Raw genomic sequence first — 72089 nt, 5'->3', positions numbered from 1 at the left:
GTGGATGGGGGGAAGCAGTAGATGTGATATATCTTGACTTTAGCAAGGCTTTTGATACTGTTTCACATGACTTCATAAACAAACTAGGGAAATACAACCTAAATGGAGTTACTGTAAGGTGGGTGCATAACTGCTTGGAAAACTGTTCCCAGAGAGTAATCAGTGGTTCACAGTCAAGCTGTAAAGGCATATCAAGTACAGGGATCAGTTCTGGGTCTGGTTCTGTTCAATATCTTCATTGGTGATATAGATAATATGGCATAAAGAGTACACTCATAATGTTTGTGGACGATACCACAAACTGTTTGCCAGAAGCTGGGAATGGGCGACAGGGGATGGATCACTTAATGATTAGCTGTTCTGTTTATTCCCTCTGGGGCACCCGGCATTGGCCACTGTCAGAAGACAGGATACTGGGCTATATGGACCTTCTGTTACCAAGATGGGAGGGGGTTGCAAGTGCTTTGGAGGATAGGATTAACATACAAAATGATCTGGACCAGGGGTGGGCAAACTATGGCCCGTGGGCCACATCTGGCCCGCAGGACCGTCCTGCCCGACCCCCGAGCTCCTGGTCCGGGAGGCTAGCCCCCGGCCCCTCCCCCGCTGTCTCTCCTCCCCCGCAGCCTCAGCTCGCTCTGCCGCCGGTGCAGTGCTCAGGGCGGCGGGGCTGGGAGCTCCTGGGGCAGTGCAGCTGCAGAGCCTGGCCTGACCCAGTGCTCTGTGCTGTGTGGTGGTGGTGGCAGCAGCATGGCCCGGCTCCAGCTGGGCGGCGCGGCTCCAGCGCCACCAGCCACCAGTGCTCCAGGCAGCGCGGTAAGGGGGCAGGGAGCAGAGGGGGTTGGATAGAGGGCAGGGGAGTTCGGGGTGGTGGTCGGGGGGGAAACGGAGTTGAATGGGGGCAGGGGTCCCAGGGGGCAGTCAGGAAGGAAGGGGGGTTGGATGGGGCGGCAGGAGGCAGTCAGGGGCAGGGGTTCCGGGGGCAGTCAGGGGACAAGGACCGGGGGTGTGTGGATGGGGCAGGGGTCCCGGGGGGGGGGGCAGATAGGAGGTGGGGGCCGGGCCACGACCCCCTCCCCTAACCGGCACTCCATACAATTTATGAAACCTGACGCGGCCCTTGGCCAAAAAGTTTGCCTGTCCCTGATCTGGACAAACTGGAGAAATGGTCTGAAGTAAATAGGATGAAATTCAATACGGACAAATGCTAAGTACTCCACTTAGGAAGGAACACATACCAAATGGGAAATGACTGCCTAGGAAGGAATACTGCAGAAAGGGATCTGGGCACAGGCGCCAACTTTTAAAAGTGCTGGGGGATGCTCAACCCCTGGCTCCACCCTAGGTCCTGCCCCCACTCCACCCCTTCCCCCAAGGCCCCACCCACACCCCACCTCTTCCCACCCTGCCCCTTTGCGCCCAGTTCCACCCCCTCCCCCAAGTGCACCGCATCCTCACTCCTCCCCCGCAGCTTCCTCCAAACCATGAAACAGCTGTTCGCGGCAGGCGGGTGGGAGGCATGGGGGGGAGGAAGGGGAAGGCGCTGATCTGCAGGGCTCGCCAGCAGGCGCAAGGTGCGGGGGGATGGAGGGAGAGCTGATAGGAGGGCTGCCGGTGGGAGCTCAGCACCCACCATTTTTTCCCCGTGGGTGCTCCAGCTTCCATGGAGTCGACGCCTATGGCTCTGGGGGTCAGAAGAAGTACTGCGGAAAGGGATCTGGGGGTCATAGTGAATCACGAACTAAATATGAGTCAACAGTATAACACTGTTGCAAAAAACGCGAACATCATTCTGGGATGTATTAGCTCAGGGGTCGGCAACGTTTGGCACGCGGCTCGCCAGGGTAAGCACCCTAGCGGGCCGGGCCAGTTTATTTACCTGCTGACGCGGCAGGTTCAGCCGATCGCGGCCCCCACTGGCCGCGGTTCGCCGTCCCGGGCCTATGGGGGCGGCGGGAAGCGGCGTGGGCGAGGGATGTGCTGGCCACGGCTTCCCGCCGCCCCCATTGGCCCAGCACGGTGAACCGCGGCCAGTGGGGGCCGCGATCGGCCGAACCTGCCGCGTCAGCAGGTAAATAAACTGGCCCGGCCCGCTAGGGTGCTTACCCTGGCGAGCCGCACGTTGCCGATCCCTGTATTAGCTGGAGTGTTGTAAGCAACACACAAGAAGTAATTCTTCCGCTCTACTCCACGCTGATTAGGCCTCAACTGGAGTATTGTGTCCGGTTCTGGGTGCCACATTTCAGGAAAGATGTAGATGAATTGGAGAAAGTTCAGAGAACAGCAACAAAAATGATTAAAGGTCTAGAAAACATGACCTATGAGGGAAGATTGGATTTGTTTACTCTGGAGAAGAGAAGACTGAGAGGGGAAATGATAATAGTTTTCAAGTACATAAAAGGTTGTTACAAGGAGGAGGGAGAAAAATTGTTCTCATTTACCATTGAGGATAGGACAAGAAGCTAGGGTGACCAGATAGCAAGTGTAAAAAATTGGGACGGGGGTGGGGGGTAATAGGTGCCTATATAAGAAAAAGCCCCCAAAATTGGGACTGTCCCTATAAAATCAGGACATCTGGTCACCCTACAAGAAGCAATGGGCTTAAATTGCAGCAAGGATGGTTTAGATTGGACAGTAGGAAAAACTTCCTAGCTGTCAAGGAGTTAAGCACTGGAATAAGTTGCCTAGGGAGGTTGTGGAATCTCCATCATTGGAGATTTTTAAGAGCAGGTTACACAAACATCCATCAGAGCTGGTCTAGATAATACTTAGTCCTGCCATGAGTGCAGGGGACTAGACTAGAAGACCTCTCAAGATCCCTTCCAGTCCTATGATTCTATCCTAATGACCATCTGAGGAGCAATGGATGCAGTTCTCTCTGAACCTGCCAATGCTTCTCAGTAGAGTGGCTGCTGAAGAGCGATGTGAATGTTCTCAATAATGGACTCTTCCCTCTTTCTTTGTGGGGAACAAGAAACTCTTGCTAAGTGGTTGGGCCTAGCTCTGTTGCTGAGTTTTGGCAATCTGGTAACATGCATGTTACTAAAGTAACTGATATATCTTATCCATCTTGATGGTACTGGGCCTCTTTAATTCGTTCCTTTTTTTTTTTTTTTTAAAGCATCTTCAACACAAGATTTTGAAGCATCAACACAAGCATTTGAAAAGATTTTACAAATCTGTATTAGTTTAGCCTAGGGTTGCCCAGTCGAAAAGGGACCCTGGCGGCTCTGGTCAGCACCACTGACCGGGCCGTTAAAAGTCCGGTCAGCAGTGCTGCAGGGCTAAGGCAGGATAGTCCCTGTCTGTCCTGGCACTGTGCTGCACCCTGGAAGTGGCCAGGAGGTCCAGATTCTAGGCAGGGGGGCCACGGGGCTCCACGCGCTGCCCCTGCCCCAAGCACCGGCACCGCACCCCCATTGGCCGGGAACCACAGCCAATGGGAGCTGGGGGGCGGAGCCTGCAGGCAAGAGCAGCGTGTGGCGCCTCCTGGGCCCCCCATCCCTGCCCAGGACCTGGACCTGCTGTACGCTTCTGGGGTACAGCACAGAGCCAGGACAGGCAGGGAGCCTGCTTAGCCCCACTGCGCCGCTGACCAGGAGCTGCCCGAGGTAAGCCCATGCCCCAACCTTCTGCCCCACCCTTGAGACCCCCCCCAAACCCAGAGCCCCTTCTGCACTCCAAACCCCGCACCCCCAGCCCAGAGCCCATACTCCCTCACACCCCAACCCCCTGCCTCAACCCGCAGCCCCCTCTCACATTCTGAATCCCTCAGCCCCACCCCCCAGGCTGGAGCCCCCTCCCACACCCTGAACCCCTCATTTCTGGCCCCACCCTGAAGCCCACACCCCCAGTTAGAGCCCTCACCCCCTCCCACACCCCAACCCCCTGCCCCAGTGAAAGTGAGAGAGGGTGCAGGAGAGCGAGCCACCGAGGGAGGGGAAATGTAGTGAGCGAGGGGCAGGGCATCAGGGAAGGGGCAGGACAGGAGGCAGGGCCTCGGGGAAGGGGAGTGGCTAGGGTTTCGGTTTTGTGCGATTAGAAAGTTGGCAACCCTAGTTTAGCCTCAGCACCATCATGAGATAGGTAGGTAGTTATTCCTCCCACTTTTCATATGAGAAAACTGAGGTACAGACAAGGTAAGTGATTTGCCCAGTGTCCTGCAGAGAGGCTCCAGGAGAGCTGGGAAATACAATCCTGGTCCCCAAACTCCCAGTCCTGTGCCTTAACCACAGATCAATTTTTTCTCCTTGGTTTGCATAGAGAGATGGATTATCTTACCTTTGCACTTCTTGTAGTGAACTTTAGTCACAATTTGACTTTGGAAGGAACATTATTACCCACTATTGGAAAGTGATATACTCTCCATCTTCAAAGTGGTGTTCACAAACACTTTCAGCATCCATGTCCATGAAAAGCCTACTCTCTCTTAAATGCAGGTAAGAAGTGCTCTGCTACTTGGCCTCCCTGGTTTGATTATACACAAATGTCATCCAGATGATACTGAATTGCATAAATGGGTTGGCTTCAGTGATGTTTAACTCACCTATGATATCATCTGCATGATGACCAGAACCGTGTCAGGAGCCCATGTTGCAACACATATGAGACCTTAACAGTGTTCTTGAATCATGCTAAAGCTTTGGATCTGTCCAAGACTTTAACACAATTCAGGGATGTTTTGGAAGCACATAAGGTCACATTGATGCTACAAATAAGGAAATGTGCTTTAACTGTGTCAGCAGACAACTGTATTGGAACTAGAATACCGCTTCTCCACCCCCCACCCTCCCAGTGATGTAGTTCTACATGTAGTGTGGATGGAACCTAAGTCTGTTACATACTGGTAAGCTCTGTCTGTGTGCATCTGTGGTTTCTCCATTTCCCCTACCCCCACCAATCACAATTTGGTCTAGAGATTTACCAGAGAAGAGAATAAACAACTAGAAGCGTAGCATAATAATTAAATGTCTTATTGTTCCATTTCAGAATCCAATGGTAATCTATTTGCAGCCCATTGTTTGTGTAGTTGATAGTCTGTAGAGATGGTGAATCAAATTTGTGGAAGAATATCAATATCAACTCCAGTTGCTGAGCCAAATGTCTTCAAATAGCAATTGGAAAATGTTTTGCAGCTGGATGTTAGGCACAGCATACACACGCAAGGGTGAACGGGGAAACTTTCAAATCTCACAAGACTATTCACAGGAAAGCTAGTGTCGGAGAATAACAGAGTTCTCACTTTTTGTTTGGGTACAGCAAATCAGATACTTTATTTTCTTTCTCTCTATCAATTGCATAGAGGGAGAGAGCTAAGCAGGTCTCTCAACAGGTAAACAATTACAGCAAGCATTTATACCTTTTGTTACAGACAATAATGAGCAACAACTGCATTTTGTTTATACATAGGTCATTCTGATATCTTGTTTTGCTCACTAATGTAGACTCTTAGTCTACATTCCATATTATCTACACATTATCTACACAAGGTCGCAACAACTTCTCACACAGTTCTTTCCCACTCGCCTCACACATTCCTCGCTTCTACAAATCTCGCGTTATTAGGGTTACAGTTAGCCTAACTCTTGCTAACGAACTGTCATGCATTGCATCCCCTTCCTGTCAGTTCTTTCTCTGCTTCCACAACCCCCCCTTTTGTACTACTAGTACAACAAACATTTTCAAATCTCTATTTGCATTAAATCTCAGAATTCAGATTCTACATCAGATGCTTCAACCTTAGGGGTTTTGATTGGATGTAATGACAATGCATGATGAGCATGGACATGAAAGGTATTACTATTATTATGTCCTTTACAACAACAATAACATACTCCTACACTAGCTAACAACAACACAAGCAATAACATTCCCATAGCGATAATATGATGGGGTTGTTGTACAATCTTAGTCATATAACACAATACATCATACTTAGTACATAAGGTGGATACTCTATAAGCTGTCTGAAAGGCATACTTTTTCAACTTGATATATATTTTGAAGCATGTGAATTTGCCCTTGTACTTCAGAGATTTTCTGAACCTCTGGTAACAGTGAAAGCAAATTTTGAAATCGATCAGGTACTAAACTAGTCCAATTAAAGGGTATCTGGAACCTAAGGACTACTTGCAAAATTCTATCTGCAGGCCAGTAAATAATATGATTGCCTGCAGTGGTAATGCGATTAAAATGTATGTCTTGCGATGTGGTGGCATTAACATATACACACAGCTATCATTAGCTTGAAAAAAATAAGTGTCCTGTCAGGGTAGTTCCTTGTCCCCTACCCTCCCAGCAAACGTAGTCATGAAGAGTAACAACTTCTCCTGGCTTCAGTTTACGGATACAGTGAAGCTGTGGGGGTTGTAACGGCCAAAATGTCCATTGACTCCCTAACCCCATCCAAATGTCAGATGTAATCCCAGGAGCACTGACTAAAAATTGATTGGGCATACCAGGAGGTCTAATTTCCCAGATGTCTCGGTGAATTACCCAATCCCACATGCATCCTCCCCATGGACCCGGCAGGATTCGGTATGTGGGAGACCACCCCCCCGCCCCCAACCAGTCCATATGCTTGGAAGGAGCACTGAGAATGTCTGCACTTCCACCCAGAAAGTCTCCAACTATGTCTCCATGGCCACAGATCAGATGGTACTCCTGATGTGTCTGTAAGGGCAGTGGGCCAAGCCTAATGCTCTAGATCATTCCGAATGGCCATTAGCTGGTCATTCAGGAAATCCTGAATTTCTGAACATGCTAGATCCCACTGCAATGCCTTCCCAGCTTCAGTGATATTCAATACCATCTCCCTTTGGTGTAGTACTATACCACATCTGTTGGTTGAACACCTTTATGTACTTCCGGGAGGCATTGATATTAATTGCAATAAGGTACAGGTCACATTATTAGTCACTGGAATAATTTCTATGCAGGTAAAATTTCCAGTGGCAAAACAAACTCTGGGTATTAGTTTAATTGTTCACTAATTGGGTGACCAAATAACAATAAGGGCCTCTCTCATTTAACTCGGTGCAAATTCCAGGAACATTCGCTATAGAACCCATCAATTGTAATTACAGATTCTTGGGGTTCACTGGTAGTGATATCATATACTTTTATCTCCACTGATCCATTCAATTGTTCGCTTATATGGGATATCCTGAACCTTAAAAATATATTTTTTGAAACAATATTTAAATAAATCACTAAAGTGTGAAGACCTTAGTCATTGGTTTTATCAAATATATGGCATTGTCTGTATTTGGATGTGTTACAGGGGTAATAGTGTAATGGAGGAGATGGCAGGGGCAATGGCAACAAGGTGCCTTTGGTACTTATCATTTAAAATCCAATTAGGGAGGGCAATACATGCTGAAGGACTTATCCAAAACACAGGGCGCAGCCTGTAGAATAAACCCCAAAATCCAATCAATACCACGTTCCCAAGCATGGGTCCCACAAGTTTCTTCCTGCCAGTGTATAATTCTTTGTTTCTTCACCAGGGTCAGTTCTTAATGTCTCTTGTAGTCAGGAATCCCTGGACTTTGTGGTTTCAATGAAGCAAGTGTTCCTTCTTCTCTTTTCCTGAAACAGTGTGGTTTAGCATCATACAGGGGAGAGGTTACTAGCACATCACCCTGTAATGGTTTTGCTTCTTCTAGGAAAATCCAAAGGCACAGTAGGTCTGTCAGTGGACAAGGGAGAGGTTACTAGCACTTCACCTTGTCTTTTTTCTTTTTCTTTTTTCTTTTTCCTACTGTCCAGAAAACACAGCAGAGCTAGAAGGAGAAATAGGCTTATCATCAGTCGGAGAGTCCTCCCGAAGTGGAGGGGTCTTTTTACAGTGAGAAGCATGGGTCCAGGCAGGTAGTCCTTGGCACTTCACAGCGGTGTTGGTGGTTAACAGGACTTGGAAAGGGCCTTTCCAGCATGGAGCCAAAGCAGTCTTTCATTGATGGACTTTACATAGACTCAGTCTCCTTGTTTCAATGAATGGCAGGGCTGCTAGGGTCTTTGGGTAGCACTTCTTTTATCTGTGAGAAAAGAAACCTAACACATTTCATTAATGCCTGGCAGTGTTTTGCAGATCTCATAGTTGCTTGGGCACATTCAGGCCCCCCTTTTCTTGGCTGTCAGCCAAGTCTTAGCTGTGGGTAGTATCCTTGGATGGGGCCAGCGTCTTATCTTTGGACTGAGCTTGCTAGCTATTTTTTCCTCAGTTAACTCATTCTATTCTTTTTCCTTCTCCCCTTCTTGGCTTCTTTTAACCTACAAAGGAAACTTCCACTCTTCACTCATACACCTTTTCCCAACAATGAACACATACACATTGCCATTATACAGTACATTAGTCTTATTATTCAATGTATGCCATGTACACCCTTCCAGTAAAATAACTTTATTACAGAGCTTTGGAGCAACAAACCAGGACAAGCACACCCACTTTTGAGGAGTCCACTCGGTACAACCTCTGGTGTCCAATAGCTTTCCTCCCTCCCCAGCCCTCTGGCTAGAAATCTGAGGTAGCCAGAAGGATCCCATGGGCAATATGGGGAGTGGGTTAACCTTCCATGTCCTTGCTTCCAAAGACTGTTGGTATGCAAATTTTAACAACCATTTTTTTCAATTAAAAAAAAATCTGGCCAATGAAGTTTCTTTTTCTTACTTAAGCAACTGTATTAGACTTTAGTATATCACATTTTCCTGATTTATCCAAACACTTTGTATTCCAAGTTGAATAAAACAAGTATCTGCTTTTTGATTTAACCCTTCTATTTAATTTTGAACTAGACTGTCTTATGAAAATATTAAACCCAACAATTCTGGCCACAAGACAAACACCACAAGACAGGACAAAGAACACAAAAATAATTCCTATTGTACCAGTAAATGCATGGTACATTGAATGCTGTTCAGCTGGCATCCGTTTTCTCTGATGATCTGAAAGACAAAAGAACAGAGGTCTACCCCTTCTGGGTAGTCAGTCATTGCTTAATATATTTCCTTTATATACACATACTCTTGTTGATTTTAGACAAAACAGAGGAATTACCCCATATTTCCTTGTATTTGTTTCATAGGCAGCCCAGGTTTCAGTGGCTTCTACCTTATTAGTTAGAAAATTGCATTAATACAGATGCTTTCTGGCTTGCTTCCAGATCCAAAGCTATCCACAGCTTAAAGATTCTTACTTAAAAAGGGACACAATTAACTTTCCCAGACTTTTGATTGCCTTTTACTTCTAACTCCTGCTTTCAAACACCCAGTGATCTGAAAGAGACAACACAACCTATATTGGTAGGTTTGCATTTCTTTTACCTCTGCTACAATATACACTGCACATGTTCTGGGGAAAATGCACATCCTATCCACAATTCAATTTCCACAACACTAGCCACATCAATTTCTACACGAGGTGTAACTGTTTCTTTTGTGCTTACAAAATCTCTATGCACCCCTAGTAAAGTGACAGCTCGACCACACAGAGCCAGGGACACTGTCCTTCTCTCTCTTTTTACCAGATCTTTTATCTGCTATTTTGTTACCCAAAAACAAATTCAAATCTTGTAAAGCATTAAGTCACCTTAAGGATTAAATGCTAAATACCATATTAAACAACACTAGTTTCCTGTGTCTGGCAAAAGTATTCTCGGTTTTTGCAACTTTAAACAATACCAATTCATCTCAAACTTATAAAACACAGATCCCACAAAAACCAATAATCTATTTGTCCCGGTGCCTGGTTTTCCAGTACCAGGCGCAAGGGAGTTAAGTAAATCGGAATGTCAAAAGATCCGGATTCGGGCCAATCAGTGCCCAGGGCTGGCCAATCCTGGGTGCAAAGCTGCAACAAGCATCTCTTCCACATTCTTTCCTGAACACCGGGTAAAGGCCATTTACTTAACATATAATTCAAAGGGCTATCCTTAGAGGGTTTTACCAGAGACCCACCCATCTGCCTGTTGACACTCTAACAGAGAATTACACAGAGAACAGATGGAATTATGGCCTATTAGGATCCTATTACAGGAATTTCTACTAATACTGACCGCTACAGGGGACGGGACAGAAGGATCCCAATTCAACCTCAGAGCTTCATCGCACGCGATGGCTTCCACTCTGAGGAATTACGAATGAGAGGCTCAGTTCCGTCCACACACCTAACGCCCAAATGTATAAGACAGAAATTAATTAACCGGAGTCGCCAGTAACTGTCACCGAAATATCGGGTCCACCTAGCTGAGAGCCAATAACAGCCAGACAGGGATAAGGAAGAGTTGCTTTATTCAGCAGAAGAAAGAAGAGCCTTGCACCTTGGTACAAAGACTCTGTCTTACACACATTTTACCATTCCAATCTCTCTGTTGCCTGCCCGCTTGGGCCCGATCCTGCTTTTCTCGCTGAACCGTCCCTTCCATGGGCACCGGCTTTTTCACTACCAATTTAGATAGGAGGGTGGGCTTCTCAACTAGCCCCCACCCTTCCTGGTCTCTTCTCTTAAACATTCTTACTCACAAGGCTACCCGAGTCCTCCCTCTTGAGGCTTGCCACTTGGGCAAAACGCATGGCCCATTGGCGTTTAACTATTCAATTTTCTCTTGTGGCAAACACACTGCTGTTACAGCATATGCAAACACAAATGGTTAAATTCTGACAAGTCCCTGAAGGACCGGTACTTGCTTAGCCAGTGCTTCCTTTTCTGCCTGGAAGTCCTGTCTCAAGGCTTGCAACTTGCCCTGGGCGTAGGTTTGAGTTGCTGCCTGGTTCATGATCTATGCTCTTAATTGCTCAATTCTAGTTATCAAGTACACAACTCTTCCCTTTTCTCCAACTTCTCTATTGCCCAGTCCTGCTACGACTGGGGTAGATCCACCTGACACCCTTCCCGGTCAACCGGGGTGGAGAGAGGAATGCTAAATCCCTCTCCGGTTCTCAGACTTACTGCGGCTGAGAGTAGGCACACTTTCATACTCACACACGTACATCCAGACTGGCCACGTCTGTGTATAACGTTCAGAGAAGGTGCTGTGCAATCTCCAACTTGCTTCCTCTCTTGGGAGGGCAGTTCTTTTTACACCCTGAGGTCTCCTGGGGCGTCTTTTCAGTGATTCCAGTCCAGGCCGGCTGCCTGTGGCTTCTTCAGCGTCCCCAAACCACGCCGGCTCCAGGGTCGCAAAGGCAGACTGTTGGATCTCACTGGACAGTTAAGCTTTGCAAATGTAATCTCAGCACTGTAACTTGTATTGCCTTTGGTTTGACTATGTCTATATTTTTTTTCACAGCCAGCTGGGGCCGAAAGCAGTTTTTCTTTGTACTTAGCCTGGTCTGCATTGATTCTTGACCTTGAACGCAGATTAACTTTCTCTTTATCTCTGGACCAACCTGAATTTCAAATTAACCCGTTCCTTTCCTCAATAGACAAATTGCTCCCATTGTGTGTCAGAGGCTTTTTGGTGATTAAAAGCTCCTCTGAGATGTATGATCTTATCTAGATTGAAGGTACCTTCTAGTGGGCATTGTTTAGATGAATTTTCACGCGTGTAATGATTCCAATTCTCTAAATACCTGCAGGTTTTAGTACCATAATGTACGTACATGAAATAAGCTGGGGTACCCTTAGGGGGTGAGAGGGAATCCTTAGACTGTCCCCCACCCATTTTCCAATCACACACACAGGGAGGATGCCCTGTCCGCTCTAGCGGCACATAAACTAAGGATCTCTCCCTACAGGGTACTCACACAGGAGAGGCTAACGAGGATGGCCACGACCCTCCTACACCTCCCTTCAGCAAAGAGCGTTGGCTAGTCTCAGAGAGACGGCGCCGCTAACTCTGTTGCATCCAGTGAGATGATCAGACTGTCAGTGGCTCACACGGAGAGGAAAAGGGGAGGGAAGATGGGTTCACACACTCCTAGACCCAGGTAGCCTCCTCGCCGGACGATGCCAGGCCGAGTTAACCCACCGTGGGTCGGATCTCCTAAAAGATCCTCTAGTTACCAGGCTTGCGTTAGAGTAGTTCTGGTCACGAGCCAAAAGACTTCGCAGAGTACTCTGGGTGTCTTCCGGTAACATTCAATTCACACTGGTGTACACACACACACACACACACACCAAGGCCTTATTCCAGGTACTATTCCCAAGTACCTCCAGGTACTATTCCCAAGTACCTCGATGCATCACTCGAGGCGGTAAAAACCCCTCCTGAGGCGGTAACAACCCCTCAACACCGGTGCATACCTATGCACCTCGCATATGCATACAGGGGGCGGCAAACAATTCCCCTAAGCCGCTCAGCATCTGACCTTGCTGCACAGTCAATAAGTTCGGATGGCGTGAGCCCAACAGGGACAGACGGCCCCACGGACAGTCCTCCTCCGACACCCCAATAGAGATTTCAAAAGGTCTCCTACCTCTATTGTGGCGCCATGGGGTTCAAAGTGGAACGATCCGTAGCAGCTGCCGGTGCCTCTGCGGGTGTTGCCATCCCGGACGAGCCCCCAAATTGTCAGAGAATAACAGAGTTCTCACTTTTTGTTTGGGTACAGCAAATCAGATACTTTATTTTCTTTCTCTCTATCAATTGCATAGAGGGAGAGAGCTAAGCAAGTCTCTCAACAGGTAAACAATTACAGCAAGCATTTATACCTTTTGTTACAGACAATAATGAGCAACAACTGCATTTTGTTTATACATAGGTCATTCTGATATCTTGTTTTGCTCACTAATGTAGACTCTTAGTCTACATTCCATATTATCTACACATTATCTACACAAGGTCGCAACAACTTCTCACACAGTTCTTTCCCACTCGCCTCACACATTCCTCGCTTCTACAAATCTCGCGTTATTAGGGTTACAGTTAGCCTAACTCTTGCTAACGAACTGTCATGCATTGCATCCCCTTCCTGTCAGTTCTTTCTCTGCTTCCACACTAGGAATTGTTATACCAGATGAGATCAATGGTCCCATTTAGTCCCATATCATGTTTCTGACAGTGGCCAGGACTTCATATTTCAGAGAATGATGTAAAATCCTTATGGTCAATGGACAACTCTGGCTGTACAGGTTAGTAGTGTGGATTTAAAAAAGTTGTATTGTTGCCTTTTAATTTCACTGGGCATCCCTTTGCTCTTCTATTATAGGAAAGAGGGTAAATAGGGAAGACTGATTTATCTTCTCTATACCAGTCATTATTTTAGATACCTCTATTACATTATCCAGTGTGGGCTTGGTCCCAGGCCCGGTGACTTCAGTGGTGCTGGATTCTGCACCAAAGTAACTGGATTTAGGCTGTTACGTGACAGTCATTTTATAGTCATGCCTCAAGTGCTCTGGGTGCTGGCATGGCTGGAAACAGTTTGTTGCTGTTGGTGTTGGAAGAGGACTTTGCTATTGTCAAGCTCCACACCCAAAATATATATATCCTCTTTTCATCCTGACTGCATGTTTGGTGACTGTGATGCTTGAATCATCTTGTCTGACACTGAAAAAACTTCAGTTCTCTTATTTTCTATTCATACCATCCATCTTCTTGCCATTACTATTTATGTCCAGTCTCTTACATGGCTATCTCCTGAAAGGGTATGAGCATCCATACAGAAAACAACTTTAAAAACACAAACAAACCTCATTTCCCTACTTGCTGCTCTTGTAATGTGGCTTTTCCCTCATTCTTCCGTCTGTATTCAATCATTTTACTTTTTTTTTTTTCAGAATCCAAATATTCTTGAATGAGTAGGGTCTCCAAATATCAAATCCTCCATATTCAATTATCAACCTTCCACCTGTCCTGATTAGCTACACCTCTACCTCGATATAACGCTGTCCTCAGGAGCCAAAAAATCTTACCACATTATAGGTGAAACCGCGTTGTATTGAACTTGCTTTGATCCACCGGAGTACGCAGCCCCTCCTCCCCCCCCCCCCCCCCCCCCGGAGCACTGCTTTACCACGTTATATCCAAATTCGTGTTATATCGGGTCACGTTATATCGAGGTAGAGGTGTAGTTCCTGTTAGAACACTGATTTTTGGTAGTTGCCAAACTTCTTGAAAAGAATGTGTAGATATGAAAAACTACTGTCAAATACCATAGTTAAAAACTAGTTTTACACTTTAATTTCAATTGTTTTAACAGTCTCTTAGAAGACTGAAAATAATTAATTATAAAAAGCAGTGCAGATAAACTAATATTAAATAATATTTTGGTGCTTATTGCTTATATGGTAAGATATACTGTAATGCAAATTTTAGACTATTCAAACTTGTAGTGAAAGAAGAATTATGGCAGGCTTGCTAGTATACACAGCAAGGAGAGTGTGGAATGGCTGGAGCACATTCCCAGCTCTGCACTGACCTCCTGGGTGACCTAGGGCAAGCCATTTCTCTTTCTGCTTCAATGGCTTAATCTTGTAAAAAGATGATAAAACTTCCCTACTTAACAAAAATGTTTTAAGTTTAAGGTTTAGTATTGAATATTAAGTGATGTATCCTTGGGGGTGGGGGGAAGAATTATAAATGTACAAGGATTATTTCATCCATTTTACAGATAGGGAAATGGAGGCACTAAATTTAAGGGATTTAGTCACCTAAATCCCTTAATTTAATTCAATTAAATTTAGACAGAAAAGCATGGTGGGGCAGGGAAAGAGGAACAATACAACCATTGGTTGTGAGGGAGCTGTGCTGCTAGGGAAGAATGGGGATGGGGTTAAATCAATGTAGACGTCCCAGGAGCTACAAAGGTAGGAACATTTTTGCCTTTCTTCATCACCAATGCTCTATATCTTTAGAGCCCGCATTGCCTTTCCAAACCCTCTTTCACTGAGGGAAGTATTGGAAAGAATCTCTTCAAGGTGAACTGTGACAATTCCTGGACCTTCTGTCCCCTTCCTTGAAAACCAATGGATAGGCTATATTTGAAGAAAACAGACTGTAAATAGTTAATGATTGTTGTAAATAATTGTTTATAATGTGTGTGAGAGAGTGCAATCTACCCTTTGATTGTTGGCTGCAGCTTAGAAAGAACATAAGGATTCACCTATATTTCACCAAAACAAAGACTTTCCTTTAATTCAAGGATTTTAGAGCTAAGGACTTGAGTTCTAGTGCTGACTTTAAATTTGGAAAATGTTACATTGCATATTTCAGAAACCAACTTAACTCTGCACTCTGTATAGCTGCCCACCATCTATATAACAGATAGTAGTATACTTATAACAACCACAATTTCAAAAATGGAATTAGAAATTCAATACATTCTGCAGGTAAGTTAACTCTCTTTTCTTTGGTAACTAAGTAATGTACTAGGCTGTGTTGAGCAAAGTATTCTGGGGCCTATAGAAGGAAACATAAAGTGGATTGGGATAAACCGAATATGTGATTGGCATCTGGAAACTGGGGTCTCTGACTCACAAAGGAAGGATGAATAGCCAACATATTTGGCTAGGTTTGAGAAAGATAATTTTTATAATATTGGAATAATGGGTGAGCAGGTGGATGTGGGAAGGAAGTGTTGTTGCTGAACTCTATACTTGGACAATTTACAAGGTTTATTGATCGGAGAGACTAGTTGGGATGGGGGAGGGTGGAGTCTGGGGTCTAAATATTTAGGGTAAAGTAAAGAGCAATAGGTAGATGTCTATACCTAATAATGAATGGGTGAACTGGTGTCTGTGTGGGTCAAAGTACCAAAATACCATGGATTTCTTAATAAGGGTCAAAATGGGGATAAATTACAATTGTCTTGTGAATTATTAGTATCTCTGGAAGTGGTATTGTGAATTTCGATTTAAAAAATTTTTTTTTCAGAAAGACTATAGTCTCAAAAGGAGTAAGCAACAAGCTGTGATCTGAGACCACGAGATGGGAGCCAGGAATTTTACATTTCTCAATCCTGCCTCTCTTTCTTCTTCAGTTTTCCCATCTGTAACATGAAGATAAGATTTGTCTGCCTCACAGATCTACTGTGTGGATAAATTAATGTTCATAAAACACTAGACTAATAGTGCTAGATACTGCAACTGTTACATTTGTATTTATTAGTAAGGCTGCAAGTCTGTCACAGAGGTCACGCATTCCGTGACTTTCTGGTACCTCTGAGACTTCTGCAGCGGCCAGTGCGTCTGGCCTGGGGCCAACCACACTGGCCGCTGCTGGGGCAGTCTTGGTCCACTGTGCCCCCCCCCCCCCAGTACCAGCGGGGGTCCTGGGCCGCACACTGACACTTGCTCCCCCAAGCACCAGTGGGGGTCCCGGGCCATGGGCCCCTGCCCCCCCCCGCATCAGTGGGGGTCTCGGGCTGCGTGCTGCTGCCCCCCCAAGCACCCATGGTGCCCCCAGGCCATCCCCCCCAAGAGCATCCACAGCACCCCCGGGCCACCCGCTGCCCCAGAGCACTCAAGATTTAGTCAGGGGTATATAGTACAAGTCATGGATAGGTCACAGCCCATGAATTTTTGTTTACTGCCCGTGACCTGTCCATGACTTTTACTAAAAATACCTGTGACTAAAACGTAGCCTTTTTTATTAGTTATGGGGAAGTATAAATTGTAGCTACTGTATGGAGAAATAACTGTAGCTAATCTATGTATTATCCTATTTAAGTTAACAGCCTATAGTAAAGAAATGTTACTTCTAAAAGAGTCAGGTATTCATAAAACAGTGTACTACTGCCAAAACTGTTCAGCCTTGTACATATGCAAATCTATAATTCTCTTTGCTAATAATTTATACAAATCTAATGGAGACAGCTTAAAGGGAAATGGTGCGCTAGACTGATGTTTTCACTGGCCTGCTGGCTGCTCAGGAGTATGTGTGAAACAAGTTAGTGTACTCAGTTTGGTATCTCATTGCTGAATGTTCCAACCTGCTGCCACAATTGACAATCTTGTTAGCAGAAGACAAGGAGTAAATGTGCTATCACAACTGAAATATTGTCTCAGCCTCTACAAGGCAGGCCAACAAAAACTGGCAGGCTCTCTGTGAAGACTATTGTTCATCTAGAACATCTGGCAAATTTCTCCAGCATTGTATTTGTAACAAAATATATGAAATAGATTTCTTCATAGAACAGCAACTTTGCCCCAAGTATTGCTCTCTTCATTACTTGTCTGTGTTATAGGTATTATCCCATACTCTCCTGAAAATTGTCTTGAAGCCTCCTTTCTCACTATTGCAACATTGACTAAACTGACCACTACAAAGCAGCTGTAAATTTGTAGTGTGAGCACCCTCTGCTCTCTTTGACTTGAGGCACTAGCTGTTGTATATACAACACTCGCTGTGAACACTGCCCCCCTTGACTTGAAAATGGGTGGACTGGATTGGCCATAGAATCATAGAACTGGAAGGGACCTTGAGAGATCATCTAGTCCAGCCCCTTGCACTCAATCAAGGCAGGACTAAGTATTTTCTAAACCACCCCAACAGGTGTTTGCCCAACCTGCTCTTAAAAATCCCCAATGATCCACAATCTCCATAGGCAATTTATGCAGTGATTAACCACTCTGACAGTTAGGAAGTTTTTCCTAATGTCCAACTTAAACTAAAGTTCTGGGTGGGTCAAAGTGCCTCGCTGCATTGGCTGGGAATCAAAACCTGGGTCAACTGCTTCAAAAGCCGCTATTCTCACCACTATACCACCAATGCATCCATCTTTTGGCCATGATCCTGCAAAGACTTGTGCTTATCTTTATGTATTGTGCATATAATCCAAGGAAAGCTTTAAAAAGAAATAGTGAGGTAGGTTATGCCTTTTTTGATTTATGTAACATGAGCTGAATTATTGTGTAAAACAGATTCTCAAACTTACACTTACTGTGGCCCAGCTTTTAATGGTCTATACAAGACACTCTCTTTCCTCCCCTTCATGCTCACAGGTACTTCCTCTTTCCACTGGCAATGTCATGGTATCTTCCTGGTAACTACAGTAATTGCCTATAGGGGAAAGTAGTCGGGGGGACGACGACACAGCGTTTTGTATTTCTAAATGCCATTTAATGCGCTTTCGCTGCTGGCAAGGGGCCAGGGAAGCCAGCGGCATGCGCCCTTGTCGCCCTGTGGGCTCCCCCCAACAGTAGCTGCTGTGTGTTACACCAGTACGTCCTGGGTGGCTCATGGCCTTGGGCAATGGGGCGATGCTGGCACCTGGCAGGCAGGACGGTGCCAGGGCTGAGGATGGGGTGCGGCTGTACTGAGCCGCGATGAGAGGAGGAGGAAGCCAACCCCTTGATGCTTTTGTGTTAGGCAGGTGAGACGCCAGCAGCCCGCGGCCACTTGACCTCAAGATGGCGATTCTAGTAAGGGTCAATCAAGTGGTTACCGCTCCTGGCTGCCACCAGCAAAGATGGCGCCGGACGCCCCTTTTCCCCCTACGCCCTTCTAGCCCTCACCACTCTATGGTAAGACGCGCTTTGTGTCTCTGTGCGTATAGCGCGGACGTTCTGTCAGAACTCCCAGGCTGCCTCTATGATCGGGTGGCGCGGTGCAGGCCGGGACGCTGGCGGAAGGGGCGGCTCACGTGACCCCCAGCACAGCACGGCGGCGCGCCTGGCTCTGTGCGGTGTGTTCGCGGCCTAGAGGCCTCCAAGCCCGGCGGAGGCGGCGAGCGGGACAGGCCTTCCCCATCCCCGGCTGGCGTGTGCAGGAGAGGCAGAGGCGGTGCCCCGGACGCGGCTCCTGCCCCTAAGGGAAGGAGGGTGAGTCCCGGGGACAGGTGGGGAGAGAAGCCGCCATCGGCGCCCAGCCACCCGCCCGCGGAGGAGACGCAATCCCCTCCCCCCCCCCCGGGTGCGCGAGGAAACCCCGCTCCCCATCCTGGGGAGAACCCGCCCCCTCCGCCGAGGACCACGAGGGGGCTGCCCAGCGCCGGGGGTGGGCGAGTCTCGCACTGGCGTGTGCATCGGTATATTCCTCCCCCCCCCGCGGAGAGTCTCTGCCCTATGAGAGGGGGAGGCGGGGACGTCCTTTCGCTGAGGGGTGGGGACCACCTGCCATCCTCTCGCTTGGAAACGCGGAGCGTAGCCATCTTCTCTCCCCCCCCCCCCCATGGGGGGGGGGTAATCTCTTCGTCCCCACTGCCTGGCCCTGTGTAGACCCAGTGGTGAGTGAGTGGTGTTAGTTACATGTGTCAGTGTAGGCTACTTAGCACTTGCTCTGGCCAAAACCCATGGTGTTTAAGAACATGCTAGCTGGCTGTGGATCCCACTAGGATAGACCAAGACTAACTAATTTGTTTTTAAACTGTATTGGTTTTGATGATGTCTAGACTGGTAAAATGTATTGCGAGAGAACATTTTAACTAACATGATGTGAAATGTGATTTTTTTTTTTAATGTGGGTAAGGACAATCATATTCAAAAATATGTTAGCTGGCTGTGATTAACAAAACTTTCTACTTGACTCTAGGGAGTCTAGCGTTTTAAAAGTTTTGATAAGAATATCTTTAAACAACACGCGTTTCCTCAGATATGTCTACACCATCTCTGAGAAGGAGATGGAGGCTTTCTCTGTTAGAGGGGAATAGTCTTCCCTTCATTTTAGTTAAAAATGGGGAGTCTCTAACAACTTCCTCCACACATGCATGTTCTCTGTCTGTATCACTTTGTGAGGCGAAGATAAGCCCAGGGGTGGGCAAACTACAGGCCGCATCCGGCCCATCAGGGCTTTGGATCTGGCCCGCGGGATTGCCAGCCCCGTGGCTGTGCTGGAAGCAGCCATCACCACATCCCTGCGGGCTCTGTGCGCTGCCCTTGCCTGCAGGCACCGCCCCCCGCAGCTCCTATTGGCAGCGAATGCGGAACCGCGGCCAATGGGAGCTTTGGGGAAGGTACCCACAGGCGAGGGCAGCGTGCAGAGCTCTCTGCCTTAGCCCCGCTGTGCGCCGCTGCCACCCCGGAGCCACTCAAGGTAAGCGGTGCTGGGCCGAGCCCACACCCCCAAACCCCGTGCCCTGAGCCCCCTCCCGCTCTCCGCACCCCCTACCCTGAGCCCCCAACCTCCTGCCCTAGCCCTACATTCATGGCCCCACATGCAATTTCCCCACCCAGATGTGGCCCTCGAGCCAGAAAGTTTGCCCACCCCTGAGATAAGCCGCCGCCGCCACCACCACCAGTGCAATGCAATAAGTGTGGAAGTTAAGGTTCTAGGCACAGTCAGGCCTTGAGAGAGAGACGCCTAAATCAGAGTCTTTTGTACTTTTTATAGGGGCCAGACACCCCCTCAGTAGTTACTTTGCAAATAGTTTTCTGGGTCTTCATGCTCCTCTCTAAAGATTTCCTGAGAAAGAAGGTGCATTGGATGCTGTAGCCTTAGCCACACTGAGGAGATATAATCATGTTGCTGAGGAATCCTTCTCCCATTCTCAGGATTGGGGTGCAGGCAGGCCCCTTATTGGCCTCCACAAAGTGGAGCTTTGTGTGAGCACAACAAATTGCAGAATCAGGGGCTAAACAGTAAAGTGTGTTGCAGTGAGAGGCAGAGCTGGGAGGGAGGGAAGAGTAATGGGAAGGATAATGGCTATCTGCTGTTTTGGTTGAGTGTGCTGCCTCTTGGCCAGCCTTTGCATACATAGAAGGTGAAAATCCACATCCCTGAGTTACGCAGCTATATTGAGCGAAATCCCAGTGTGCCAAGAATACGATAACAGAACAGATGATGGCAAACTGTAGTTCTAGCTGTTTTCTTCTTCAAAATAACTTAAAATTCTATAATGAGGATTGTGTTGACCTAATTTAGACCCCACTCCTGCATACACTGAACTCAATGGTAATACTGACCAGAACAATTTTCTTCTTCAGTTTCCTCTTCCAGAGGTCACCCTGTTCTGCAATCTTTTTGATATTTTTCTTGCTAACCTGTGCTGTTAAGTGAAATGAAAAATGTGCAAATTATTTGAGGACAACATATAAAAGGGCATTTATTCATTCTTTGGTGGTGGTACTACTTAGGACTAGACTTTGAAGACTCCCATACTCAGAATTGTCTAAAGTTTTTCACCGTAGGAGTTTTGCTTGTTTTAGAAAGTATTTAAAACACTGATGTGGTGAAAAGATTGCACATTTTTAACAAAATATAAGGTAACATAGTATTCAAATCACCAGCAGAATATTTAACATCCTTTTAATTTGAGCAATTCTGATGATATAATTTACAAGCCTCACCAGCATAATTCTGCAACCAGCTGTATATAAAATTAGATTTTGGAGTCCAGACAAAAAAACACTACTAAAATATATATTGGAATATATCTGCATGTGCACCAGATTTTACCTAAGACTTGAACAAACCAAGCTTAAATTTCTGATCTAGACAAAGCTGTTTTTGAGATTGGTTAACCAAACAGTAATAGAAGAATTTTCCAAAAGTGAATTGCACCAACAGCATTTCCTTATTTCAGAAACTGCATTAATCACTTATTCACACAGCTGGCAAGAGTTGAAGGTTCTGTAATTCCTGTGCTACAATTGATGTTACTAACACCTTGTGTAGTGCAGCCTCAGTTTAACATTCAGTGTTGTAATTAACTGTTGCATGAGGAATACAGACTTCTGAATGCTGTTTTTTATAGGTTTTTAAAACAATCTTTTAGTTACCTTTGGAAAGGAAACTGCACATTTTGCTCAATCAGATTTTGAAAAGACCAATATTAAAACAAATGGAAAACTATTCTGGGAACTAATGCTACTAGTGTCAAAAGTTATTGTCATCAAGATATTTCTGCAAGGAGGCTTAGTTGCCAATTTAATAAAAAATTAAAGATGTCCTTGATTGCTTTAATTACATTACTGATTCTAGTAATGAGAAATTCATGATCTACTTACAGCCCTGTCTGCTCACCCACCATTATTAAAAATATATTCTATATATTTAAAGTTCAGAAGTACTCTGAATAATTGAAATTTTAGTTTCTTTAGCCACAGAATGTGAATATGGCATCAGCAGTGCAAGCTTCCCATGCTTACTTGCTAATATGCTGGAACCGTGATGCAATGGAAGTGCTTGGTAATGAGACAGTAGTACAGCCTCCACGTTATTTCAGTATTTGGAATGGCATCACTTGTGATGGTGACTTCAATGTTGTAGACACCTATTCTCCAGGTATTGAACTCTGGACTCTAATCACTGACACATTTTGTGTAGGCTCAGTTTCATTCAAAGTCCTACTATGTTAATGCATTAGTGAAAGCCACCTGTAACTTTGCATAAGGTAATTATAAAAACAAGAGCTATAATATACACTTGTAAATTCTTCTCACTTGTGAAAATATATTGATATCATTTAAGTGCTTACTTCACACTTTTTCTTAACACTTGGGAGAAATCTGAAGTTTACCATATACCTATTGAGTGGACAGAGCTTGAAAAATTTATCAGATCCAGAAAGCTAACCCTACTAGTGGTAGGCCAGTATGAAAGGGCAGCACCTGGTGAGAAGCTCCATACCCCAACTGCTAGGATGCCTACTAGGGTATTCTCTCTGGACCATGCTTGGATGCTCATATCTTTCTGTATTAGCCTTTGGTTTGTGGGTGACCGATAGGGTTGCCAACTGTCTAATCACAGAAACCCAAATATCCCTTCCCCGAGGCCCCACCTGTTCACTCCATCCATCCCCCCTCCCTCCTTCGCTTGCTCTCCCCCACCCTCACTCACTTTCACTGGGCTGGGGTAGGCAGTTGGGGATGGGGTGGGCTTTGGGCTGGGGCTGAGGGGTTTGAAGTGTGGGAGGGGGCTCTGGGCTGAGCCTGGGGCAGGGTGTGGGGTGCAGGAGGGAGTGCAGGGAGCAAGCTCTGGGAGGGAGTTTGGGTGCAGGAGGGAGCTCAGGGCTGGGATAGGGGGTTGGGGTGCAGGCTTTCGGAGGGAGCTTGGGTGCGGGAGGGAGCTCAGGGCTGGGACAGGAGGTTGGGGGGTGGGAGGGGGGTGAGAGGTGCGGGCTCTGGGAGGGCATTTGGGTGCAGGAGGGGGCTACGGGCTTGGGTAGCAGATGGATGCAGGAGGGGGTGTGGAGTGCAGGCTCTGGCTGGGAGGTGCTTACCTCGGGTGGCTCCCAGTTGGTGGCGCAGTGGGGCTAAGGCATGCTCCCTGCCTGCCCTGGTCCCATGCCACTTCCAGAAGCAGCTGGCACGTCTCTGCATCCCGGGAGCTGCGGGGGCAGCGCACGGAGACCTCCTGCCCCCCAGGGGCCGCAGGGATGTGCCAGCTGCTTTTGGGAGCATCGTGAAGCTAGGGCAGGCAGGGAGACTGCTTTAGCCCTGCTGCGCTGCCAGACTTTCAGCGCCTAAAATCTCCCGGTTTGGCTTCAGTAGCTTCTGGGAGATAGCAATTAACTTGAACCACCAAGGCCCTTCTGACTGATTGAAGGGAGAAGGAGCACATGCCCTCTTCTCTCCCTCATCTAAGAGTTTACTAATTGTTGTTGGAGAAATCCTGCTACTCAATTCCTTCTCTCTGGTTCCTGCCTCCCTCTCCCCCCCTCCCCCCCAAAAAAGCCCAACCCCAAAACAAACCAACCGAAAACAACCTCCTGGCTTCTACAAGATGTCTCTCCCCTACCTTCCCTTCACTGAGAATAGCTTCAATATCTGTATCTACTTCTGCTCTTCAGAGCTCTTCTTAATAGCCAGAGAATGAAACTGACATCTTTGTCAGTTTCACTCTTCCAAGAGAATTTTACACAGAGCAGAAAAAACATATCCTATTCCCTTTAACTTCATTTTGCTGTTGCATGTGAAAGCTATGGATAGCAGAGGTACTGGAGCTCTCTCTACACACTCAGGACTATATCATTGAATTGATTCATCTTTTCAAGGGCTAGAAACTTGTTCCTTTTTTAAACAAGTTTAAATTGGTGAATTTTTCGAGCTGTGTAGATAGCAACACATTTCATTCACTGTAGGCCTAGATGTGAAAGGTTGTAAACCCTGTTTGTTCCTTACCAACTGTTTTTTATTCATGTTGAGGGCTAAAGGTTATTCCATTGAATGCTAGGTTTTGCTTTGATTTTGATCAAAAACAAACCTTAGCCTATATGGACATATGAGCCTCCAGTTCATTTGGAACAAATCTGGGTCCAATAGTTCTTTCCTGCCATCCTTCCCAAAAACTGTCTTTATGTATCCACATATGGAGGAGTCCCTTTGTTCAGACCTCTCCTTTCCTGGGACCCTGGGAAGTGATTGCTTGCAAGGGTGCATATCGTGCATTTGGCTTTTGGTTAGGAAAGTACACAACTAAAAAAAACCTCGGTGGAGAAGGGAATCTCCCCGTTCTCCCACCCCAGAAGTCTTAGATGTTAGTAGTTTCAGCTATTTTAAACTGGGTTGTTCTAAGTCAAGTGTAGGTGACAGTATATTTTTGATTCTCAAAGCTTAATGGCGAAAGGGACAGCAATGAGAGCGCATAGAAAGGAGAGGCATGCTAAAAAAATTGAACAGTAGAAAAGTTTTTTTTTCTATTTTGTGTGATGTAAGTATAGCTTAGATCTCATAAATGTGGGAATACTTCTGTTTGCTACCTGGTTTACTCCACCACCTCAGGCCTTGTATCACAGATATATTTTACCTTTACTTGTGGTGGGAAGAGCTAGATGCCCTTTGGCCAGTTAAAGGGACATTGTCTCTACTTGAATCTTTTGTTAATTGGCTAACTTAAAATACTAAACTTGCATAGTGCTCCATTTTAAATAGTAGGAACTAAACTTTAAGAAATAGCTTTTTTTTCCTGCTCCTGCTTAGAGGTATATTTGACGTGAGCTCAAGAGTAACACCACCAAATATGCTTGGACTTGCTGCCCCGGTGTACACGCCTGCTTATTTCCATAGTTCTTCCAGACTCTGTGAAAATAATCTTGGTTCTGAATTCTAATATCACATGTAACTCCTTCCTCTAGACTCTGAGGTCTCTCTGTATCTCTTGTTATGGTAGATAGTGGTATTAGCTTTTAGTGCTAACGTCCTAGCACTACCATGTTTCCTGCTTGCTCCCATGTATGGGAGGTACTCCTAGGCTCAGTGGCTCTTGTTTCGTGCACTTCCCTGCTCCAATATGAGTGGGGTATAGATAGTGTTTCTTGTTCCACATACATCTAGCTCTTGCACCATCCTCATACATCTAGCTCTTGCGCCATCCTGCTCATTCTGGCTCCTGCACTTGGGGGGCACCTTCCCACCCCAAATTATCTCTCTATAACCAACTCTTGCTAAACGAAACCCATTTTTAAGACTGGACAAAAAACATACCTCCAGCAGGATTGGAACCCTGTTGATTCAGGGATAGTGGCTGAGTCTGGCATTCTGACTTTGTGGTACCCCATTTACTTAAGAATATAGGTTCATGGTAGGGTATTTGCTCAAACAGATAACATGCAAATAATGCTGATGAGCATATGGGGGTTTTTTGGTTTGTTTTTTTAACACCAGTTTCATCTGTAAAGACCAGATATTTGAATAACAAGCTAGATTGCTTTTTAAATAGTTTCAGCACTATCTTAGCAATTATATTCACAACTATTATTAAACTAAGAGTATATACCTCCCTTCTGTTTTGGTAGGAGGCGTGTGCACTTTTCAAACTGTAAGTGGTCTCTTGTAAGTGTATATATAGATAGTGACTGTGTCTGAATAGTGAATGCATTTTAGAATGTTCTTTATTATGGGTAGGTAGCATGCTGACTCTTCAGCTCATCAGCTACCAGCCAAGTTGAACCAGCAAACATAGGAACTGGCAAGTTTAAAAATAGACCGGAGAACCCTCTGCATGCCTATCAACTCTCTGTGTTCAAAGTTAGGAATTTTCCTGGTGTTTGTCTCACTAATAGATATTGCTTTTAGCAAAGTGTCAGGAAATCCGGAGTCTGACCCTCGGTAACTTGACTCTCAAACATCTAATACATTACCACTTCATCTGTGCAGGAGAGCTAGTTGGCTTATTGCAAAACTTTATTCTGAAATTATTTTTGATTTTAGATATTGGAAAAGTAACTCCTGTGGGCATATTGTATTTTCTCTGAGCTCGTTATCTACAAACAGTTCTTTGTGAAATGTTTGGCATAAAGAATTAGTTTAATCTCTTGCATCAGTCCATCCTAAAAGGCAAGACTTTCATGTTTAATAATAGCGCTATTAGAAAAGAAGTCTTCCACTACTGCTGCGTTATTGCTTAATTGGGGGAAGGAAACATAAAACTGAAGTTTGCATTTCCAACAGGCAGTCCCTAAAAGGATGAAAATCAGAGTTAGTGTGATGATTATCTGTTCACTCCACTTTGAATAGATGATGTTTTGAGGCTATCTTTTTTTCCTCCCCCCCCCAGATTGCTGCTGCAAGAATGTCTTTTCCACCTCACTTGAATCGCCCTCCTATGGGAATCCCAACACTTCCACCTGGGATTCCACCTCCACAATTTCCTGGTTTTCCTCCACCTGTACCTCCTGGTAAGTGATGTTAGCAAGTAGAACCACCATGGAACCAAGTGAATTTTTCCTGTACTAAATTTTAAACCTTTTGTATTCACTCTTGCACTTATGCAATTGCATACAGGTATTTTAAGGCTGAAGACCCTATTTATCCATAGAAATGTACAATATGAGTAAGCTTCCCATTGTTATGCCCAATGTTTCTCTGACCAGAAATTAAAACTTCTAGGGTGAGAATAGCTCAGTTTCTGTGTCTAGTTATTCCTCATCCTCTCCATTGAGATTGGCTCCCAGTGTCATTTGTTTGTGATGCTGGGTTTTATGACACCTATCTACTTGGCAATGGACTGCAGCTTTCAACTTTTTTCAAATAGGTCACTGTAACAGCCTTTGGATGGTAACCCAAACACCATGGAAGGCACTTTTGGATACCCTGGGGGTGTGTGCTAGGAAAATATAGCAGCAACTTTTAGTAGCTGCTAGCCTGTTTTGAACTTGAACCCATAGGTGAAAGGCTACAGAGCCCATTAGCAGTCCCTTGGCCATGGTTTTAATTTGCACACTGAGAACCTTTCCTTGCTGTTTATATTACAGTACAGGTAGTCCTCAGACTTACGACACAATTGGTTCCTGAAAATTGTGTCGTAAGTCGAAACATCATAACTCGGAACCACAATACACTGCATTGCAGGACCAAGTGTCGTAAAGTCTAAACCAATTGTCATAAGTCGAACCAGAGTGTCAATTCAGAAACATCGTAAGTGCCGTTCATCATAAGTTGATGAACGTCGAGGACTGCCTGTAATGCTGAGAGGCCCCAATCGAGAGGGGGCCCTTTTGTGCTAAGCACTGTGTGAAGACATGGCTTATAGCTTAAGGAGTTTACAATCTAGTCCAATTTGCAAAACACAGATTTTATTTTAATCCTTGTGTCACATCTAAATATTTCCTATCAAGGTTGGCAACTTTTGGGACCATGAGATCCCCTAACATAGAAGAAGTTGGGGATGAGCCAGCCTAATTGTTGTACTCTGTATCACAGGTTGGGACCCCTGAGTTTAGTTCTGTCTCTAGCTTTCTAAGCAAGCAAAATGTTCTGGAGGCATGAGGAGTGTTCTGAGATTTCATAAGGAACAAGGTGGATCCTTGGGATGGAAGATATTACTGGCTGCACATTTGGTTTTGGAATAACTTTCTAAGAACATATATAACTGCCTAAAATAAAACTGAACTCTGTGGACCATGTTTCTCCTCCAAGAGATGCAACTTAAATATCCTGTTCTATGTTTTAACAGATGTCAGCAGGCCATATGGATAACTATTCCAATACTGCTTCATATGGGAATGTGTGCCCTTTCTGGCATTGTCACATGGTGAAGACACACCTATTAGTACCTCATGGTGCCTAATTTTTAGACCTGTTTTGTGTGTGTGTATGTGTGTGTGTGTGTGTGTGTGTTGGGTAAAACTTGCTTTGACTGGACTCTTATAAGCCCATTTTATGCAAAAAGCAAGTTAAAATGCTCTGCTAAACCTGTTGTAACATTAAAATTTCTCTCTCATTCCTTTCCTTCTGATTTTCTGTTGTTGTCTCCTTATACATATTGTGCTTCCCGGTCTCTCTTCTTCCATTTTTAAATCTCTCCCTCTGCTTCCATTTACTCCCCTTCCAGTGTCTCTTCTTCCTCTGCTTAAATTGGGCTATCATTCTAGTTTCTCTTACATTGATTGCTCATTCTTTATTCTCATTCCCAATGCACAGGCCAGCCTCAATCTGAAGACGGAAGCTTTACTTTTTCAGGCTAACAGCACATTCTTCTTTCTGCACTTCAGCTGCATAGCTGGGAGCAGGGAGTAGCTGGAGGCTGGTGGAGTGGGAGAGAAGGGTGAGAGCAGCTGTTAAGTACTGCTGCAAAATGCTGCACAATGCTGCACAGCACATGGACTACAGAAAATGCCTTGCTGACCCTGTGTGTGGCTGTATGGGTTATCCACTGGTGTCTTGTAGAGTAAAATATTTTCAGAAGCCATGTGGCTGAACTGCATATATGGCTATCAATGTTAACAGTTTTATGTCCTAGTGGGTAATTCTGGAATGGTTTGTAGAATATAAAAACACTCATCCACCCCTCCCCTCACCCCCCCACACCCACCAATCCCTTCTTGCATTACATTATTTAAAACTTAAATAGAAGTTTTTGAGATCAACAGGATATTATCTCTCTTCTGCCGAAGCTGCACTTCTTGATTAAATAAACACATTCTGCCACTGAAAGCTTTGTAGTGAAATTCAGAACTGTAACCTGTTTGCCATTACTATGTCCTGAGTGTGTAGACATGTTTGGGTGCTATTGCAAGACTTTATAAAGCCTATTTTTTTGTAGGATGGCCTGAGTACCATCTCCCTTCTTTCCCAATGGCATTTTAAAGAATCTATTCTAAAGTGTTTGATCTATATGCTTGATACATATACGCTTCTGTTATTTGAAGGTCTGCTTATTACCACATAGGACGAAGACCTTATACAAAACAAATTCATTGTTTCAATGGTAGCAATCCATAGGGGGTATAAACAGGAAGAGAGAAGGATTTTGAAAATATCATGGTCTTTCTTGCAACCGGAAAGTGTGATCTGCATCACTAATGTACTCGTGTGTGGGCATAACACCTATTTCCCTAAAGAGGGGACACTGGTTTCTCACTTCTCTACTCTTCTGTGAATAATACTACAGGCAGATAGTGACATCTATAGTTAAGATTGCCATATACTTTTTTGTTACTTGTTTTCAGGTGTTTTGCCAAACTTTAGCTGCATTTTAAAAAAGATCCTGCAGCTGATTCAATGACAAGCTCTAGCACCTTCATACTTTACAACGGGACACGGGGTGAAATTTTGGCAAGGAAGTGTGTGTATGTGTCTCCTCATGGTGTCAAGAATGTGCCTTTTGCTCTCCCTATGAAAAGTCACCTAAATATGACCAAGTTATAAGCATCTGAAAAATTACAGTTCATGTATGCTCAGTATAGATTTGTTAGTTTAGCAGCTAAATTGTCTTGATTGTCAGTATTGGGTTTCAGAGTAGCAGCCGTGTTAGTCTGTATCCGCAAAAATAACAGGAGTACTTGTGGCACCTTAGAGACTAACAAATTTATTAGAGCATAAGCTTTCGTGGGCTACAACCCACTTCTTCGGATGCCACTGTGACGGGTTGGATCACAGAAACCCCCTTGGGAGCTGCCACCCAATGTGCAAAGACTACCCCTGCTTCTGTTTTCCCTGCTAGCTCAGGACTCCAGCACCCCGTCTCGCTGAGTCAGACACTCCTGTCTGGCTCCAACACAGAACAAGGGTCCGAATCAGTTGTCCTGAAGCTGCAAGTTTACCCAAAACAGCTCACAGGAGTGTGCTTGTCTTTAGGACTCAGATGCCCAACTCCCAATGGGGTGTACTCCATACACAGCTCCTTTGTGTTGACCAGACTGCTCCTCCTGGGGGAATTCTGTGCCAATGTGCAAGCGCAGAATTAATGTCCCCTCCAGATTTTACTCTTTCTTTGCAGAATAATTGATTCATGCGCCCCTCCCAGGCAGCAGTCCCAAGTAGGCATATCTGGTTTGGGCATGGGGAGCAGCCTGGGGAGACACAAATCGCCATCTCTTCTCCAGCACGTGCCGCTCCTGGGGCCGGGTCAGACCCATCCCTGGGAACCTTCCGCAGCTGCAGGAGGCTCAGCACTCCCATTTCCTGTCCCCATCGCTCCCCAGCTGCGGGGGGAGGGTTCACTTTGTGGGGAACTGCCCCCTATCCACCTGACCCCCACGCAGACCCCCCTGCTAAGCCCCACCCTACCTGCACCTGGATCACTCTGCTAATCCCCTTGCACCCAGACCCCCACCAAGGGTGACCAGATGTCCCAATTTTATAGTGACAGTCCCGATATTTGAGGCTGTGTCTTCTATGGGCGCCTATTACTCTCCACCCCCGTCACGATTTTTCACACTTGCTCTCTGGTCACCCTATCCCCACCCCATTGAGCCCCAACCAGCTGCACCTGGATCCCCCCTGTAGAGTCCCATTCTCGCTGCACTCAGCACCCCCCAACAAGCCCCGTGCATTGAGATCCCCCAGACACCCAACCAAGCTGCTGGCATCCAGATTGCCACACACAGAACCCTCTCGGGCTGAGCCTGCTTGCCCCACACCTGGATTAGGTGGCAGGGCTGGGCATGTGCCCAAGACTCTCTTCCTCTCACTCGCTATTGCAGAGTGCCTGGAGCTGGGGAGAGACAACAGAGATAACACCAGAGATAACAGCCTTTTACTGCTTACAGTTACTCCGTTAGGTCAGGTAATAGTGGAGCATGCTGTGGGTTTAAAGTTCCCAGTGACCCATTTTGGGGTAGGGGGAGAGACGCAGTCAATATAGTTTCATCTGATGAAATGTTTTGTGTGTTCAATTTTTGTTTTAAAAAAAAACGAAGGTTTGTTACAGGGGTCGGCAACCTTTCAGAAGTGGTGTGCCGAGTCTTCATTTATTCACTTTAATTTAAGGTTTCACGTGCCGGTAATACATGTTAATGTTTTTTAGAAGGTGTCTCTCTCTGTCTATATTATATAACTAAACAAGGTTTTCAAAATGTTTAAGAAGCTTCATTTAAAATTAAATTAAAATGCTGATCTTACGCCGCCAGCCTGCTCAGCCCGCTTCCAGCCTGGGGTTCTGTTCACCTAGGCCTGCAGCGGGCTGAGCGGGGCCTGTGGCCGGGACGCCAGCTGGCAAGGGGCCGGCAGCCGGGACTCCAGACCTGGGGGGGGGTTCAGGGGTCAGGGCAGTGGGGATGTGGGGGGTTCAGGGCAGAAGGCTGGGAGTGTGGGGGGGTGCAGGGCAGAAGGGTGGGGGGGTTCAGGGGTCAGGGCAGAGGGCTGGGTGTGTGTGTGGGGGGGTGCAGGGCAGAAGGGTGGGTGTTGGGGGGGACTCGAGGTCAGGGCAGAGGGCTGGGGGAGTGTGGAGGTGCAGGGCAGAAGGCTGGGTGTGTGGGGGGGTGCAGGGCAGAGGGCTGGGGTGTGTGTGGAGGTGCAGGGCAGAAGGCTGGGTGTGGGGGGGGTTCAGGGCAGAGGGCTGGGGTGTGTGGAGGTGCAGAGCAGAAGGCTGGGTGTTGGGGGTGACTCGAGGTCAGGGCAGAGGGCTGGGGTGTGTGTGGAGGTGCAGGGCAGAAGGCTGGGTGTTGAGGGAGGTCAGGGCAGAGGGCTGGGGTGTGTGTGGAGGTGCAGGGCAGAGGGCTGGGGTGCTCAGCTCGTGGGGGTGCTCCCAGCCCCCTGCCCTGAGCGGCTCATGGCAGGGGGCTGGGAGGGATATGTCCTGTTCCACCCTCTTCCCCAAGACCCGTCCCTACCTCTCTCTGCCCGCTCTACGGAGCAGCCGCTCGGCTCTACTCTGCTCCCCCTCCCCCTCTCAAGGGCCATCGCCTGCAGGGAGAGGGAGGAGGGGCCGGAACGCACCAAGCTGTGGGAAGAAACAGGGGAGGAGGGAAGCTTGGTCCTGTGGCAGCCAAGCTTCCCTCCTCCCCCACTTCTTCCCCCAGCGTGGCGCTTTCTGGCCCGTCGTCCTCCTCCTCTCACCAGGCAGGCAGCGTGCCACTCAAAATCGGTTGGCACGCATGCAGTAGGTTGCCGACCCCTGGTTTGTTATGTAATTTACTACAATAAACATCAAGGTTGCAAACTCAAGCACACGCACATACAAAATGCCTGAATTAAAGTTGCCCATGCAACCCTAGTTTGGCCCTCTTGTACATATGCATTTTGATACAGTCTTTAATTGTATGACCACATACTTTTCAATCAAGTAGGGAATGAGGCTGTTGTCTGTAAGGCCTCGTTTGTTGGAGAAGTTGGAAAGTATGTAGTGAATGAGCCAGTGAACTTCAGGAAGAGAGAGAATGGTCTTGTGGTTCAGGGGTTTTGTCAACATAAATTCATTAATGTTTTTAAAGAACTAAGATATGACACAGAATATCATAGAGCTGCCCAGGAGGAAATTAATTCTGTATTCAGTGCAAGTTTTGGATGTTGTACAGTATGCATGGTGTTACGTGGTATGACGAGAATAAACAGAAATGATAGGAAAATGTTGAATAGCTATCCATACAGTGAGCATAGTCCATTCTATGCATTGTGAACTTCATATTTGCTCTGAATTTGTTCTCTGATTTGCAGGCATGTCTGCACAACAGTGTTACTTACTACTTTTTCCTGGCATACAATGATAAGTGATTGGCTCAGGTGTATTCTGTCTTTGTTATTCTAGAGTGTGTGTGGGTAACATTGATATATTCTCTCTGTCTCCCTCAGGGACCCCCATGATTCCCGTACCAATGGGTATTATGGCTCCTGCTCCAACGGTAAGTAGTACTGGGAGTAGGGGCAAAGTAATGTGTACAAAACGTGCTTTATTGATTGAAACTACTCTATATGTAATTTGCCCTCAATTCATTAACAACATTCATAACCATGAAAGGAAAAGCTTGGTGTTAAATATTAGACTGATTGACATATTAAACTCTGAGCTGGGCAAGGTTTTAAAAGGATGTATATGAAATTGCTAACTGCTAGAAATTGAAACAGTTATTGTTTGCAAATAGAAAGTTCAACTTTTATTTCTATCTCAAATGAAGTAATTTAGAGATGGCCTCGTGATAATACTCTGCCCTGCTGTGCAAAACATCAGGGTTGGCTGACTGGTCTCTTGCTTACCAGATCAATAGGCCTGCAGGGTGCCATGAGGTATTCCGTAGCCCGTATTGGTGAGTGCATCACCGAACACTGCTTCTAAACTGGCCAGAAGAGTCAGCGCTGACAAGCTTCTGAGCAAGTTCTGACAAGTCCTTTTTGGCTACAATGCTGTGGGAGGGGAAAGATGCTCAGGACTTACGGAGACCTTGAGGGAAAAACTGCTTTTAGTGGTTTTATCTATACGCATGGATTCTTATTGGCATGTAGGGTTGTTTTCTGACTATAAAATCTGGGTTCATTCTAGGTTTTAAAGCCATTTCCTAGCTGTTTTTCCATTTAAACTAATGGGACTGCTGTTACTAAAATCTTGCAAAAGTGGAATCTGCTGAAGAAATCAGTCCAAAACCTAATGTCTCTAACAGAGGAATATACTCATGCTAAATTATGTATTTTATAGCAGTAAGATGCTGGAACAAATGCATTATTCAATATCTTGGAAGAAATAAGGTTCTGCCCCTGGCCTTGAAGAATTGATGAGGAAGAAATAAGCACATGCACACAATGAAATTTTTTTTTTTTTTTTTAAACCCTCTTTATAACATGACTGGAAGATGTGCACACACATGAATGCACCATACCTACATACATATGCTCCAGTTCCCAAAACATTTCTTCACATTCAAGAAAAGAGGCTATCCTAGAGGAGGGGTGTGGATTGATAAAATAAAACATTGGTTTCTGTGTAAAGTCTGGAAGTATTAGGACATTGTACTTGGTGCTATGAGTATTTTTTTGAGCCAGAATTAATCTCTTATTTACGGTCATAACTGTTAAGAATCTGTTTCTCATAGGACATTAAGGTGTACCAGTATATCAAAGGATGGCAGGCTCATTGTTCATTTTTGGAGCAAGTACTGAGTTAAAGATGACTCATAACATCGTATCCAAAAGTGATCTCCTTGCACAACTAGACCTCTTTCTGCCTTGCATTTCCAGCAATGATTTTAAAATAACAATTTCATTCTTTTGAATCTAATAGGCAATATTTATTATATTCCGTGTAGAATCTTAAAACTACTGTCCTGCTGTATTGGCTTGCAATTATCATGCTATGCTGTAAACTTAGTAGTGAAACACCTCTATATCTCCAACTCTTCCTTGTTTTAAGGCTCTAAACCATTTTCTGGTAAGTTATAAAATAGATACAGACATTTTGTTTTTCCTCCATAGGTCTTAGTTCCTACCACGGTGTCCATGGTTGGAAAGCACTTGGGAGCCAGAAAAGAGCACCCTGGTCTAAAGAATAAAGAAAATGATGAAAACAGCGGTCCCACTACCACTGTCTTTGTGGGCAACATTTCCGAGAAGGCATCAGATATGCTTATAAGACAGCTCCTAGCTGTAAGTGCAGTGGTTGGTTTTTTAGACTTCATCCTCAGCTGGTGTGTAATGTAAATATTCTGTCATCACTATAAACATGGTGAGATTAATTCACAAGCAGTGAAGTTGGGCACTGATGGTGCAGTATTGACATGTTCATTAGACTTGTGTGAAAAGTGAACAATCAGTTTGACCAGAATAGCTTTCTTTCAGCTGGTACCAAATAGGAATATAGAAGATTTTTAGCAAAATTAACCCTTACTCTTTTGATTCCTTCACAGAATGGTACATTTTGCTTATGTTTTGTGTGAGCAACTGTTTACAATTTATTAAATGGTAACATTCCTTTCTTAATTTTGCCTTCAAGAAATGTGGCTTGGTTTTGAGTTGGAAGAGAGTGCAAGGGGCATCTGGAAAACTTCAAGGTAAGTGTTGCTTTTTGGCATCCTGATCAGATTCATTTATTTTGATTATCAGGCAGCTTTTAAAGTATATACTGACAAATTAATATAACTCTAATATTTTACATTTAAATTGAGTTGCTTATGGCAATTTTTCCTGTTAAATCTTTATAAAAAAGGAACAAGGTCCAAATCTTAAATTTTGTAATTCTTTCAGAATAATGCAGTGAATATTTTTTTGTAAATTTGCAGAGTAAATATTTTCCCTTTTATGATGCATATTTCTGGAATATTTTTTAAAAAGTTTGAGAACCTATTAGTTCAAAGTTCCCAATATGGAAGATATTTAATGATCTGTAAGGAAAAAGCTGTTAAATATTTACCTGAAGACATTGTTTTTTTTGCTTTTCATCTCAATCATCAACCTCTAGCTTTTGGATTTTGTGAATACAAAGAACCAGAATCCACTCTACGAGCACTGAGACTACTCCATGACCTCCAGATTGGAGAGAAGAAGCTGCTAGTTAAAGTTGATGCCAAGACAAAAGCTCAGCTAGATGAATGGAAAGCAAAGAAAAGGGCTTCCAATGGGGTAGGTATGGCAATGGGAGACCTGCACTATGTAATGAGGGGCGGGGACAGGGTTATCTAGGCCTGGAAGCCAGGGCTCTTGGTTTCTATTCCTATCTCAGCTCTTAACTACTCCATGACTTTGGCGAGACTGTGGCTCCTAAATCCCATTTGAGAGTTTGTGGGGCTGGGGAGCCTAATTTACTTAAGCATTTTTGAGAATTTTACCCTTAGGGCTTGTCTGCACTTAAATTTGCATATTTAACCAATGGAAACACCTGTTTTTCAGTTTAGCTTGCCTTTGTACATTTACTGAGGCATGCTAAACCAATATAAGCTAGGTTTAAATTGATTTAAGGGTGTCTGCATGCAAAGTTGCACCAATTGAACTAAATCTGTTCAAAATCACAGCTTTAAATTGATGCATCACCGTGTATCAGCCAGGCCTGAATCTCTGATTCTCAGTTTATATCCATTCTAAAGAGGAGTAATACATATTATACTGTACCTTACTGTTCTGAAACTTAATGTTTAGAGATTTGAGACGTCTTTTAAAAAGTGACCTATAGAAATGTACTGTTTGTTACAAAATCCGTGAGCCAGTTGAGGGACCTGAATTAAGTTTCTCTTGCAGCCTTCACAATAGTTTAAAACTCATGCAAGACAGAAAAGCAGATTTATTTCTTTGCCATTATAAGGCAGTGAACAGATCACAAGCAGATGTAACATTAAGCATGTGGGGTATTTTTTTTTTTTTTTTTCCCCATCTTTGACTTGAGGGAACAACTGTTGGGGATCCAACCAGGGTCACTGTCCATCTAATTCATTCTAAATTTTCTGGTTTAATTATTTAATTGTCTTTCTGGGGTAGTTTGGTGTGCTGGATTTACTGGGCCAAATTCATCACGAGTGTAACTTGCTTGAAACTAGTAGTTATACCAAAGATTAATGCGGCCCATTTTTGCTAGATGCTTCTCTTCAGCAAGGGTAATAGAGCATGTTCATTCATTTAAAATACCTGCACTTTTTCTCGTAATTGCCTCAAGCAAAGGCATATACCAATGGGCACTCGCTTCTTGAAGCAACAATTATTCATAGTTCTAGTTGGCCAAAGTAGATTTTCAATTTCATTTTATAGATAACAAACACAAAAAAGTTGGTAAACTTTTGCAATCAGCGCTTTGTAGTAGCTCAGAAAGCTACACAGAATATGCTGGAAATATGAATACTTTTGTCCAATCAGAACCAATATGACTTCAGGTTTTTAACATAATTTTGTCTATCTAGCATATGGGGTCACAAGACTATTGCTCAGAACAACAAAGTGCTAACAAGGTGAAATCCATATGGGGGGGAGGGATAGCTCAGTGGTTTGAGCATTGGCCTGCTAAACCCAGGGTTGTGAGTTCAATCCTTGAGGGTGCCATTTAGGGAACTGGGGTAAAAATCTGTCTGGGGATTGGTCCTGCTTTGAGCAGGGGGTTGGACTAGATGACCTCCTGAGGTCCCTTTCAACCCTGATATTCTATGATTCTATGATATGGCGCAAGTACTCTAGTTGCTAACCTAGATTAAGAGAGGAAAGTTTGACTCGAGCACTCACTCCTGTCAAAGCTTCCTTTTTCCCCTCTGGCAACAGCTATAATTTCTATGCTTACAGCTGGGATTGTAAGTAACCTTAACACTGTAGTGCAGCTGTAGGACATGAACAGGAAGGATTGTGCCTTCTGTGAATTTTTTTAGTGTAGCAAGGCAGAGAAGGTCAGTTGCGATGTGATGGCAATAAATTTAATCACTTACAGTGAAAATTCCTAATTCTTTTTAGGATATATTCTTTGAGTAACCTATTGATATCCATATAGAAAAGCTCTGTACCCTGATTTCATATAGTTTTGACTGGCATCTCTCTAATGATGTAGACCAGTGTTTCCCAAACTTGGGACGCCGCTTGTGTAGGGAAAGCCCCTGGCAGGCCGGGCCGGTTTGTTTAACTGCCGCGTCCGCAGGACTGGCCGATCGCGGCTCCCACTGGCCGCGGTTCACTGCTCTCGGCCAACGGGAGCTGCTGGAAGTGGCGGCCAGTACGTCCCTCAGCCCACGCCGCTTCCAGCAGCTCCCATTGGCCGAGAGCAGCGGACCGCGGCCAGTGGGAGCCACGATCGGCCGGACCTGCGGACGCGGCAGGTAAACAAACTGGCCTGGTCGGCCAGGGGCTTTCCCTACACAAGTGGCGTCCCAAGTTTGGGAAACATTGATGTAGACAAATTAGACTCTGATACGTTCTCATTATTGGTGGCTGAAGGAAATGTGAATTGCTGAGGAATATTGATGTAAGTAGTTATGAAATACTACCTCCACTGAAACACTAATATGAGTTATAGTAAATGCATTAAAAGTTTATCAAAGTGCTTGCAGTTCCTTATTAACCCTTTCATGCCTTCCTTGGCATGCAAGGGCCACTCTCAGATCAGAAAGTTGCCGTGCTCTTCTCAGAACTCATTTTCTTGATTTTTTTTATTTTATTTTATTTTATTTTGTATTAATATACATTGCAACACTTAATTTCTAATATGAGGGAGATAAACCAAGCAACGCTTTGATCTAATTAGCTCCTCTTCGTGATCACCTCTTCTCCCTGGACCTCTTCAGCTCCACTCCCTGTCACTGCTTTCTAGCTCTTTCAGTCTACTCCTTTGGCCTGGCAGCCTCTTCAGCTCCAACTGAACCCTTCCTCCCCCCCATTCTTAGCTGCTGCTCCATCAGACCCTTCCCTCCCTCCCCCTACCCCCCCTTTTACCCACCACCTATCGCTTGATGAGACACCCAACTGGATTCTCAGGTGAGATTCCTTTTTTTTTTTTTTTTTTTTTTTTTTCCCAAAATGGTGGGGTGGGCAGTAAATGGGCAAGATATTCTTTATCCAAAGTATTTTTCATAAACTTCTGCATAACGTTGGTGCAAGGAGATTCTTTCCCAGAGTTTCCCTTTGTCCTGCTTCCCCACTTGGAGAAGAAAAAAGTGAGGATAAATATATGATCAGCAATAAGGAGACTTCTTGAATGGCAGGGATATTTTCTTTCTAGAAATGTTGCTTTAAAATAGCTCTTTCCCCACAGCTCACTGCTTTAAAGTTTAATTAGAAAAGGAAAACATTTTTATTGTATGATAGTCTAGTGAGCTTCCAAAAAAAAAAAAAAAAAAGCTTAGAGGTGAGCTACTGAAGAGGTCTAAGTGATCTACAGTTCCTGACAGAGAGAGACCAGAAGCTATGGTAGATCAACATTAGGGCCACAGCTGTTGATACTCCCCATTTGCTCTCTGTCTCTTCCTTGACCTTGATCTGTTTGTCAGTCTTATCACAATCCTACTGTTGCAGTCTACAGCTATTCCACTTGTAAAACCCTGGAATGCGGTCCCTCTCTGGCACTGCTAGTGTGAGGAGGTTTGAGCAATAGGATGCAGTTGAGAGCTGTTCTTAAACTTTGGTAAACACTGTAGAGGCACTAGCAGGATTATTAATAAAAACGACCATTTGGGACAAAATTCTTCCTCTCACATGAGTGGGATTTAGTGTGACAGTTTGCTGATTTCTCTAAATTTGCCACTTTCCCTAGAACTCCAGACCAGAGTCTACAAATGATGATGACGAAGCACTGGATGAGGAAACAAAGAGAAGAGATCAGTTAATTAAAGGGGCCATTGAAGTATTAATACGAGAATATTCCAGCGAGCTCAATGCCCCTTCCCAGGAATCTGACTCTCATCCCAGGAAGAAGAAAAAGGAAAAGAAGGAGGACGTATGTGTTTTGATTTTGGACAAAACAGATTTTTCTTCAACTCACCTTTATATAATGGCCAAACCCTGTGCAAATACTTTAACCCAAAACTTCTGATGAGAAAACAAATCGACAAGCGTTGATGTCAGCAGCAGTTTCATGTATTGAATTGAAATCTAGTCAGTTTTAGATGCCATCCCCTCTGGATGGTTTAGGGGGTCTGAGCACCTAGACTTCTTGGAACTACAGGTTTGAATCTTGGCAGGTTTGACTCAGCCTTTCATCCCTCTGAGGTAGATACGTTGAACTCAGTGCAGTTTATTGGGTGTCTATAGGTCTTTCAGATGAGACCTTAAAAAACAAGATCCTGCCTGTTCTGTGTTGACACTTAAAGATCCCAGAACACTTTGTGTAAGTGTGGTTTGCTCTGGTGTCCTTTACCAAAAATTTCTCTTCTCCCCACTGTTTGATAGCATGCCATGAGTCAGCTGGTTGTTGCTACTTTACACCCCTGAGGTGGTTGCATTTCAGTGGTGGTGTATACGTGTATAGTTTTGAAACACTTTGGGATCCTCCAGGGATGAAAGGCATGTTACAATTTTATTATTTTTACTATAAAACTATTATTATAAAAATGTTTTAGTTTGGCTGTGTTTGGCCAGCTGGCTTTCCTATACTTTGTGACACACAAAACATCTAGTGTTTGGCAGAAATGTTCTGATGCAAACCTCCTTTATGGGCGATCCTTTCAGTGTACGAAAATAAACTCTGGAGAAGAGGGGAAAACCAAGAATTTACAATTAGCAAGCTAAGACTTTGCTTTTGCAATTGAGTCTCTAACCATGTGAAAATGAGCTCTTGACACCTCTCAACCTCCACCCAAGGTTGCAAGAAATCAGAATCTAGTTGGACTGAGATTTTTACCTGCTTAAATCTACTGTATAATTCCTATTCCAAGGCAGTAATGCAGCTTCAGCTGCTGATGGGGTGTGAAAGAGCGGTGCAAGAAGCAACACCTCTCCCTCTGGGAGTGAGTATATCATCCCCACATCATTCTTAGTCTAAAATAACCTGAGGAATAGGAGTCCTGAGTTGAGAATTTAGATTTCCTTCCTCACACTTTCTTTGGGGCAAGACTTTTTGGATAAGAATCTAAGAATGAAGTCATTGTCTAATGCTGTGGGCTGTATATTATGCAAACGTAAAATGTTTATTGTGCTGTGGCTATCTATGGTCATGGATGATGACAGATGACTATACTATCACATTGCCATGCCACTATAATCTTGCAAGAGCCGAGTGCTAAGTGTACTTTCTGGAACTCTGCTGTCTCTGCATGATCTAGCTTTAGACCAGGCTGAGCTAGCAGAGCAGATTAATATGTTCTGCCAAAGACACAGCAGCTGTTGGGTTGAAATTGCACTTTGCCTTCTCTCCCTGATGGATAGGGAAACAAGAATCTTGGAGGCTACCATCTTTGGCCTGTGGGGGTGCAGGTGGGAGCAGGGAGATGATCCTAGTTCATCACTCCTTTGACTTTTAAGGAGGGGGAGAGAAGAATCTGTGGGTGGGAGGTGGAGGGAAGATTCCATGTGGAAAAAAACTGCTTGTTCTGGGGCTTCTGTCCCCCTGAAGGGGATGGGAAGAAAACTGCTGATGTTAGCAGCTGAGTCCTTCACTAGTTCCACTGGATGAAGGAATGATGGATGATGTGGGGGAGATGAGGGTGTGTGGGAGGAGTGGCGAATGAGTGGAATCTGTTTTTGAATTTCAAGCACGGGGGAACCTCGCTAATTCGCACTAACTACCAGGAGATCCATTGCAGATGACTAAATTTTGCGAATTAGCGAGTAAACAAACAAAATCAAGATTTATGCACCACAATGTATTGATCACTTATTTTGACAAGTGTAGTTTAGTCTTATTTATGACATTATTATAGTGTACTAATGTCCTATAATACGCTTTGTAATTCTGTGATGTCTTACTAATATGAGACCTCACTACAACAACTGTTAAATCTTTGCTGAGAAATAGATCAGTGAAGGGAGAATTAGCGAGGTTCTTCGGTAATTTTGTTGAGTCAAAAAAATAAGATCACAGCAATACAATATTGCTTATAGTACAAACATACAAAACATTGTTTTTCAGAGTAGTGTGCAATCTATTTTTAAAAAAAAAAATCTCCGTGGATTTTTCCGCAGATTTTCCGCAGATTTCCAGTGGCCCCACTGATACCTTATCCACTCATCACCAAGGTTCGTTTACATTGTAGGCTTTGACAATGACTATGTTTACTGCTAGTTGCCAGATTTGTGACTCTTGTCCATCTGATTTTTCACTCATTAACATCAGACTGTCAGGTTTGGTACTACAGAAGGGGTATATTTATCTCTTACAAGACTGGTACAAAACTTCTAACCTTGAGCTTTTCTCTTGTTCTTCTGTGTATGTACAGATGGCTCTTAATGCTTTTCCTCCTGTCCCCCTTGTTTTTTAGGAGGATATAAATGCTATAGAAATGGAGGAAGACAAAAGAGACCTGATATCAAGAGAGATCAGTAAATTCAGAGACACACACAAGGTAGTATTCTTGTTTTTGCACTTGATACAAAATTAGGCTTTTACAGAATCCAAAAAAACCCACTTTTATAAAATTTACCAATACAATATCACTTAAAATACTGTTTATAATGAGGTGTAATATATATATATATATATAGAGAGAGAGAGAGAGAGAGAGAGCTATTTAAAAGCCAGCAAAAAACACATACCACATTAAGTGGCCCTTGGCATTTGTAACTCTTTTAGTTGCTATTGATTGCTTTGCAGTCTTCTCACTTTATCATGAATAGACACAACTTGAGTTTCTACACATACATTAGGTTAGATATATTTATAACTAAAGATTAAACAGGCTGCAATGTAAGACATACACTTGAGTGTGTTTCTGTAGACAGTTATAACGTAATCCAAGGAAACGTTTTATGGAGAGCTGAAACTTAATTTTAAATTTGACTTTTTTATTTTAATAGTTCTAAGTTGAGTGGGGGAAATTTAAAAATAGGTCAGTGGTTACCAGAATTACCAAAATTTAGATGCATGGAAGAATTGTAAATTCCCATAAAGCTAATCTATTCATTGACCCCCACCATTATGATAGAGATCATATGGTGACTAATGCAAGATGAAACTCTCAGCTTGGAAAGTAACATGGAATAGGATGTAAGTATGAGCTTCTGTTTTTTATTATATTTATGGATGCCCCCTCAGAAAAATATGCAAAGGGGTAACTGGCTTGGAAATGTTGTGCACAGCAAATCCCACTTCAGGGTTCCCACCTACAGAAGTTTGTTAATGTCAGTGCATTTATGAATGTTTCTGGTTTGGAAGGTGGTACAAATGGATAGTGAAATGCAAACTGTGCATGTAATATATTTCAATGTTTAGCTTATAAGGCGGTATTAATTTTCCCCAGCAAGAGTGGAGGTGGTCCATGACCCATTGAAGTATTAACCAGTGTTCACGTTTTGAGCAAACACTTTTTTTGAATACCTGAAGTTGACATTGATGAAAAGGTTGACGGTGCAATAAGGTGAAGCGTACCCCTGTTATTCAGCTTTACCTTGTGCAGTTGTTGGGGGTACTTTTTCACACAACTTTATCAACATAAAGCAAAAGGAACACTGCTGGCAATGTAAATACTGCATTTTCCTCTCCACTCAATTTGGGAATGAAAGCCTAAGGAAAAGAATTCCAGAAGAGATCTTCTGGTGAATTTCAGTAATTAAATATGAAACTGGTCAATGGTGAGACATAGAAAAGTTGTGTTTAATTCCAGGCCCTGTCAAGTCACTGGTTCAAAATATAAACAAATCACGTGGTTTAAAAAAATTAAAATATGCTTCACTGTTTCAGAAGCTGTCAGGCATTTTACTGCCTTTGATCTATTTTATTGGGGGGGATATTTTGGATTTCTTAACTTTAAAATCAACTTTAATTATAATAAGTGGCCATTGCCTATATTGGGTGGAATGATTTAAAAGGGCTGTTGAATCCATAGCAGCTGGCTAGTGAGCACAGTGAACCTTTGCATGTTTTTAATATGAGTTTATAAAACAATAACCACAGACTGTCAGGGTATCAGCCTTGCAGGGGGCGTCCATTTACAGCACGGACGAGTCTGAAGAGAGCACAAGGTAAGATTTATGATTCTTCTATCTGTCCTTTCCTGTTCATTACTTCATTATATCTATGATGCTTTTTCCATCCCATTATCCCTTCAGACTCTTTTGTTTACACTGGTAGCAGTTATTTAAATGAGGTTTTGATATGAACCAGATAGGCCAATTCATTCTTTTATTAGATTTTTAAGGAACCAAATTTATAAAATGGGTCATAAGAGACCAAAACTTGTACAGATAAAAAATGTCTCTGAGACACAATTTTTGCTATGAACAAGTATTTGAGAGAAAATCCAGGAATTCAGCAAAAGAAATTTCTATTGGAACATCTAAAATAATCTGTAAGTATCAACTGTTTCAGTATATAAACTTTTCTTTAAAAGTATATGAAATTGAGGTAAGTTTGATTTTTGAAAGTTGACATAGCATAGTCTAACATCTTACCATATTAGTTTGTTACATTATAAGACGTCTATAAAAGAATTTCACTTAGTTTCTAAGTTTTCATCCCTCTATTTTGTAGAATTTTAAGTTTTTGTTTTTTGTAATATCCATTTCCTACCATTTTTAATCCCTTTTTCCTTTTGTGATTTCAATGTATCCAACACTAGCATGCCTATATTTTACTATCAATGCAGTGTGGTATGTATGGTGGCTGGATATATTGATCTCTTGTGAATTAGCTTTATTTCTGTAACCCTTTGTCAGTTCTCTGGTCCATGGGCATGTGACAGAAGAATATTTACCAGGTAAGATTGCTTTTTAAAGTTGTCTTAAATGCATTGTTTAAAGAAAGAAAAGAAAAGAAAATGCACATTTTATTGTTTCAGTTTTTAATTTCTTTACAGTGGTGGTAAACGTGGAGCCAAAGGGGATAAAACCTGTTTTTTCTGCTCAGTATGTGTAAAAACCATGTGGGGTTCTGGCATCTGTCAGGCTGACAAACTTGGTCTGTCTTTGTTGTTTGGTATTTTTGTGAACCGTGTACTTGCTCTTCCTCCCAGAAACATAGCTTATAGGCAAAGTTAATCCAGTGTTGGCGATCCATGTCCTAGCACAGCATCTGTAAGTTAACACACAACAATTGCTTCCAAGGATGGATTTATCTATCATTCTATTGATGTATTTTTTATTGTCTTATAGGAGTCCTGGTTATAGATACTGTTTTTAAATGGAAAAGTTGCAACTGTATACAATTTTAGTAAAACTGTAGCAGATAACCCTTTAGTTTCTATATTTCAAATGAGTGATTTCCAACCTTTTTTAATCTTTCCATCTTGTAGGGGTGGAAGTTGAGGATTCCATTCGGCAGAATTCACTTTTTACAAGTGAACAGTTAGAGCTCTTTAGGAAGGGCAAAGTGGGAGGGGTCCAGCTCCCTCCTCACTGTTGAGGCATGTGCGCCCGTGTGCAAATGGATGAATTTCTTTACCCCAAGTTTTCAGATAGGGTTGATTTGGTCTGCTGAGACCATGGGGAAACAACTGTGTCCCAATGGGCATCAACTGAATTCTGTTTGTCCAGCTCAGAAGAATGAATTTTGTTAGCTAAAAGTTCATTTTGTTTGTACCCAAGTGGTTCATGGCACCTGTGGAGTCTGTGGCTCTGCTGTGAACCATGATTGGGAGTGCACAGTGTGTGTGCAGCTCAGTCATTATACAACAATCCAAGGCCAGTCCTACCCTGCCATCCAAGGTTGGAGATTGCTGGTCTGTGTAGATCTATGCTTTTGCACGAAATCTAGTCTTGTGATTGCTGCATTTTGATTTCATACTTATGAGTTCAAAACAAACTATTCAATACATTAAATGTTAAATCACTGGCGGTTTTGGTACCTCCATTACCAGCCTTGCGTGTTGCGCCGGGACTATCAGATTCCTGCAATTATGGAACTAACTGTGAAAGTTCTCTTGTTGGTTTCTAGAAACTGGAGGAGGAAAAAGGCAAAAAAGAGAAAGAGAGACAGGAAATTGAAAAAGAACGGAGAGAAAGAGAGAGGGAACGGGAGCGTGAACGAGAGAGGAGGGAGCGCGAAAGAGAGAGGGAACGGGAGCGTGAACGAGAGAAGGAGAAAGAACGGGAGCGTGAACGAGAGCGGGATAGGGATCGTGACCGGACTAAAGACAGAGACAGAGACCGGGATCGAGACAGAGACAGAGACCGTGAAAGGAGCTCAGACCGCAACAAGGATCGAAGCAGATCAAGGTAAATAAAAGTTTGAGTTGCTGAAATAGAACTCTAGTTCTTGCTAAGGCTGCTTACGCAAGTGAATATAGTTCAATGTATTGGGGTTTTTTTTCACTTAGGATTGAGAGCTGTCTTTTTTCTAAGTTTAAAAAAAAATAGGTCCATGTAAAATGGGAAATATTATTTAAAAAAAAACTTATTTTATACATCAAAAGTACACAAAGCATATGACCGTTCCCACAAAAGGTGAAGCCTTATTGCTCAACCTGTCATCCTAACTAATCGGCAGTATGAACAGAGCTAAACTGCAAAGAAGCTAGTGGCTAAACATGGTGATGCAAAGTCTGCATGCAGGTTGTGAGCCAAATGTGAAGAGGGAGAGATTGTTTCATGAAGGTGTACATATATTAGCCTTGGCACTCAGTGTCTGCACCCTAAATTTAAGGGACTGACTAAATGCTTTTGAGGTCCTGGTCTTGTGGCGGTAGAGCCAGATGGAGGTATTACGCAGTGTCAGAATTGGTATGCTTATGGGGCAGTAGAGGGTTAAAAATAATGTGAAAGATGATAAATGTGAATATCTCTCAGTAGGTGGTGATAACATACCCTTAAATTCATTTAAGATTGAAGCTTTGTATACAAGGCTTTTCAGGCCAGCCGTAATCTCTTTTTTTTTTTTTTTTATTTAATGTCCTAAATAAAAAATAGAGTACGGGCAGTATTCATACCTAAGGCAGTTGTCCAGGCTGACTTCTCTCTCTCTCTCTCTCTCGCTCTTTTTTTTTTTTTTTTTTTGGTGGGGGGGGTGTTATGGAAAGATGATCTTTCATACCTTGCACAACTATCTAGCTTTCTTATTGTCTTCTGCGGGAGAAAGAAAAGAAGAATCCTTATAGGGCTGGGTGAGGCAGCTGGATGTGAGTCTTTCATACAGATTGGGTTTGAGGGTTATTTTTTCATAACTGGTTGCATTATACCCACTATATCCCCACCAAAGATCCCTTTATGCCTCTTCAGACAGAGCATCTGCCCTCCATCATGAGGTGTCCCTTCTCTCTCCCTGTAATAGTCCTTCAGCAAGGTGATATCCTTTGTTAAGAGGATAAGGGAAAGTTTTATACATAAATATAAAGAAATAAAAAGATCCTAACTTCTGCTCAGCAAGACCTGCTCTCCCTTTTCACCAGGATTAACCTGACCTACCTCTGTTCCTGGTAGCCTGAAGAATGAGGGACTGAGCTTGCAGTTCAAACTGAGATCTCTGCAAGTAGCACAAACCCTAAGAGTTATTTAAACTGTAAAACGATGGCCTGGAAAATAAAGGGGACTAAGAGCTTTGGGGCATGTATGTGGAAAACTATTAGAGAACATTGACCCTTGAATACTAGTTACTGCCATGTGAGCTTAGTGATTCCAAGTGTTTATGGTTGGGCTGACTAAGAAACAGGTTTAAAAAACAGCAAAAATTAAATGTAGATTTACATAATCAAATAACCATCACTATAGCTAATCATTTTATACAATAACAAGAGGAATAACTCCAGAGAAGGCAGAGTGGATAACAATCAATGATATTTTTTTTTTTATTTAAATCGGATTTTTTTGATAAAATGCTTTTTGAGGGAAAAAACCCATCTAAAGAGAGATACATTATAGCTCAAAGATATATCATCATCGAATAGGGATTATAAATTCTGATTCTATAGTATGAGACAATATATTCATGTAATCTTTAAGAAAAGTTTTGTAAATGAGTTCCAATAGTTCATGGATTAGGGACCCAATCGTACGGGGTTCCAGGGGCTTCTGTATAGATTATTTAGGTTAATCTTTCTATCTATCCAATGGGACTCAGTGCTCAGTCTAGAAGATACCATCAGAAATGCTTAGTTTTGCAGTTCTCAAACTGTGGATTCGTGTCTCCAGAGATAACATGCATGTTAACAGCAAAAATGTTTTTTTAAATAAATAATATATAGAGGTGAGAAATAACAGACCTCAACCCTATTGTCCCTCTGCAAATTTGCGTACACAGAGTCAATCCCTTACCTCTCTCTAAAAGTGCAAAGTTTCAAAAAGTTCAATGAATAGAAGATTGTTGGGGGCGGAATAGATCTGGACAAGGAGAATTCTGGAGATAAATGTGAGAAGGGAGGGACAGGCAGTAGACACAAAAGTGAAACTATTTGAGCAGCATATTCCAGAAGTCTTGAGGTCTTTCTGAGGCCAGGTCTACACTAACCCCCTAATTCGAACTAAGGTACGCAACTTCAGCTACATGAATAACGTAGCTGAAGTTCGAAGTACCTTAGTTCGAACTTACCTCGGTCCACACGCGGCAGGCAGGTTCCCCCGTCGACTCCGCGGTACTCCTCTCGTCTAGCTACCGCAGTCGACGGCGAGCACTTCCTGGTTCGACTTATCACGTCCAGACAAGATGCGATAAGTCGAACCTAGAAGTTCGATCGCTCGCCGCCGAACTACGGGGTAAGTGTAGACCTACCCTAAGTGTACCCTTCATTGGTTTGAGATCTACCATACCATTCTCTCACTAGAAGGGAAAACCTATAATGGCAGCAGGCTGTAAAAGAGACCCAGTTTGGGTCTCACATATTCTTCAAAACTCAGAGATAGATATTAAGGTTATAAGAACCAACAAGAATGCACTTTTATGTAGAAATCCATGATTAAATCAAGTCTTCCTGACTAGTGATTTAAATCATGATCTAAATCAATTTGATTTAAATCAAATCCACCCTGAGAGAAGGTATCAATACTGTATTATGTGTTTGAAATTACATCCAATACTTGTTTGTGTGTGTTTGGTAGAGGAGATAAGCTAGCTGGTTGTATGCTTAATTGTATTGGCTCTTGTCCTTAGAGAGAAAAGCAGAGACAGAGAACGTGAACGGGAGCGGGAGCGGGAAAGAGAACGGGAGAGAGAGCGGGAGAGAGAACGAGAGCGGGAAAGGGAAAGGGAGAGAGAACGGGAGCGTGAGCGAGAAAAGGACAAGAAAAGGGACCGAGAAGAGGATGAAGAGGATGCCTATGAACGCCGAAAGCTGGAAAGGAAACTACGTGAGAAGGAAGCTGCTTATCAAGAGGTAGTTTGGGAGTAGCTATGCTTTTCAAACTTTTCAAGTTACTTGGAAAGTCGCTTCTGATGTCAGTGACTTTTTAATCCTGTGTTTCTTGGTGGTTGTCTTACTGCACAACAGTCCACTTTTTTCCCAACCCCATATCTAACCCTTTGGCACTGGATGACAGGATTCAGAACACAATGTTACACAAATTAAATCAGTCTGGAGGGGAATTTCTGGCCCATTCATTCCAAGGGTTTAAACTATAAGTAGCGAATTTGTATATCTTGACCTAATTATTTCTAAGTATGTGGAAACTGGTTTTGTTTTTTAGTTGTTTTTAATGCTCATGAGATTGGAGAGTATTTCGTATATTTTTATTGCAGCGTCTTAAAAACTGGGAGATCAGAGAACGGAAGAAAACTAGAGAATATGAAAAAGAATCTGAGAGGGAAGAAGAAAGACGAAGGGAAATGGTAAGATTCGCTATTTGCAATTGGATTTAAAATTTTTTTCCTGTGTCTGAATTAGAACTGAGACAGACAGATTCTGTAATTTTCTTCACATAAAGGGCTACTGTGAAATATCCTGTAATGTATTGTCCTGCTTACATCAACAGAACACATGGATTTTTGTACACAATAGCTTAAAGCTAACTAGCCACATAATTGTGATAGATGGCTTTTAAAATGTAAAGCAGAACCGTTAGGTAAGAGATCCTGGAAAAATGAAGCTTGGTTGCCTGGCTCTAGCAGAAGCAAAACAGGGAGAGAGGCAGGCAGCTGCAAAATACTCTAGTTGTCTTACAGAGAATTGCACCTTCAGTATGAAATGTTACAACTGTGACCAACACACCTGTCAAGTTTTCAGTGTAAACGTAGTCTGTTTTCTGACGTATAAAGCATTGGTCAGATCTAGTCTGCTGGATGTACTCGTGTGGTATGCTTGGCATGTTCAGATTCTGCAGAATGAGGTGGGTTTTTTTAAGATTCTGTTCCTCTACCACGTTTTGGCTCGTGCATGAGCTCAATGCTGCAGCACATTGCGAAGGAGTATTTAAATCTAAAATTATTCATTAGAATTATTTGTTGATGAAACTTTTGGTTTTATAAAATCTAAATTTCAAGACTAAATGGAACTGATAGTGCCCATTTGAACTGACACTTTCAAATCCATTAAAAATTTGGCTTATAAAGAGTTTATTTGAAGAACCCTATTGTGGTTTTCTTATTTAGGACACAAGAATATTGACCATATGAAAAAGCTTCAAGATGTTAGATAATGAGAACTTCAGTGCTTGCCAGTGAGGGACATTTATCCTACCAGTCAGAGATGGACAAACATTAGTGAGTTGTCACACTATTATATGGGAGGAGGGGGGTGATGCCACTCCAGAAGCACTCCATCTGCTGGCAGGGGAAATTTGTATCCAATAGCTTAAACAGGGATAGAATGAAACTGGATGTATTTTGTCTAAGAGGAAGGAATAGAAAACCTTTACAGTAATGTTGCTGTCTCTACTTGCTACAGGCAAAAGAAGCCAAACGGCTAAAAGAATTTTTAGAAGATTATGATGATGACAGAGATGATCCAAAATATTACAGGTACGTTTGAGTAAGCAACCAAGCAGGATAATCCAATCCTCGTTAACTAGCTGTTTAATAAAATTGTCATGGTTACTGGTAGAAAATAAGAGGCATGGGTTTACAGGGAACTTGGCACTCAAATATTGTGGTGATAAGGATCATAAGTAGCTAGATTACCTCATGGAGTCAATACATTCAAAATCTGAGGGAACTGGGTAACGCTTTACTGCTACTCACTGCTTCAAGGAGCATCCTCTCCTTCCCACTCCTTTAACAGAGATGAGGGTACTGCATTAGGGTGAGGCAGAACATGAGATCAAAGTAGTCCCAAAACTGTGGGTAAGGGAGGGAAGAGTGGACTTCTATATAAACTTATTTCTCTGCTCTTTATACTGGGGCTGTGAATTATGAAATAACTATAATTTTTTCATTCAGGATTTCAGAAAGAGCACTTGTCTCTCTGCATGTCTCATTATCTGCTGAGCATGATGATGCTGATTCTTTGGAGTTGTGTATAGAATGGGAGTTGACATTTTAGCATCTCCCATCATGAGAATAGAGGGTTCAAGATGCTTATACATCTTGTGGTTTTACTTAATGGAAAAATGAATGGAAGCAGTTATGTGTCTTAGAAGGCTTTCATTAGATTGTTCTTAACTCTTAAGCACAAAGTTTGTATCTTCTTCAGGGGTAGTGCTCTTCAAAAAAGATTGAGAGATAGGGAGAAAGAGATGGAAGGAGATGAACGAGATAGGAAGAGGGAGAAAGAAGAGTTGGAAGAAATCAGGCAGCGCCTTCTGGCAGAAGGACATCCAGATCCAGATGCAGAACTCCAGAGGGTAAGCAGCAACTGGTCTGACAAAGGAAAATGCATAGCTATCTTTGTAGTATTAGGCAAAGTTAAATGTTTGAGCACATATTTAATAAATTAGAGGTTTATAGTTGATCTGGTGGTAATATATGCTTTATTCGTCCAAATGTAGATATGGAAAGCTTTTTTGGTTTCCAGTCTTTATGTAAGTATCATAAAATTGTTAATCTGGATTATTTTTTTAAAAATCCAGATAAAATGGAGTTTAAAAAATGATTTGGATTTACAGGATTATCCGATTATGAAGACAGTAGTAGCGTTTGTGTATATTTTAGTCCTTAATAACAGATTATGCAGTGGACACTTCATGGGGTAGAGGGCAGAACATTTAAGTAGGTCCTTTTTCAGAATCTTCCCAAATAGCACAATTTTGGTTTTGAGAGGTTTTTACATTCGCTAATTGGCTTTTTATTTGCAGATGGAACAAGAGGCCGAAAGGCGCCGACAGCCACAAATCAAACAGGAGCCAGAATCTGAAGAAGAAGAGGAAGAAAAGCCAGAAAAAGAGGAAAAAAGGGAAGAACCAGAGGAAGAGGAGGAGGAACCGGAACAAAAGCCTTGCCTTAAACCAACCCTACGACCCATCAGCTCTGCCCCATCTGTTTCATCTGCTAGTGGCAACGCAACCCCTAACACCCCTGGTGATGAATCTCCCTGTGGCATCATCATCCCTCATGAAAACTCGCCTGATCAGCAACAGCCAGAGGAGCATAGACCTAAAATAGGACTTAGCCTCAAATTGGGCAAGTTGGCATTTCATTTCAATTTTCCTTGAGGCTTTGTAGAGAGAAGAAACATAGGAAGTTGAGAAGCAATTCAATTTTCCAAATTATATTGTAGATTTGGGAGCAAAACTGAGCAACTTGATATGCTAAATTGCCAATACCTAGGATGTTCTTCCTGCTCAAAGATATCTTAATATATTAGCTGATTTGTCTAAAATCTGGAAAGAAAACCGGTTTGGCATGCTAAGTGAGTGGTTTCCTAAAGAATGCTCTACTAGTGAGCTGTGATTAATACTTTGTACTTAAAATGTCTTTTGTTAGAAGACCTGTAAGCATCAGACTGAAAGCCCATTGAAATCTGTCCATTGACATCAGTAGGCTCTGTCCAGAAGTGCTTTACAAACATTTATTCATAATACCCTTTTCAAAGACCAGCAAAATAAGGGATAGAAAGGCTGACTTTCCCAGAGCAGCACAGTAAAGTGGTGACAGAATCCAGAATAGAACAAGAGTCTTGACTCCCATTTCCTCTGCTCTAAGCACTAGAGAACAATTTTTATATCCCTATTCCTTATTTAGGGGTGTGAATTTTACTGAGAGGACAAACAAAACTACCTTCAGTTGCAAATTACAAATATTTTATTATTCTCTCCTGCCTTTCTTTGTAGGTGCCTGCAATAGTCCAAGCCAGCCCAATGCTGTGAAGAGGAAGAAGCTCCCCGTGGACAGTGTATTCAATAAATTTGAGGATGAAGACAGTGATGATGTGCCCCGGAAAAGGAAATTGGTCCCCTTGGATTATGGTGAAGAAGATAAAGGCTCCTCCAAGGGCAATGTCAATACAGAAGAAAAGCGCAAACATATTAAAAGTCTTATTGAGAAAATTCCCACAGCCAAACCAGAGCTCTTTGCTTATCCTCTTGATTGGTCTATTGTGGATTCAGTGAGTAACTGTTTCTTTAATTTAAAAAAAATAAAGCTAATGTTGATCAGAAAGCATAATCTGCCAAGTGATGCACCATGGTATTCACTAAAAAGACAAAACATTTGTCACCATGAGTCACATCAGTAGTTCTGACTCGAATCAAACATGACAGTTGATGCTGTACTTCCTGTCCACAGATAGCATCTACTCTGTATCATGCCATGCCTGCTTATTTTAACTCCTGGGCCTCTCCCTAGCTGATGATACAAATTTATATAATGGGTTTTATGATAGGACCAAAAGTCCACTAGAAACTTATTGTAGACCATAAGACTTTTTTGATTTAAACCATAGGTGAGAATTAGGGACATGTAATTTACTGTGTCACCAGGTCCCTGAGGAATAGCTTTCGATTTCTAACCAGTTCTGTTAGGTAGTATAACTTTTTGCAGAAAATTGGTCTGCATTTGTGTTGGGCAGGTATAAATTGAATTAAAATATTGATCTGACATTATATAATGTTGGATCTTTCACTAGCTATTTGTGTGTTAGATCCTCTGCATCACTGTTAGTAGCTGGCTTCTGGGTAGTACTGATGGGCAGTAAGGATGATGGTAATAGTCTGACATAAATGGTGTTCTTTTTCCTTTTCAGACATTAATGGAACGTCGAATTAGACCATGGATCAACAAGAAAATAATAGAATATATTGGTGAAGAAGAAGCCACACTAGTTGATTTTGTTTGTTCAAAGGTTAATATAATTTTCCTCTGAATAACTTTCTAAACATCTGGGTTTTGTTTCCAGTTTAAAAAGACAATGGCTGGAAAATAACCATTTGAAGATACTACCAGTTTGTAATGTTGACCAGTAGCAAGCAGCCAACACAGATTTAGTGCATGTACCCAATTACAAGACAGCTCCTTTAATACTTACTTACTCACAGTATGCATATACCCGAGGCTCTTTGCAGTCTGCTGCACACTTAACTGGATTTTTGTAGTGAGACCCTCCAGGGCAGCAGATGAGATTTTGCAGAAACTTCAGATGAATTAAAAAAGATTTTTATATAATTTAAATAGGAAAGTGAATAATAATCAGTATATTATCCCTGTTCACTTTCATATTTAATTCAGTTTATTTTACCTTGCCCCATAGGTCTTAATTTTTAGTGTTTATTGAAAATCCATAACTGTTAGAAGCTCTCGGAGGGAAGCAGGAGATTTTGCTTTTTGGGTTCAGAAGAGTTAGACTTTTGGCACCTGAGAAAAATGTGGGATACACTTTGAGAGTGTGGAATAAGCACGTTAAGTGGAATAAAATGAAAGTATTTGAAATATTTAACCATGGTGATACTGATATTTGCCTCGTTAGATTTCAGATTTAATAGATCCTTGAAATGAATGTGGCAGTTGATACTTGTAACAGCTTCGGAACAGGCTGTTTGCAGATTCAGGCAGAGACCACTGGACTGATTTTACATTTGGTTCACTTTTTAAAAAAGGTTTCTTCACAGCCATAGGGCTAGAAACATTTATTTTATTTTTTAAAATAAAAGCCTGGCTTCTGGAGCACAATTCTGATAGGAGGTATTAATTTTAGCAAAGTTTTCATTTATTTGTTTAAACTTTATTAAATTTTATATATAATGCCACCCTCTCCTGGAAAAGGACTTTGAGCGCTGAAAAACAATTTCAAATATGTTAAAATAAATACCATCCATTCAAATCTCTAACAAATAAAACAAAGTGATGGGGGATGATTGATACCCACCCACTCACTATTCTCCCCTTATCCTCTCCCAATAGGAGATCCAGGTTGGAGGAGGGGACATTCCTTCCCCCTCACTCCCCAAATTAGCACAGCCAGGCTGGAAGTGTAGGAGCAGTTAGTTGAGTGAGTCCCTTGTGGCTTGTTGGAGCTAGGCAATGCTGGTGCTTATCCCACACGGTGACCTTGGTACTAACACTACTGTGAAAGTAGATGCAGTCTTTAAGGATTCTTAATAACTTGCTGTGGCGAAACAGTGGGTTGCTTGCTATAGCAATTTCAAATTTGGGCTAATTTTTCGGAGATCTTTAATATGAGTACAATTCTTCAGATCTCAGTTTGTAGACTGAAAACCATTTATTTTTTTTCAGGTTATGGCTCATAGTTCGCCGCAGAGCATATTGGACGATGTTGCTATGGTAAGCTGAAATTGAATATCAATTATCTTCTATTTTTCCCCCCCTCATGTTTCCCCCTGGCCCACTCATACCTCTCAATTCAGACGGGTTGGTTTTATTGCCTTGTATACATTACGTAGAAGCTAATACTTACAGACTCAGAATTTCTATCTTTGAATTTTGTTGAATCTCTGCCAATATTCATCAGTTATGGACCCTTTCTCTGCAGTAGTTTGGGTATAGTAATTGACTGCAAACTTAGGATGAAGCACAGGCACATACATTATGATAGCATTCTGCTGTCACTGATGATGGACTTTCTTAATTAGGCTAGTGTAGTATGTTTAATGTACATCCATTTCCAGTTTTCTTCTGAACATTTCCAAAATAGTCATTTTCTAGATTTTACATATGTCAAATCAGTCCACTTACAAGTGGACTGGCTCCACATCCTTGCCTTTATTATTTGAGTTCAGCTCCATTACAGAGATGGGGGAGGCAATTGCAAGCTTCAGTTTGTGTTGTGACACTATGCCCTCCCAACATTGTCTTCCCCCTCCACATAAATAACAATTAATTCATAAGATAGATAAAGGGAAAAGATAAATAGATGACTTAGCTAGTTTCTTGTAGGTGTTGCAGAAGAAGTGGGTCTTCAGAAGGGATTTAAAGGAGAAGGGTGGTGGCCATGTGAGTCAGCTCAGGAAGGGCATCTTACGGAAGGATAGGGAGCAGCATGGAAGAAATTGAGGCATTTGGAGGAGCAGACAAACGGCATCAAGGTGGCACAATGGGGCAACAAATGCATGGGAGAATAAGAAGGCAGGGGCAGAGTTACATAGAGAATGATCATGAGAAACTTGAAGTGAAACAGATCTATTGGAAGAATCCAAAGAAGCAATAGGGAGGTCAGATTCTGACCTTACTGGCTGTGTTTTGTTCACATTTAAAAGGGGGCAGATTGGATGTGGGGGAGACCAGAACACAGGTGGCTGTAGTGCTCAGGTTGAGACTAATGGCTTATACAGAGAAGAAGGCTTGGGTTTTGGATATATTGTGTAGGAAAAGGAAGAGTTGGCAGTGACCTCCAGATTGCAGATCTCTGTGTTAGGGAGGATAGCAGCATAGTCACTTGTGCTGGAGAATGGGATAAGAGGATAACACTGCTTTGTAATTCAGCCTGTTGGATCATTGTCATGCAGTCATGTTTCTGAAACTTAAAATTGCTCAGTTGCTATTCTGTAAAACAACTGTTGATGGTGGAAGGAGCGGTTGGGGACCATGATGCACGGATATTTAATAGTGATAGAACACAGTGTGAAAGAAAGGTGCCAAGGCGAACTATCTGTGCCACTGCTTGTATAGCTTGCAGAGAGAACCCTTAGCCACAAAATTTGGATCCAGATTCCAACATTCCCAAATTTCAGAGGGAGGCTCGGGAAAAAAAGATTTTTGGTTTCGCCCATCCTAAAGATATAGGATTCAGCCACAAAGTTTAGATATGGATCAGAACTCCTGATATTTACACTCGCATCCTCCTGAACTTTAGGATTCAGATCCAGAGTTTCAGTTGGCCCTATCCCTAATTTGTGAATAAAATATGGTCTTCCCTAGCAGACTAAATGTAGCATTGATTACTTGGAGTTATAATAAAAATAAGTACTTATGACATGAAGTCAACTTAATGAAATAAGATACCTTGGGTTCACTTCACTTTCAAATTAAAATATGTGAAGTGATTGCAATCTGCTCACGCAAATCAGAGGACCCTAGCCGTACTCGTTAAACTTTATATAATGCCTTACTGAATAATTCAAATGCTTTTTAATTTTGTGTACTAGGATCATATCACCCACCACTTGACAATAATATATATAACTTTTTCCAGGAACAACTTAATATTGCTGCTTAATGATGGAAAATAACTTTATAACTCGATTTATTTTGCTCCCCAGACGTTTCTTTCCTATGAACCCTACCAAAGTAATAAGTCTTTCTGCTAAGTTTAACTGTAGTGTCACTAACTGGAAACCCACAATAACCTAATATATTTTTTTCCCCCCACCTGTAGGTACTAGATGAAGAAGCGGAAGTTTTTATAGTCAAAATGTGGAGGCTATTGATATACGAAACAGAAGCCAAGAAAATCGGTCTAGTGAAGTAAAGCACTCTCCTTGCTTTTAGGGTTCCATTTGTTTTTTTTGTTTTCCTTTTCCATCATTCAAGAACTTTGAATTTTCTCTGTCCTCGGAGACACTTGTGAGACCTGTATTTTTTTTATGTAGAAAATGTGAAAAAAAACGTGTCCTCTGCTCTGTTGAGGCCACTCTGCCCCCCTCGGTTATGGTTATATGAATCCTGCATTGTTTCTCTTTATAGTTCACCAGGTACAATTACTGGTATGTTTTATAAGATGCAGCTACTGTACAAGTCTCTGGTGATCTTGTTCGGCAAATCTGTTCCTTGTAAATATTAAAAAGACTCCATTGTTTTGCAAAACATTTGCACTTAATGTGGAACTATATCATACAGACCAAGAGAATTGATTTTACTGAAAGTGTATCATCCTCGTCTCTCTTCTCCTCCCGCCCCCTTTTTATTTAAAGAACGATCATAATAGAATTGAAATTAGAATTGTAAAAATAGAATAAGTGGATGGAGCGACTTTCTCGGCTTTCACAGTATGTGTGAGCGCGTGCCTGCGACTGTTGATTTGTCCCCCTCATCTGACTTAGGGAGAGGAGTGGCCTTAAGCTTTTCATTGTATGTGAACGTGCAGGAAAAATGGTGGTGTTTTGCCAATTTAGAATTCCTTGTGAAACTGGCCAGATTCCTCCTGCAAATGCTCAACCTTCCCATAAAGGGAATGCAGATTACAGGATACTTCTTATTCTTTGTTAGTTATGATGAGGAGATGACTTCAGTGAGCACTATTTAATGCTTTTTTACCTCAGATGTCTTGTGCACAATTATTTCATTTTAGCCCTTCTCTGCTAGCCCTTCCTACCTCCAAAAATAATCTGACTGATTTTTAAGAAATTACTTTTAAAACACCTTTTTTAGAATTTAGAAGAGAAATTAATATGCCAGTTTAGGACATTTTGGGAAAGAAAAGGTTGAAGGATATAATTAACTATAGCAGTTTATAAAACTAAATCATACATTTTCAAACAATGTAGAAGTCTGTTTTTATGTGTACTATCAAACCAGTCCTGGTTTTGTTTTCCTTCATTCTTTGTACTGTAAGCAGTCTGTATTATCATTGAAAGAGGGTGATATTTTCCTGCCTTGTCTGTATGGGATTTTTATAAACAAACTGATGCAGTATAAATGATGAGATGTACTGTACACTGCATTTTTTATCTCATACCCAGGTAAAAAGGCACTGATGATGTGCGATGAGCCGTCTTGATTGCAGGATGAAAGTGTTTTCCAGGGAGCAAAAATCTCAAACATTTTTAATTTTTAAACACAATTCTTATTAGCAAACAAATTAAGTACAGCTGTTCAAGTATCTGTGTAACTGTATTTAACTGAAGGATACAGGTTGACCTGTTTAGAAAGCATAACTGTGACCTTGAGTTATTAGATTCTTGCATCTTAAGAGGACATTTGAAAACACTGTTCTTAACAAATGGGATCGTGTAAAGGTTCCGCCATGTAAATATTTCAAATATTAAAAATGTATATATTTGATTTGGGGGCTCAAATTCTTTTGGAGTTTCATGCAGCATGCCATTTTATTGAACATATCTATTCCAGGTCAGGAACCAGAACAAATGTCCACAGAGAAATTTTTTCCTCTTCTATATGGGCTTAACAGAAGCGTGCAGATGTGGTCCTAACTTGCCCTTCTCATCCCTTTGAGTTTGTATGCTTAAAGTGTGCTTTTCTTTATTTGGGTTGAGATCTAATATTGTTTTATGTTGTGGTTTAGTTTGGGTTCGTTTTTTTGCGCACATCCCCACACACTCAACCTCCTCCATGCTAGTTTTTCCTCAACGTGTATGACTGCCACTTGATAATACCCGAGTGGCACCCTTTTCCCCTCCACCACCACGACCTTTGGGGGCTCTTCCAGATGCTGATGAAATTTGAAGTTATGAACTCCAGGGTGGGAGTGAAGAGAGAAGGGGGAGCTGGTTGAACCTAAAAATTCAAGGCCTTATTTGTTCCCTCTAATACAATCTTCCCATCTCTGTCCCTAACGGTACCGTAGCAGAGCAAGTTGAACTGATCTTTAATGCCAAGCAAATGTCACTGAGACACAAACTGCCCTCCGCATTTGGTATTTTGCTCAACACCCAACAGGTTGTGAAACTGAAGCTAGATCTTTGCTTAGCAGAACACTCAACCAGTAGGGTTGCTCTACATACCTGCCTATTAAATTATGCTAATGAATTTGATGAATGCTTGTGCACTTGCTTCCTAGAGAAACTGAGTTGAATGGAGGTCTGGGTGGACAAGACTTTGTAAAAAATTTAAATTGGAATATTAAGCAAATATGGATTAGTTGGGTAAATAGTATTCAGAAGTGTGTAAATTATTGGATTAGTGATTTATTTGGAAACTGGTTTTAAGGAAGTTGAGAATTTGTCACTCATTTATGTTTGGTGGTAGTGAGTGCACAAGATCAGATATCTGCAGGTTCATAACCGATTTTTCCCCCCTTTCAGAATGCAACACTGATTGTAAAGTTTTCATACTAGTGTTGCCTGTTTCTTGTTGAGCATGTAACTTAACAGTTATTAATGTGGTTTACCATTGAGACTAGTTTTACTGAGCTGTTTTCCACCCACTTAGAGGAGGATGATTCTAGTTTTTGTGAATATACAAAGATCAATATCCTCTAGGATGTTCTCTGGTTATGGTTGTGTTGTGCTTATGGACTTAAGTCTTTTCCCCTTGGATTCCTGTAAACATATTTATTAAAACAATCAGTTAGTGTTTGAAAACTTATATTTCTGAGGTTTCTAGGCTTTTTAAATCTCAAAGCATTAAATGGAATTGACATCTCTAGTATACAGAAAAGGAAGAAATTTACTATTTGCTGGAATGGATTTCAGAATAAAGTAATCCCTAATAGCGCTGCACAATTCTTAATATAGAATGTCTCTTCCTTAAGTGTTTTTTCTTTCAACACACAGGAACAGGGTTATTTCAAAATGCCGTTACAAAAGAGTTGCTACAGTTGATTGTGAAAACTATTTTGAGACACAAGGTGGGTGAGGTAATATCTTTTATTGGACCGACTTCTGTTGGTGAGAGAGACAAGCTTTCAAGCTTACTCAGAGCTCTTCACCTGGCCTACCTTCTCTCTCTAATATCTTGGGACCAACATGGCTACAGTGCATAAACTGTTTTGATGGATATTTGACATTCCCTGACCATTCTAAATTATTTTATTCTCTGAACATGTGGAAACGTGGGCTTGTTGAATATATACTATTGACATGTCAGTACAGTGAGGAAGTGGATTAACTATATATTGGTCATGAGATCTTTTGGTTAACTGTCCCATAAACTTTGATGGAAATTTGGTGTGGTGTGCTATAGCACCACATCAGGTACTTTGTTCTTATCATGGGATACATTTCACTATGGTATAAATTAAAGGAAAAATATTTATCTGTGTTTTGGAAGCAATAAGAGGCCCTAGTCATGGATCAGGGCCCCATTGTGCAGGGCACTACAATTTAACTTTTCTGTTTAAAAAAAAAAAAAAAGCCATACAGATGCTCTGAATATCCTGAGACTAACCCAGCAGCATTAATACCAATATACAAATATAGCACATTTTGAAATATCAGGTTCATATTCCTCCTGATGAGTGTTGCACCACCTGGTGGCACCTAACAGTAGAACCTTCTTCAACTGTAGTGCCTATTAGAGCGCACATGTGCCTTCTCCTACTCCTTCTCTTGGCATTTCCGAGGGGGAGGCTATAGAAGGGGGAACTGCGCCCTCTACCACCTCGGTTCCTTTCAACTGCTGCACCAGACAGAAGTTCTTAGTATAGTTTTTAGTATTAAGGTAATTTTAAGTATAGATAGGACACTACCAAATTCACGGCCATGAAAAACGTGTCCTGGACCGTGAAATCTGTTCTTCCCCCATGAAATCTAGTCTTTTGTGTGCTTTTACTCTATACTATACAGATTTCATGGGGGAGACCAGCGTTTCTCAAATTGGGGGCCCTGACCCAAAAGGAAGTTGCAGGGGGTTGCAAGGTTATTTTAGGGGGGATCACGGTATTACCATCCTTACTGAGCTGGGCAGCTGGAGAGCAGCTCTAAAGACAGTGCCCCACCAGCAGCAGTGCAGAAGTAAGGGTGGCAACATGCCATGCCATGCCATCTCATCTTTACTTCTGCGCTGCTGCCTGCAGAGTTGGGCGGGTGGAGAGTGGCGGCTGCTGACTGAGGGCCCAGCTCTGGAGGCAGTAGCACAGAAGTAAGGGTGGCAATACCATACCATGTCATCCTTACTTCTGCGGTGCTGTTGGCAGCAGTTCTGCCTTCAGAGCTGCGCTCCCAGCCAGCAGCCGCTGCTCTCCAGCTCTGAAGACAGTGCCTCAACAGCAGCAACACAAAAGTAAGGGTAGCAGTACTGCAACCCCCTCTACAATAACCTTGCACTCCCCCCCCCCCCCCCCCCAACATCTTTTTGGGTTAGGACCCCTACAATTACAACACCATGAAATTTCAGATTTAAATAGCTATGAGCGTGAAATTGACCAAAGTGGACCGTGAATTTGGTAGGGCCCTATAGATAGTACATAAGGTTGGGTCCATGTGAGGGTGGAACAGCAGCAGCAGCAGATGGGCTTCATTCCCAGCTGTCTTCCTGGCACTGGATGAACTCGTTAGGTGTCCAGGAGAAGGCTACTCTCCTTTTGGGTGTTCTGCTTACCAGATTTTCACACCCGGAGCATGCAAGGACTGGTGGAACAGACTACAACTGCTGCTTTAAGAAGCTCTTGCTGCTTACACTATCTTGTTCTGAAGGTTCATGGGATCCAAAGATCAAGAGCCCTGTTTCAGCTCTGGTTACTTCCATATAGCAAATCTAACTTGTGTAAGGGTTCCAAGTTGTTGGGATCTTTGTCAGTGCTGGCTCCTGATCCTTTGATTAAAGCTTCAAAGGCACCGTTGGTAGAAAAGAGCCGACTGCCTGCTAAGGAACGTAGAGCCATTTTGGTTCCAACTGTATTGGTTCTGAAAAAGTTGAGGGTAAAGGTGGCAAGTGTTAGCAGTGCCAGATCCTATATGTCCGACTTACTGGATCCACCCAATTCCGACATAACCTCTGTGCTTCCGATTTTGAAACCCAAATCGGTTCTGGGTTCCACTTTAAAGTCCAGAGTTGTGGACCTGAGTATTTCTCTGGTCTGATACTCTCCAGGCTTATGGCGCCAGTTCCATCCTCCACTCTTGTTCCAGGACTATCCTCAGATCCAAAGAGGATGTTAACAGTACTGACTGATGTGCACCTTCTTGTGTCTGTGTTCCTTGGATCTGACTGACAGGAAGTTGTTGATGAAGAAGAAACAACCTGCTTCTTCACCTGAAAAGAGACTAAATTTCCTCTGCTTTTCTCCTTTCTCCAGATCCATCTATGCCATCACTTCCTGAGACTCCTATGGGATCTCTAGGCATATCTTTATTACCTTTTTTCTCTCTTCACCATATGGTTCCATTGCTGTCTCTGGTATGGTTCATAATGGATCTGAGGTTGGATCCTACTTAAGAGGACAGAGGAAGAATTTAAGAAACCTGATTCATCCTGGGGTATGCCCCATGATCCTTTTGCTCCTCCTGTGTGTGTTTCTGCATCCCCACTACTGGAGAGATTGGCAACTGTGATATTCATGGCTCTGTTGGGCTCAACCACAAGAATTTTTGGATTATCCTCCTTATGGATGGAGAGATGCTGGTGTTTCATCTGATAAGGATCCGGTTAACAGTCCTTGGATCGAGTTCCTCTGGACCTATTGGCAGCTTAGACAGTTGTACCTAATATTCTTTCTAAAGAAGAGGATGAGGATAAGGAGACAGCTCCTTTTTTTAAGCAGGAACAAATGGATATTGATTTTGAACCTGATTTGTCACCTGATGAGCATGTGAGTGCAGCTTCTGCTTTCTCCCATTCTGAGGATGCTCAAAATTTCCATTGTGGCTGTGGAGGAAACCACTCATTGAGTTTTTGACATTGGTACTATTTTGGTAGGACAGAACATGGGGAAAGCATGTCCTCAGAGCATCTTTTGATATTTCAGACTCTTTCACCAGAGCACTTGCATCCACAGTTGACTTGAGGAGGCATGCTTAATTCCATTTGTCTTCTCTGGCTGCAAACGCTACATTTAAGGTTTCGGAGTGGTAGCTGTGTTAGTCTGTATCAGCAAAAACAACTAGGAGTACTTGTGGCACCTTATAAACTAAAATTTATTTGGGCATAAGCTTTCGTGGGCTAAAAAGTGGGTTTTAGCCCATGAAAGCTTATGCCCAAATAAATTTGTTAGTCTATAAGGTGCCACGAGTACTCCTTGTTGTTTTTACTACAATTAAGATGAAAGATCATCCCCTTTGAAAGGCAGATATTTTCAGCAATAAGACTGACAAATTGTTGGAGAAATTAAAGGAAATTAGATCCACTGCTCATTCTCTGGGTCTTTAGCCCTGGCTCAGAAAGTACTGTCCTTTTTTGATATTAGAGCAATATTACCCTCAATTGTCTGTTTATTTTTCCTCAAATCTGAGATGTCAGCAACAGCAACCCCCAGCTTCATTTCAAACCCAGCATAAAAAGAGGTCTTTCAGATCCAGACCTAAGATGAAACATCTGCTCCCTTTACTTTGTCTTCATTGAACCCCAGGCCTCAGATATGATGCGAGACGTGTGGCCCAATCAGTGAGCATCTGTCCTTTTTAATTTAATGCTAGCTCAATTCATCAACAAATGGAGGCTGATTATATCCAACTTACGGGCACTACAAATTATTGAGAGAGACTATGTCATTCAGTTTGAAAGACTGTCACCTTTCAGTTCCCCCACCCTCCTTTTTTCAGGGAACCCTGCCATGAGGCTATTCTACTTACAGAACTACACAAGCTGCTCCAGATAGGAGTAGTCAAGGTGGTTCCCAAATATCTGTGGGGTCAGAGGTTCTATTCAAGATACTTCCTGGTACAGGGGGGGAAAAGGGTGTGTATGTCTATACAATTTTCTTAAAACTAAAATTGGACAGATGCATCTGGAAGTTCCAATTTCGTATGTTAACCCTGGCCTCTATAACTCTTGTTTGCATCTATGGATTGGTTTGCCACTCTCTATTTTAAAGGATGCTTACTTTCATATCTCTACCTGACATGGTCATTGAAATTACCTGCGTTTCATGGTGATGAGATGCAATTTCCAGTACAAGGTGCTTGTGTTTGGCCTGTCCATTGGGATCATAGTGCCAAGTGTTTTTGTTTTTTTTTTTCAAAGTGCCTTTCTGTGGTATTTTTGTTTACCCATATTATAGGTAGCCAAAGGCTGCTGCAAGCAAGGATCTGTCACTTCACATCATGTTAACTGTCTCTCTCTTTTCAGCTCTGGGTCTGCTTCTAAATGTCAAAAAATAAAATCTCTGTCCAACTCAGAGTATTCTTTTTATAGGTTCTATAAATAGGTTCTCAATAGCAGGGAAAGCTTTTCTTCCAGAGGACAGATTTCTAAAAGTAGAGCAAGTGGTTTTGCTAATTTGAGCCTGCCAATCCTGAAGTTATCCTCTTCCTGGATCTGTTGGGTTTGATGGCAGTTACCACTTAAGTAACTCCATTTGCTCATCTCAGAATGAGACTGAGGCAGCATTGGATGTCTCAAATCTACACACCCTACCTGGACAGTCTTTAAAATGTCCTGTCACCATGGTTCAGGGTGTTCTAAATTCGCCACGGTGTTAAACAGAAAGACCAAATGTTCCCAGAGGCAACCTGTTCAGTCCCACTTCGCCATTGGTCATTATAACGTCAGATGCATTAAACAGTGGATGGGGAGCCCATTAATGTCAATTTACAATCTGAGATCATTGCGTTTCTCAAGAACAGATCTTGCAATAGATGTATTTACAATTAAGAGCCATTCATTTGCCCCATATACCTTTCCTTCTTTGTATAAAAGGAAAGGTTGTTCAGTTAGTGACGGACAAATCAACCGCTCTATTTTACATGAACAAAAAAGGGGGTCCTCATTCTTTCCAGTTATATGCCAAAGTGGTCAAATTATGGGATGGGTGCATTCTTCATGAGATCTATCCAGTGACCCTGCATTTAGCAGAGGAGAGCAATGTGCTTAGCAGATTGTCTCAGCAGAGATAGTTCTCAGATTCACAGGTGGTCCTTGAAGGATCAAGTAGCACAAGACATTCTCCTTTTGGGTCTGGTTTGATGTAGATCTGTTTGATACAAGGATCAACAAAAAATGTCCTCGCTTCTGTTCAAGAGTGGAAAGGGACAGTCAGTCCATCTCGGATGCCTTCCTTGTATACTGGGGAAGGGGTCTTTTGTATGTTCCCCCCACCTCTTCCATTATTTCAGAAAGTGGTGAAAATTAATCAAGACAGGGCAAAAATATTGATTGCCCCAGTGGTATACAGACTTGCTTAGGTGTCAGTCTTTATATGTGTCTTTCTCTGTCTCCAGATCTCTTGTCCAGGGCCGGCTCCAGGCACCAGCTTAACAAGCAGGTGCTTGGGGCGGCCAAGGGAGAGGGGCGGCATGTGCGGCAATTCGGGGGCAGAAGGTCCCTCACTCCTTCTAGGAGCGAAGGACCTGCTGCCGAACTGCCGCTGCCGATCGCGGCTTTTTTTTTTTTTTTCCCAATTGCCGCCGCTGGTCACGATTGCGATCGCGGCTTTTTTTTTTTTTTTTTTGCTTGGGGCGGCAGAAATGCTGGAGCCGGCCCTGCTCTTGTCACAGGAACAAAGCAGGATAGTTCATCTCGATCCTTAGCCCAAGCAGTCAGATTAAGAGAAACTATCAGACTTTGACTAGTCTTGAATAGTTATGATCCACATTAGTACAGAATATACGGCTTAATTCTAGAAAACTGTCTACTAGAAAGTGTTACCATTTAAAATGTCTAGATTTGTTGCTTACATGCAGGTAAAATCTGATTCTCCAGTTTCAGCTTCCATACCCTGTACTTTGAAACATTTTATGTACTTAAAATCTGAAAGGTCATCTTATTCTTTAAAAGTTTACCTGGCAGCTATTTCAGCTTATCATACTTTGGCTGATGGTAGATCTCTCTTTCTACCATTGTTTAGATAACCCATTTGTAAACTTTCTAACTTTTAACATGTATCCTCCTTTAAGGGATTCAGTCCCTTAATCTGATTTTGTCTATGCTTATGAGGCTATCTTTTGAGCTTCTGGTGGAATGTTCCTTATTTGTCTATTAAAGTGGTCTCCACTATTGCTAGAACATGAGGGCGTGCAATTCATTCACCCTTCTGGTTGATGGCTGACTTGCCATTTTACAAATTTTCATAAAGATGAGGTGGTTCTGAGACCTGATCCCAGGCTTTTACCAAAAATATTATCTGTTTCATATCAATCAGAAAATAAATTTACCATTTCCCCCCAAAATCTCATGCTAATAAAGGGGAATCTGTGTTACATACTTTAGTTGCTAGAATGGGTCTTCAATAAAATTGAAATCAGAATTTTTGGAGTTCTAGATTTTTTTTTTCTTATGTTAAGAAAAATAAGGCTCAGAATGTCTGCTCAGACTACTTCCAGATGGATTCTATTCAGTCTTACAAATTAGCAGAAATTCTGTGCCTACTGTTGTACGGTCTTGTTCTACTAGGGCTGTAACAGCATCTTTTGCTTGTCTTAGCGTGATTCTATTCAGTAAATTTGCAAGGCTGATACCTGGAAATAAGTGCACATATTGACTAAACCCGGGTAGTCAATAGGTGGACTGCGGGTCAAATCCAGACAAACAGATGCTTTTGAATAGACTGCAAAATCATTTTATTTACTTATTATCGTTCTTGTTGTTGCAATGTGAAAAAATGTTTCTCTGGAGTCTGGACCTTGACAAAAAATAATTGACAACCCCTGGACTCAACATTATAGTCTAGCTTCAAGAGAAGATGCCAACTTTGGCAGAACTGTCCTTCAATTATTTAACTAGGACTCTGTTCTTACCTCCTTGGTTTTCAGGACTGCTTGTCAAACTACCCATAAGTGGGAATATGCAGAGGCACTCAAAGAAGAAATGAAGGCTGATTCCTTGTAACCAGAGTTCTTCAAGATGCCTCTGCATATTCACACTTCTTGTCCACGTTCCCCTCTTTTTCAAAGTCTAATTGTCTTTCTCAGTTAGCGGTGGAAGGAACTGAGGTGGTAGTGCAGTGCCTCCTTATATAGCCTTGCCCTGGGAATGTTTGGAAATGCTGATGTGAGGAGAAGGCAGTGCACATGGGTTCTAAGGGGCACTGCTTGGAGGAGGGTCTACTGTTAGGTGCCACCAGACAATGCCACATCCATAGGTGTAAATATGCAGAGTCTTCTCAATGTGAAAGTGAAATGAATTATATTAAAGAAACAGAATGAATTAAAGAATGCTGTATGTACCTTTAAGTAGAAATGAGAAATGCTGCAAGCCAGGGGGGCAGGAAAGCAGACATTAACTGCTTAATGAATTGCCCCACTTAAGGGCAATTGGTGAAGCATTAGTCTTAGATCGATAAGAGTTAATAAGGAAGCGGGATATGCATATTGTGCCCTATGCAAATTTTACAATTTTGCTCTCTCTGTCCCTTTGTTTAGTTCGCACCCTTTTATCTGTATAAATAAGACTGTTTGTTTGAATCTTGCATGGAGGCTCACATTATCTGAATGTATTAGCAGAGCGCTGTGCTAATAAACAGAGTGGTCTTGACAAAATTGTGAGTCCTGATTCTAACTTTGACAATTTGGAGGTTCCACCGAGATGGCAACCGTCTTCACTGGGGCTGTGTGATTTCTGACCGTTTTTGTAGAACGACCGTGGTAGCCGGCACCTGGGCATTTGGCCCGAGCGGTCCTCCTCCTGAACGGAAGGGTGCACAACCACAGTGAGGTCTACGCCATTGAACCTGTTGGTTCCCACTCTGTTCTGGTAGGGATCCCAGGATCTGACATCAGGAATCTGGTCAGGTAATTATTTCTGTGTTTTGTCCGGACTGAGGACTGTCCTGTCTCTGTGTCTATCCGTCCTCCTGTAGAGTGTTTGAGTCTGGGTGCTGTCTCAGTCCGGGGATCGGCCGACCAAGGGGTTCCTGTCCCCGCGGTCTGAGTGAGTGAAATCTGCACAATCGCAGCCGCACCGCACCTTGGGTAAAACCCTTGGTGTGAAAGCAAGGGCGATTGAGGCAGTAGCCTGTGGGCTCCTTTTGTGTGTTGCACCGGGCATCGCTCTAACGAACCCGAATTTCCTTCTTGTGTGATTGGTGTGTGTAAAGTCCTCCTATATGGGTAACCAGACGTCTAAGTCGGGACAGTTCCCTAAAGGAACGCCGGCTCATTTTATGTATTTTAGGAAGGGTCCGGACTCCTGTAAATTTCTGGAAAAATGGTCTAGGCTAACTCAGGGAGATCCCAAAACTCAGTGGCCACTGTTAGGATCTTGGGACAAGGACCGAGTAGACGTCTTAAAAGACAAACTCGGCCAATCTAAAACTAAATTGGCCAGAGGAGAGGTTGATTGTTTCATGCAGTGGTGGGAAGAGGCAAATCGTAGGTGGACAGAATCGAAACTCGCCTCTCTCAAAGATTCAAATGATAAGTTAAAAGCTTTATTGAAAACCTCCTCTCCCACCACCAGACCGAGCGCTCCCCGTTCTCCGAGCAGATCCCCCTTCATACTCCTGTGTCTCTGTGAAAAAAGATGAAGAAAACTCCTTGTTAGATTCTGGGGATGATGATGAGGAAGACGCATTAATTGGCTTGGCAGCCTTGCGTCGGATCAATAGACCGTCACCAGATTCCCCAGCTCAGGAACAACTGTCAACAGATTCCCCAACTCAGGAACAATTTCCAGAGATCTCCAGTTCAGACCCATCCGGATCGTCCGATACCACCCAGGCCCATTCCTCTGATCCCGCTCTGCCCCATAAAAGCTTACGCTTGGGCCTTAAAAATATCCAGGCTCCCCTCCAAATCCTGCATACTGAGGGCCAAGACGGGGGTCCCACTTGGAGCTATAAACCCTAGACTCGTACAGAGCTCCTTTCAGTTGTAAAAGGCTTTCCAAAGCCCCGGGAAAATCCTACCAAATTCGCAGAGGAATTTTTGTTAGTATGTGACACCTATGAACCCTCTGAGGCAGACCTCCTGCAGCTGTGCAAGCTACTTACCCCTAGTGAGCATGAAAAATGGCTCACAGCAGCAAATTGGCTCGCAGCTGACCGCCACTCTACTTTACCAGACACTGGTCCTAATGCTGAATACCGGAAAAGGTGTAAGGAGCGAGCTAAAAATCTATTTGAAGCCATCCCTCGGGTATGGACTCCTAAAACTAACTGGACGGCCATAAATGGCTGTAAGCAACGACAGGGAGAGAACCCGGGTGACTATTGCTCCCGGTTAACTGACATTTTTCTGCAACATTCTGGTATACAGCAACCGGATAAAAATGGACAAGGTGCCCTGGCTAATGCATTTGTTAATGGCCTCCTACCTGCTGTTGGTAATATGCTAAAACGAATAAGTGTTGGGTGGGAGACCGAAACCATGGACAAATTGCAAACAGTGGCAGAGCACTGCCAATGTACTTTAAAAGGAAAGGAGGAACAATCAGCTCAACAGTTAATGGCCCTGCAAATACAGCATTATTCAGGGCAGGGCAAACAGTACCGGGGACGGGGGAAATACCAGGGACGGGGACGTGGTCGAGGGAGGGGCCGAGGAACTGGATTTTCGGGTTATGGGGATGTTTGTAATTACTGTAAGCAGCCTGGACATTGGAAGAACGAATATCCGAGCAGGCCTAATAACTCTGTAAATAACCAGCTAGACCCCTGCCAGCACAGCCAGTCAGTCCCCAGCCTTACTTTGTCCCACAGCAATGACGGGACGCCAGGGAACCTCAGGAAATTTTAGCTCCTTTACTACCTCTCACTCCCACCGGTGAGTGTGTGTTAACTATCAATGATTTGTCTCTCCCTTTCCTTGTTGATACGGAAGCTTCGCTCTCTGCAGTTCGTACTACTGACCTGTCTGCGGTTCCCTGCTCCGGAAAGACCGTGTCTGCTGTGGGCATTTCGGGAATCCCAACCCCTTATCCCCTTTCAAAACCTCTACCGGTCCAGGTTGGTCCCCATCCGCAGATCACGCCTTCCTTCTCTCTGACTCCACTCCAGTAAACCTTTTGGGTCAGGATCTGTTATGTAAACTTGGCTGCACCATATACTGTTCCCCGGATGGTGTCTATTTGCAAATTCCCCAGTCCTCTCTGAGTGATTCTGTGGCCTCCCTGCTGTCTGAAACCCCCCTTTCCACCCCAGTCCCTTGTTGCCCACTGGTCCCGTCCCTTGAACACCTAATTTCGCAGGTCCCATCCTCTCTGTGGCCAACCCATCCCTCTGAGGTGGGCCACCTAAATACTGACCCCGTCTGCATTACTGTTGACTCCTCCAAACCTCTGCCTCGCCTGTCTCAATACCCTTTAAACCCTGAAGCCGAGGCTGGCATTGCTCCGGTCATGACCGCCCTGTGGGAGCAAGGCATTATTGTTCCCTGCTCCAGTCCCTGTAACACCCCTATCCTCCCAGTTCGAAAAGCTGATGGCAAATCATGGCGATTTGTTCAGGACAAAACCATTTGTTCAGGACAAAACCGGCACCATGGTTCAGGGTGTTCTAAATTCGCCACGGTGTTAAACAGAAAGACCAAATGTTCCCAGAGGCAACCTGTTCAGTCCCACTTCGCCATTGGTCATTATAACGTCAGATGCATTAAACAGTGGATGGGGAGCCCATTAATGTCAATTTACAATCTGAGATCATTGCGTTTCTCAAGAACAGATCTTGCAATAGATGTATTTACAATTAAGAGCCATTCATTTGCCCCATATACCTTTCCTTCTTTGTATAAAAGGAAAGGTTGTTCAGTTAGTGACGGACAAATCAACCGCTCTATTTTACATGAACAAAAAAGGGGGTCCTCATTCTTTCCAGTTATATGCCAAAGTGGTCAAATTATGGGATGGGTGCATTCTTCATGAGATCTATCCAGTGACCCTGCATTTAGCAGAGGAGAGCAATGTGCTTAGCAGATTGTCTCAGCAGAGATAGTTCTCAGATTCACAGGTGGTCCTTGAAGGATCAAGTAGCACAAGACATTCTCCTTTTGGGTCTGGTTTGATGTAGATCTGTTTGATACAAGGATCAACAAAAAATGTCCTCGCTTCTGTTCAAGAGTGGAAAGGGACAGTCAGTCCATCTCGGATGCCTTCCTTGTATACTGGGGAAGGGGTCTTTTGTATGTTCCCCCCACCTCTTCCATTATTTCAGAAAGTGGTGAAAATTAATCAAGACAGGGCAAAAATATTGATTGCCCCAGTGGTATACAGACTTGCTTAGGTGTCAGTCTTTATATGTGTCTTTCTCTGTCTCCAGATCTCTTGTCCAGGGCCGGCTCCAGGCACCAGCTTAACAAGCAGGTGCTTGGGGCGGCCAAGGGAGAGGGGCGGCATGTGCGGCAATTCGGGGGCAGAAGGTCCCTCACTCCTTCTAGGAGCGAAGGACCTGCTGCCGAACTGCCGCTGCCGATCGCGGCTTTTTTTTTTTTTTTCCCAATTGCCGCCGCTGGTCACGATTGCGATCGCGGCTTTTTTTTTTTTTTTTTTGCTTGGGGCGGCAGAAATGCTGGAGCCGGCCCTGCTCTTGTCACAGGAACAAAGCAGGATAGTTCATCTCGATCCTTAGCCCAAGCAGTCAGATTAAGAGAAACTATCAGACTTTGACTAGTCTTGAATAGTTATGATCCACATTAGTACAGAATATACGGCTTAATTCTAGAAAACTGTCTACTAGAAAGTGTTACC

At 43.1% G+C, this 72089-nt stretch overlaps 1 protein-coding gene across 1 annotated transcript; it reads left to right on the top strand.

Annotated features, from left to right (window-relative positions):
* Positions 1 to 18369: 18369 nt before the first annotated feature.
* On the top strand, positions 18370 to 57936 carry RBM25 (RNA binding motif protein 25). Its single transcript, XM_065403574.1, has 20 exons — positions 18370 to 18406; positions 26316 to 26436; positions 32771 to 32820; positions 34382 to 34552; positions 34899 to 34956; positions 35364 to 35524; positions 39117 to 39299; positions 41483 to 41536; positions 41779 to 41862; positions 45387 to 45667; positions 48531 to 48753; positions 49116 to 49205; positions 50260 to 50333; positions 51004 to 51154; positions 51299 to 51331; positions 51605 to 51929; positions 52580 to 52854; positions 53491 to 53589; positions 54978 to 55025; positions 57076 to 57936. The coding sequence occupies exons 1-20, from the start codon at positions 18404 to 18406 to the stop codon at positions 57166 to 57168; spliced, it is 2577 nt and encodes an 858-aa protein (XP_065259646.1). The 5' UTR covers positions 18370 to 18403; the 3' UTR covers positions 57169 to 57936.
* Positions 57937 to 72089: the final 14153 nt, after the last annotated feature.

The sequence above is a fragment of the Emys orbicularis genome, chromosome 4 (genome assembly GCF_028017835.1).
Source record: "Emys orbicularis isolate rEmyOrb1 chromosome 4, rEmyOrb1.hap1, whole genome shotgun sequence".
Taxonomy (NCBI): Eukaryota; Metazoa; Chordata; order Testudines; family Emydidae; genus Emys; species Emys orbicularis.
The sequence above is the reverse complement of the archived record's forward strand: the minus strand, read 5'-3'. Positions and strand labels throughout refer to the sequence as shown.

Bases quoted from the DNA above. Each gene is read 5' to 3' on its own strand.
- RBM25 (XM_065403574.1), top strand. The intron at 32,821-34,381 runs GTAAGTAGTACT...TTTCCTCCATAG, and splicing joins TTATGGCTCCTGCTCCAACG to GTCTTAGTTCCTACCACGGT. The intron at 50,334-51,003 runs GTACGTTTGAGT...TATCTTCTTCAG, and splicing joins GATGATCCAAAATATTACAG to GGGTAGTGCTCTTCAAAAAA.